At 34.2% G+C, this 57,954-nt stretch overlaps 1 protein-coding gene across 1 annotated transcript; it reads right to left on the reverse strand.

Annotated features, from left to right (window-relative positions):
- Nucleotides 1-13,660: 13,660 nt before the first annotated feature.
- On the reverse strand, nucleotides 13,661-38,549 carry LOC145683506 (uncharacterized). Its single transcript, XM_081754845.1, has 5 exons — nucleotides 38,435-38,549; nucleotides 25,989-26,105; nucleotides 23,834-23,914; nucleotides 17,166-17,290; nucleotides 13,661-13,783 (listed from the first exon to the last, which is right to left on the reverse strand). Exons 1-5 carry the CDS (start codon nucleotides 38,526-38,528, stop codon nucleotides 13,775-13,777), a joined length of 426 nt encoding a protein of 141 aa, XP_081610971.1. The 5' UTR covers nucleotides 38,529-38,549; the 3' UTR covers nucleotides 13,661-13,774.
- Nucleotides 38,550-57,954: the final 19,405 nt, after the last annotated feature.

Below are 57,954 nucleotides of genomic sequence, written 5' to 3' on the forward strand. Positions count from 1 at the left end.
CATGTTTGAATTTAATATTTCAATTATTCAGTGCAAATAGAACAAATAAAGCATTCAATATTTTGAATAATTTTAAGTTGACTTTACTTACATGCCTTTACAATTTCATGAAATTTTATTATCTGCTCAAGCAACGCTAAATAGAAAAGAAACATGTTTTGGAAACAAAATTTTCTAAATTCGTGTATAAATTCTTGTTCTGGAATATGAATTCATAGTCTGAATGTACTCAACATTTCGTATTAATAGACCGTTTCTCTTCTGATGACAGATGCAATTTTAATTACAGAATGTGCGACATGTGTACATTTTCTTAACACGTTTAAGTAAACTTATTTCATACAATCGTTTCTGCTACACATGTCATCTTAATTCTGTTATTTATAAAAAGCAATCCCTTCAGATATACTTACTAGGAACTACTTCAGACATACTTTATACAAGATGGTGACAACCACGTACTTGGTAATAATTAAAACACATTACAGTTACCACTCTTGAGAAATTACTTTTACTTCATAACAGTGTTTTAATATAATCTACTCACATTTAAATGATTGTTCTTGACCTGAAAATATTGAAAGGAACATTCTTGCAAATGCTTTAGTTACAGTCTTTGTTAGAAAGAAAGAATAATGATTTTATACGCAACATATAATAATTAATATATTCCACTGATTTAGATCGAATAGTTTAGTTTATTGGCAATGATATATGGCACTTCCCCATCCAGTTAAGTAACACTTTTTTATACGCAAAACATTTATCAATTGTCATTTTTTAAATAATAAATAGAGATATTCTTATACCTACCTTAAAAAATATAATGAAGCAATGTTTAGTTCTTCATAAAACATGCTCTGGAGCAGACAACTGGATTTCTGCGGAACAAGGACGGCTCCAAGGGGTCGATAGGGGCGATCGCCCCCCATAAAAGGAAACCTTATTTTATATAGAAATAAAACAAATCCCAGAGTTTGGAGCTCTTAAAAGTAGCTCTAAGTAGCAGTATTACAATCCCCCAGAAGTCTGTCCTGGATCCGTCCCTGCTGCGGAATAGAGTGAATTAATTGTGGAATCATATTTAGGCATAAATTTATTAATGTATTCATAGTAACGAAATTTAAATATTATGTGTATATGACAGAAGAAAAGAATATTGAGTCTGTAGGTCCGATTCCACATACGATATATCGGGTAATCTAGAAAGTATTCACTACGAGTTTCCCTAGCAATCTAGAACAATAATTGGAACTAGTTAACATATCAGGTGCTGTGTAGCACGCTGACCACGCCAGGTAACATGCACTTTTAAGAACCTGTCTGAAATTGAGGGCACTTGAATTATTTTGTGCATACATCACGCAGTTCGGATTTATATTGTCAGATTGTTACTTACTTTGACCTCTGTAGAACTCAGTAAATACTGTTAAATTACTTTCAAAACAAACCTGTGAAAAACTGTCACAGTTTTTCAACCAAAAATTAATTAAATGCTAAAGCGACTAAAGTGTTGCCGGAAAAGTGGCAGATGTCATCGCAAAAAATTGTACATATGTGCCTCTATAATATTCCTGTAAATAACAATCCTGTATTCTGAATTTTGATGCTCGAAGTTTAATACTTTTTTAGGCAACGTGGTATATTAGTGCTGACTATGTCTAATGAAATGAAGTAATTAGAAACTGAAATAATTTTAAAACCATATGATATTGTTTATCAGCTTGTAACAGCAGCAGTTAATTGCCTTCGTTCAATTTGAATATGGTATCATTTTAATAACATAATTACGTGTATTATAACTATTAGTCATCAGAAAGGTAATTAGCTTTTTTTGTGCAGTTAAGTTGATGTGAAACTAAGTTATTCTTCCTTATTTAACAAGATAATGCATAAACTCTCATTCGATTTTATTTTGCAGGGTGATCCTGGCATGCAGCTGTAGTGAATTGTGTTGTTGTTGGAGTGGCATCTCAAAGATATAAGTACTGTCAGCCGGAAATATTTTTACCAACAGCATATGTTGAAATTCAGCTGTTTGTAGATTGGATTCAAAGTGTAGTTGGACATGTTGAGACAATTAGCGATCTACGATAGAAACATAATGTATAACATTACATACTTCCTTTGTCTTGCTGGAATTCACCATGTAAGCCTGTGTTACAAATCTGATCATATACGTTGAAATGAGTATTAAGTTATTTGGAAATTACCTCGTAACTTTAATCCAACTTGGTCTTAAGACCTAAACAATAACCTCGAACTCACTAAATATCTACCTATCACAATCGATCATACATTTCACACAGGTAGTAACAGAAATTTACGATCAGTAATATTGTCAGAGTCATCATCTCGAAACTCAGAAAATATTGGAGAACCCAGAAAAGCTGATACATCGAAAACAAGACAAATTTTTAAGATGAAGGATTATACATATTTCTACTTGGGAAACTGCGGAAAATACGCAAATAACAACCTCCATTAAAAGAAAGGATGTGGTCTAAGCTGCTACGTCTGGCAGCAGTTACTTATCAACATAAATAACTGAATATCTCAAAACTAGAAGCAGTCTTAATCTACAGAAAAAGGAAAACGTTACAGAAATTGACAAAATCTTTCTCGAAATATGAAACTGTTTCTGAAATGCTATAATGGAGCATCATTTGTTAGTTTCATTAGTGAATTTATCATTTTGTTATTCCAATAAGTAGTTAATTACACATAAAATAAACTATATCGCACTATATTTTATCGGAAAGTCTGGAGCTGTCAAGCATCAGTTAATCCTCAAGTGAGGCTGAGCGTCATAGGCATCGGAAAAGTTGAAACATTTGGGTAAAGCAGATACAATCCTTGTAGGCCTAAGAACTCTGACTCGATAACACGTCAGGATTGTGCTTGGTAATGTGAAACCATTAACGTTCCATTAACCATAGAAGACATGTGAAACCATTAACGTTCACAACTGTTCGGAATCTAACATTTTTGTACGACTTGACGATAGGTGTATGGGTTGTAGCTAATTATAGGAGTTTGCATTTTGTTTATATGCGTGCTCATTTTGAGCAATTGTGTAGGAGTTTGTCAGTTTACGTAAGGGTTCGAACTGTTGCTTGATGTGGGTGATTGCATTATTAGGTATTTCGCCTGTTGAACATTTGGTGATAGCTTTCCATATCATGAACTTTGTATTGTATTACTGTGACTATTATTGCTTTCTAGGCTTCGAACTAGACACTCAATAGTTTAGTAGGAACACATAATTACTGCTGCCTAAATATTTACATTAGCTTATAGGAAACAAAAAGAGGGAAAGAGGTCAGAGAGGAGAGACGAAAAGAGAGAAAAAAGACAATCAATATTTTTTTCTTCTTTGTCCTGTCTCTCTGTCCCTCTTTCTATCTGCAATTCAACTTCTTGCTCATTTTTGTATTCCTAATTTTGTCAATATATCGTTATTTAATCTCTTTACTTGTAATTAAAACTGCGCTCATCTTTCGCACTACATTCGTCACTGGTCAGTCTTCCACTCTTCCACAAGTCTTGAAGAAATGTTCATTCTTGTTGAGAAAATACTCGCAGATAATCACTGTTATAAATTGGCCAGAAATTGAGTCGAAAATATGGTAATAGGATTAATTTTACTTGTAGTAAGAGAGTGTCAATCATGAGGTTAAGTGTTATAGAGACGAAGACAACCGCGTCCAAATAGTCTGAAGAATAAGAGATAAATTATCCGAGTTCCAAGCTCTCATGATGAGACAAAATGGCAATTTGAATGACCCTTAAAAATACCGAAAATTTCAATGTCCTACAGGTATTCGCAGAAAGCTTATGTTTGAGATTCATGACAGTTTGACCAAGTTGTAGTTCCTATAAGAATAGGGTGATAATTTGTTTGCTCGCTAATCTACTTTTCAAAATCTTTTAGAGTATACGGACTTGACTCTAATATGTTTGGGTTTTCGTACGTCTATATGCTGAGCTTGAAAGTTACGCACACTTGTTGTAATTGTGCCATATCTTTCTTAATTGTCAGTTTGTATTTAGGAAGAACTCATTATTACGAAAAACAAACCAGTAGTGGCGGAGCAGGGTTCGAACACACGCCATCTTTCCCATCATAAAAGAAGCCAACACGTTATACGGGATCTCTCATCTGAAAAATATTGGTAAACGCAAAGCATTGCTAGGAAGCAATATAATTTCAGATGCCCATTCATTTATTAGTTTATTTGAATTTACATATTTGATAATGGAGTGTACGTAATAACAGTGGGTTAGATAGGTGGAAATGGAGGATAGATGCTTCTCTTGAGATTCACAGTAACATTTGAAAAAGTAAAAGTATTTTTTAACATGCGCTCGTCAAATGTTTATGGAGAGCCGTTGAAGCAAAAAGTAACCAAAATAAGCATGAAACATCAGATTTACAGTGTTTATTTGTAAAGAAACATGCATTATTTACAAAAGATGTTGTACTTGCTCCGTTTGCAATGAAAATATTTCAAGACGATTTACTAAAATCTAAGTTAACATATTTACAACAACATCTGTAAAAAAGAAGAAAAAGATCGTAGATGACTGACTGATCAATGCCCAGCCCAAAGTTTTTAACCACGAAACTTTAAATTCGTACTGTAAATTGGACTTGTGACGTGAGGTATTAATCAACAGGAAAGTGTTTAAGGAAATTTGACAAGGGAGGGGAAAATATGGTAGAAATTATTACATTAAAACGTCAACATTTCAAACTTCTGAAGGCTACAGTTATGAAATCTTGTATTTGAATTTCTTACATATGACAATAATAAGACACTTGTTTCAATGCTTTTGATATTTCATCTTGGAAGGGGAGAAAAGAATGTGAGAACAGAAACTGCTTGGGGTTATAATTATTACAATAAACCCATCTATCGAAATATCTTTAATATATGTACAACTCAAACTACGTATAAGTATTTGCATAGGGAATACTTACTTTATATGTAATTAGTTTTATGATTTGAAATAATGTAAATAGAATTATGTTTTTGATAGTTGGTTATAACGTATATATTTTATCATATTTTATCTTAAATATAGGTTTATCATATGGAATGGTCTGTGGTATTGTAATGACTTGTATAACGAAGGTAATCAGTTGAGATCAGACGATAAAAGAGACAATGAACAATGGACTGATTCAACATTTGAAACACGGAGACTTCAATTACAATTATTTATAATACAGGCATGCATAGTGTGTAATATATTATATTATATAATGTATTGTGTGTGTATTGGTAAATATATAATTAGTTTTTGATAATAATGAATAAAAACGATATAGTACTATAAGTCGAATGTGGTATGGATTAATAAATCGATACCGTATTGAGAAGGTCATTGTAACTGAAACATGAAACGTGGAACTTGGATTTCTAATACAAACTAATTAGACTTATGTGTTTATGCTTATATAGAATGGCAGAAAAGGAATGAGATAGTGAAATAGAATAGAATTACCATTGTTATGAAAACATGTCCTTATCTTTCAACCGAATCACCAATGTATATATCTTTATCATGTTCTATATTAAGTATTTCTTTGTTATAAGAAATTATATTTTAATTTGTCTGTAGTAGCGATTTCCTCAATGAGCAGGAAAATATTGAAATTGAACTCTAAGTGAGGTAATGGCATGAGTTATAATTCATTTGCATTTAACAGAGTCAGGTAACGTTTGCGACGTGTTATATTGTATAAAGTGGTGTGTGTATATTATATGTATTTCTTAGTGAATAAATATTTCCTAAAATAAAGAATTAGAATGCTGTAGAGATCGGATGTAATACGGGACAACAAAACAATACCGTTAACCAAGAAGAATATTATGGCTTCTCAGAGATAGGGAATCCTCCACATCTCTTATGGTAGTGAATGGAGAATGGACGAACTCTACGACGTTATCTTAAGACGTTTATGATGTAAGTTACACAATACTTACAAATTAGCTTCGTGGCAACCGACCAAAAACTATTTGAAGAATGAAAATGAAATACTTCAATTTAAACTCCCTGTAGGCGAAGGGAGACGAAGATTAAGGTAAATGCAACGATGATGGAAAAATTATTGGAATGGGAATATTTGAGAAAATGGGAATATTCCGAGAAAATCTACAGACACTATGTTGTACACCAGAAAATTACCTGACCGAGGATCGAACAAGGAACATTAAACTGAAGGATTTTCTAAAATTGTATTTTTCTAAATCGTAAACATAACCTAAGTGAAGTACATACTATCCTGCTGTTGTTCAACGATTTTCCGCAATCTGTAAGGTGACAATGTAGGACTCACGAACACCATATGGGTTGCACAATCAATAGTAATCGCTGTTCGGAGGTAAGTTGTTTTAATAATAGACGGAATAACCAGGAAATATACCTCAATAGAATTGCCACTTCTGATGAAAACATCGATCAGCTACGATATTTACCAAAAATGGTCAGGGCTATGACTGGTAGTTATCAATGAACAGAACATTTCCCGAAACCACAACTCCAACCAGAGAAGGAGTTTATGCTGTTGGAAATCATTGCAATACTTAAATCTATTCTTATACAATTTGGCCTCAATTGTTCAGCAATTGTCACAAGTAATGGTCCTTTTGAAGAATATATTATACATATCCTTCTTTTCCTTAAACTTAGCCTTTCACTGCCCGTCTTCTACACTCAGTTGTACATTAGAGAAATCTAGAGATGAAAGTAATGATAATCTCTTCGACTTGCCACTTTATTCTTGAGTAATGATACTTTTCAGCACTGTTCTGGCAAGATTCGGCAAGCAACATCTAAATATTAATACATTTGTGCACATATTGTATTTGAAGATTTTTTATGTCTTCCTAAGGAATCATATTCTAAAACTCTTTAGTGTTATATACAGAACGCCTCCTCCTGTATGTACTGAACTTTTTAAAGTGTGAAGACTCATCTACATCCAGAACTTGGGATATGAGCTATCATGGTAGGAATGATCTTTTTGGTTTGAATAAATGCTCTTTGCTGTTGTCTCTTGTACAACTCCTAAGGCATTTCCTAACTTATTTGGGGGCTATTTTCTCGCCGCCTCTGCATCACATCTAATTGTGCACTAATTACATCTACGACTAAAAATAATGAATCTGTCTTTCTATTAGACTTCAATCTAACGTTCCATTCATAAGCTATGATTGTCCCCTCCGCATTATTCTGAGAAATTTTCTACTGTTCGTAAAGCAGAAAGGAGGCAATCTCCTCTCAGGTTGTGAAAATAGTCCTGTGAGTGTGTGCTACTATTTGTAGATAGACCCAGTTAGGGCAGATACAAATTGTAAATAATATAAGATGTGTGACTCCGTCTGAAGCAAGGTCACTTCTGTAAGTATGGGAGCCTGAGTGAGCACTGACAGATCAGCACTGAAAATTGACGTGATAATGACCTTCTAATTACCAATCAGAGGATTGTTATCTCGTGGGTCCACAAGAGGAAGGTAATTTAATGAGTAAATTTCGGTAGAGACTTAAATAAAAATAAACTTTGAGATTCTTGAATTTCAATTTTAAAGGGTTACAAAATAAACCAATTAATTTCCGCATGCAGATCTGCCGAATAACCAAAATACAACAAACAGGCCTGAATTATAGATCTGCATCGGCCTTTCTTCTTGTGTTACCTGCCTTGTGAGTACGCAAGAATTTACTCATTGGTTACCATAACGATAACATGTTCCTTGTAACCATGGAAATGAGTAGGTTAACCAACAGATCACAAATTATTATAGGCCCAAACTAATTACAGGACTCTGCACCGTCGCGACAAGCCGCCGACCACCTGCAAAGAATTTATATACACAAAAATGCATAAGGTATTTTAGTGTACTTACCACCATCCAGTTACAGTACTCTTGAAGTGGGAATAGATTAGTTGAAAAGTTGAATTCCACACAAATTTCGCATAAATGAATTTTATTCGTATATAAAAGAAAAAAAATCAACTTCACCCATATCACACTAACTTAACTTCCTTATGCCGAGGTCTAAAACAATATGTTAATTTTTAGATTTAATTTCATTTTAGTTAAATGTTTATGGCCTACATGAATCTCACGGTGGCGCGCATCTTCTTCCGGTTGCGTGAAAAATCCCCCATTGGAAGTTCTAAGTTGTCTCTCTTCCTTTCGATCAAGAGAATGACTGCATATATTCCTGAAGCTGCTCTGACTGCATCCTCAATGATTCTAGGCGTCTTGAAGAGTACATTCCCTGCACCTTAACTTTGGCAGAGAATTCCTTTGATTGTCTGACTAATGATTAATGGAATTGAGTTCTATCTGCTTAGTGACTATCTGTAGTCATCGCTCAAAACGGTGTTTTGGCTGTTTTGTGTAATGAAATGTAATACATAGTACGCGATAACTAGTCACTGTTATAATTGCTATCACATACCAACTGAACAAGAAAAACACAAAGTAAAGTTTCACTGGGTTTTCTTACACGCATTTTTTACTGAAGAATAATGCACTGAGTACTATATAAAACATTTAAGTGTTTGTTTGATACCTACATAGCTCGCGGTTACTGTCTAATTTAAGTATTCAATAGAAATGATAGGTTTTTACAATCAAATTTAAAGTTTTCTAAGTCGTCGGAAACGTAGCCTTGGCTAGTTACTATTATCAATTATTTGGCTAGTTACTATTATCACTTATATAGTTGTCTATAATACAAAGTTATTTTATCGCTGACTAGAGTTGACGTAGAAAAGACATCAACCCTTCTTCACCGAGACACTATGTGACCCATGACCTCCCAGCCTTCAGAGATAATACCCCTGTCGAAAGCGACTATTTCCTGAACCTTTGTTTCTGGCTGTATGCTCGCTTATTGTCAACAGTCAATGATGACCCACGCAAGCACTGTTTCTGATAATCGAGGTCATTGGAAAACTTACAATTACTGTTTATACAGTTTGGTGTTTCATATTTTAAATATAATTAGCAGGAAGCTACAAGTTTCTACTTTTTGAATGAGATAACACATTCTATATACAATAATTTGTTAACATATAATATTATGAAAAAGAAGGTATGCTGCAATTTTTTGCTGACTTCCTCCCTTTCGTGCACACTCCTTGATAGGTGTAGATACATAAAGGTGAAAGTTTACAACCTACATCTGTGTCGATGCAGATGAAATATGTCAGCATTTTATGAAAAGAACTTTAAAAACATATTTATCAGCTTGTTACATTATAAATAAATACACAAACCTTTTCTTTACATATATAAAAACTTTGGAAGTATGACATATAGTGGGACAACATACATAATAAGTGTTTGGGGGTTGTGTTAGCAATTATTTTCCCACTGTTTACCTGAGTAACGGACAGTAATGGTTTTTCAACAGCAGATCTTAGACTTCCGGCCACGGAGTTTTTCTGCAATTAGTACGTGATTGTGGTGCAATGTAGGAATACTTCGACATACGAGAACATGGTAACAGAATTTACAATAGTAAAAGTAAGTTTCGTTATGTCCAGGAACCTTTGTAATTTATATACACTTTAATTATACATTTACTAAGCTTACCATTTGAACTTTGTATTCCTCCGCCAAAACGGAAGGGCATCTCCAGTTAGGTCCGTTCTCGTAGGAAGTATTGAAGGCGCGGAGCGGGGAGTCAAGTGTGAAAATCGGTCAACTCTGAAAGTTTTCACATCTCATTGTATTGTAGTTTTCGCACTTCAATAGTAGATGGAACACAATGGAACTCACTGGGGACAGCAGGTCTTCCGTTGCAATGGGTCTTACTCTGTACTATTGTACTAGGTTGGAGACGAGTACTATTTAGCCATTGATTCATAATTCGTGATGAAACATATCTGGAGTCGGTTCCAAGTTTCAGTTAGCAACATTCGAAAGTTCAAACTCAGATGTCCAAGAATACTGTGCTGTGTCTTGTGTAGTCTCAGCCAACACAAAGTCGTTCAGTTAAAAAATAAAAAGAATGCTTGCTGCAGAGATTAATATATCCCAATCCTATCGATTGCGATGTATTTCCTTTTAATATTTAATAAATTGGATAGTTCTGATACGCTGAATTACCATATTTGATTAATATATATAATGAGTTATATAATAATAACCCTAATACATATTAATAAATCATAAAAATTACCATTTTGATAGGTAAATAATTTTATAGGAATACAATTAAAATTTGCATATCAAAATGTAAATTAGCACAGCACAAAGTGTATACAGTAGGTGTATACTTATTATCTAATTCGTGTTTCGCGAATCACCCGCAAAAGCCTTGAAGTTTTTCCTTAAAACCTTATATATGTAATAACGAACTCAAACTTTTAAATCTATCACTTGTGGTAACAATATTATTCTATACAAAGGCTCTCCGAACTTTTTAGCCTAAGGGTCACACTAACTTCGCCACTAAGACCCAAGAGCCAAGACCTAGCTAACTGATAATACCAACACATTGTAACGCTAGCACCATCTTTTAATGCCAGGGGAATTTCACAACGTGCAAATTATGATTGATTAGTTGAAGTATATAGGTGGTGCTCGCGAGTTTGTGCTCTGAGACTACTATATAGAGTTTTCATAGTGCACTTTGATTATGTAGAACTTAACTGCGTAATCTATTTAATAGAAGACTTCAACTACAGGTTAATAGTTATGTTAACATGATATGTAACCAGCTTTTGAAAAGAAAGAAGTAACATCTAGTCGGTTAGCACTTACGTACTTTGCCATCATTGATTTGCAAGATTGGAGTAAATAAATACAAGAAAGGAAACATAATCAGGATATTCATCTTCGTATTCGAATATATAAAGCTCCGAATGTAAAACTTAAACACTAAATTATGACTACGATCGCTTCACTGCTGATAATAACGTTTCTTTTAGGAAGAAAGTAAGAAATAATTAAGATTATTGTTTGTTCTTCACAACATGTATTTGGATAAAATAAATTTATGGAAATGATAAGCTGCTGCAATTTAGAGGAATTTTCTGAATTTGATGAATGTACTTCATCTTAGTAAATCTGTAGCTTGTAATGACATACATAATTCACTACGTAGCTTTGAAAGTTACAAACAATAATATATTTTGTACATTTTTTCATATTTTTATATCGTTAACATTACAAGTTTGCACTCCAATCAGTTGCCAGACATTGTTGTCTCCGTTCTAATATTTCATATAATAAAAATCGTGACCATATTATTTTCATTCATTTCCGATATTTCCCATACTTTTTAATTCTGTTATAATTTCTTATTCTAACTATGTAGTCCTATTATGTGATTACTTCCAACTCACAGTTGCTTTTGTAAATGGACACATTGAGTATCTACCCAGGAGTGTCACGTCCGTCCAAGACAAAAGTTAGAAACACACTCCGCTAGCATAAGAGAACGCACTTAAAATAAAACAAAAACTGATAAAAATAATTAAAGTTAGTAAAAATATATAATAGATAAACTATTGCTAAATGAACTCTTTACTGTGAATTGTGTTTTTTATTTTTAACATTGGTATCAGTAGCGTGAAAGACTGGAAGGAAACATCGTTTTCGTGAGCAACTAAAGAGTGTGGAGCTTGATATTAGATGTATGATTCAACTCAATATGATGTGTTAACGCCCTCATCTCATCAATCAAGATTATCCCACACATCAACAACATGTGCTTCTCTGGCCCTTCGCAAACTACGACACTTCGACAGGCTGTGTCGTCACGTTGCTGATATTCGATATACACCCACGACGCGACAGACGCTAGATCTTACTTCACATGTCGCGTGAATGTGACAATTTCCTAGCCAGAACAAGGGGACAATGCACCTTATATAGTTTATAATATGCAATTTTTAATTGCTGTAATACTAAACAATCAGTAATTTTCTTTAACGGCAAGGTGAAAGCACATCCATAAGGACTACGTGTTTAGCCTGGAGTTGGCGTCTCCCTTGAGCCAAGAACTAAATCCGGTGCCTAGTTAGTACAATGCTAAATCCTCCACTGACTGCATGAGGTATTACCTTCATGCCCTGTAGCTTCTCCTTACAAATTTCATTATGAAATGCCACGAGGAATCAGCATTATGACTAAGTTCTTATAAAACATTATTTTTCGTATTTTCGTATAGTAAATATGATAAATACACAGAACATATAAACAATAAAGAAATGTTATAACATTACATATTGGCCAGGGGGATTGCAGTTTGTGAATGTGTAAATTATATTTGAGAATATCTGGTCTTTTGTGTTATTTTTAACATAATTTGAAATTTTAAAGTGAAGCTATAAATAATGTAGTTTTATGTTGCAATTTCCACCGAACAGTTCATTGGCTTTTTACCGAATTTTGGAAAATGTAAGAAATAAAAAATGACAACATCCAGTGAACTTACCAATACGATTATTCTCTTTCAATGGTATATCCATGAATCCACTGTGGAATGCACAACACACTTTGTCCCATGCTTTCGTCTTTTCAATTCTGTTGCTATAGAAATTGCTGCTAGAGTTCTGTACACTAGGTTTTGCCTGAATCTCTGCGATAAAAGCGTCTGTATCGAAAGCTTCCATTGAGCTCATCTTTCAGAATGAGTATCTGGTTTCTGAAAAGATAAATTGTGGCGCTGTGGCGAGTCATCGACACACGAAGTCGCGTAGTATATGGTTTTAGCTTGTATCATGTGGCAGATTCACGCTTGTTGCGTAGTGTGTGAAAGTCCCACGCCACATCCACTGTAAGAAATTGGAATTCATTACCGCGCGACAAGCCTTCCACAGAAAAAAAATATCGCGCTTCTTCGACACTTGAAGTGTAGTGTGCGAAGGGTCTATGTGAGGAGGTCCGTTAAGCCGCATAATAGTAGTAATAATCTAGAAAGTACTACTTGAAAACTACATATTTATTTTTTAATGATTTTATGGATCACTAATATCAGTGCGATAATGCACCGGACCTATGAACAGGTATTAGAGAAGTTACCCTTCCAGAACAGAAAACGATATATCGTTACTTTTAATGAAAGAGCTAAAGTGTGATGGTACGGAATGACGGTTGCCTGTAGTGTGACCAAGGCAATGTTGGTGTATATCGTAGATTTACTGAAACATTACTTTGCATGAACTTGTGTGATTTTACAAAGTACATAGAAATTATGATTGCAATAAATGGTACATGCCAATTCAGTTATAGTGGTCAAGTAGTACATTTTCTTGTTACTTCATGTTATTAATAACATTTTACAATACTAATTCAATGTTTAATCAAAGCTAAGCTATTCAAACCTCAAAATTCTTAATTTAGACATATATTCTTTTTGTGCAAGTAAAGTAAACCTTGAGATTTTATAACGTTATCTTTTCTTTATAAGATAAAAATTTAGATCTAAGTTTATTATTTCCAATAGTTTCATATCTTTCTTGGACTAAATGAAGTAAACCGAAAAGTTGAGTTAGTTTTATTAACATTTACAATATTAATATTCACTATACCTATTTGTTTTTACAAAATAATGACACGAACAGAATACAGAATGGTTGTCTTCCATATGAGAAAAATACAAACTATGTATATTATGATTTACTTGTTGCTAATATTACATAAACTACTAAGAATCAGTAGAGCATTATGTAATTGTAGAGATGAATCATTTGTGCATGACATGTGATTTATTCCTTATACATCTGGTTTCAATTGCGTCAGTCTTCCTGAAATAAATTGAACAGCATATATGAGTGATCTTATTTAGTAATACTACTACTACTTACAATAATAATAACAAAAAATGCATTATCTACAAAATCTAGCGAGGCAAACCTGGTAGACACAAGAGAGTAATGTTAACTACAACATAGCATGTTGTAAAACTGTTGAAGATCAGTGAAGGATTGTCCGCCCCAGAGTAGCAGATTCTAAGGTCATACAACATCACTTTGAGGACTATTCATTCACCAGTAGACGACTAAAATGAAACTAACTCAGAATGTCCCAGCCCATTAAAGTTGTTATCTTCATGTACTTAGGAAAACTATCAGAATCTACCACATTCAGCCATATGAGTTGACAAAAGCAATGCCCCAAAGGAATGTAGGTGTGTGTCGACATTTATTCCGAGCAGTTGGAGGGGATGCATGCATCGCTACTCCAGAAATGCTTTGTAATTGTGAGCCGATTGCTGCAACATGATAAGTAAAAAGCACACTCGACTCACACGTATACACATGTATTGAACGCATGCTACACCCGGCATATATTCCTGACCTTGTTTCTATGAATTCCTACCGGTTGCGACCTACGGCGCACTTCTTGAAACCACTATTCTTCACCAATCAGGGGGAGGTGGAAAGCCAAGACGTGGTTTCGATGTTAAATCGAGAAACTGGCGTGCTGATGAGTTTTGTCAATCCAGTGTACAAAACGCTATAATTTAAATGCTATCTTGGTCTCGTTGTACTGCAATAAATGGTGGTATGTTCTATAAAAGTAACAACACAGCATATGAAATAATAGTTTTACGTTTCAGGCAAGATGGCATAGTTTACTTAAATAATCTTGTTTTCAACAATGGATTGACATTTTTCATACACTTGTTCACTGTGTATTTCGTCCTATAGGCAAAGTGTAATGCTGTCTGTGCTGCAGTGATAGAAACTTTTTAAACTGTTGTCAAGTGGAGAGCACTTAACATAACTTTTAATTATTTTCGTTCATTTTTAGATACATTGTTTAGTTAGAAAACGTGATTGGCAAATAGCAACATCGAATTTTACGATTTTCCTCTTCGTTATTTTGTTATTTCGTTTGTCTTATATACAATTTCAGACACACATTATTTTCCACAAAATGCTCACTTCCATTTTATTAGGAATAGTATGTTCTCTAAACATAATCCTTTAGCAACTACTCAGAACGAACACCGTAAAAAACTTATTAAAAATGAATCTTCGTATGTATGTATGCATGTATGTTTGTTTGTTTTTATTTTTATAGAATGAAGTCTAGAAGATTACTCAGAACACTTTGATGCGTATCCTAAAGGCGGACGAGTGGAACCAAACAAGAAGAGTTGGTTAAGGTTTATTCTTAAGACTCTTCATCCCGGCAAAATTAAAATACCGCTAATTTTACATTAATTATGTGATATCTTCAAATAGATAAAAGATAATCAAAATATGGAACAAGAGCGCCCTAGACAATATCAGTTTACATGAGAAACCGTTATCACGACTCACTTATCTGCTTTCGATTTCAAGCCATTTTGAAAATCGACATTTATTTTCGCGTTTCTAAACAGCTGAAAACATAAAGCCATTAGGTGACTTGTGATAATGGTACCTCACGCAAAATAATATTGTCTAGGGCGCTCTTGTTCCATATTTCAATTATCTTTTATCTATGTGGAGATATCACATAATTACTGTAAAATGAGCGGTATTCTAATTTTGCCGGGATGAAGACTCTTAAAAGAAGAGTCTCTGGAGATAATCAAGTTAGCAAAGTGAACATGGGTATGTAAATTAACTTTTAAAAGGAATTTGTCATACGCATATGAGTAATATAAGAGAGACTTAGATGGACAAGAAGACAGTAAGATGTGAAAATAAGCGAAACCCACAGATGCTACAATCAATTTCATAGTACTGGGGATCACTGAGGTGAACAGTGACACTTTCAACGCGTCTAAGCCATACAGCACTTATTGATACGGTGTGTAGAAAGGGTGAAAAATAACCTAATCAAAGTGGCCGACATACAGTAAATGTTGAATCCGTTTTCTAGAGTTGCGTTGCTGCTTAGTGACAGTAGTGACATCCATTTCCAAGTTTAGTCACAAACATTCTTGTCAAATTGTCTTCAATTAAATGGTATAATGTTGATTGCGTTGCTTGCCGCTATATATTCTGCTCAGATTTCTGTTATTTTCTGACAGGCAACGTCGAAGGTATTTGTCGATATGATTTATTTTACCCAGATCTGTATTTTCAATATTAAGTAAACATTACTCTTTGGGGGCAAAAATGCACAAATTTCAGACAAGCATATCAGGTAGTTAAATTAAGTACTTTCATTTTAAGAATTTAGCGCAAAGCGTAATGGGTTTTAATTAATGCGTAACTATGTAAATTTAGCACAATTTGGTTATCAATAAATAAGTTTGTTGTAATATTATCACATTTCTCTGCATAATTAGTACAAAATGGTTTTAACTATGTTGCCTCATTAAAGTCTTTAATCTTCCGTCATTTCAGAATTTCATAAACTATTTGTATTTAAAAAACGAAAAAGCGTTATTTGTAAATTCATAGTTATTTTATTATTATATTAAGGAAAGTTTTGAGAAGGAATCGTAATAATTTAAAATTTTAACGTATAATGCTTCTTCAACCTGCTGAAGTATTCTTCGGTGGTAGTGATGGGATTCTATAGTTACAAGGTATCTAAATGTAATTCCAATTAGATGTACAACTGATCAGTGCAACCAAGAAATAGAAATGTATATATTACCACCTGAATATTACATCTCAAATTGAGTGATTGCTTAATATAGGTAGGCGAATAGCAATAATTTCACCATAAAATAATGCACTGTACATTCATATTCCGAGATCAGTGCTCGATATTGCTTAATGCAAGTAACACCTCGGCTTTATTGTTATTTTTTGTTTCGGTCTATGTAAATATAGCCTTGAATACTTTCAATGAATGATTTCTAATTGTTGTAGAATTGAATGTTATAGAACCTCTCGTTTCAAATCAGATATAACAGAGAGAGGGTTTAGGCGTAAGCGGCTGACTGTATGATGTATGATATGGAATGAAAAGCCTGTTGGTTGTGCACGATTAAGAATGAATCTAGCAATATTTCTGAGAAAAAAGGTTTACTACACTTCATTTGTCTACCATCAGTATTTTTTCAACATTGATTTTCCTCTACTCCTTGTTCTTTCTGTGAGATTTCCTGAGAATGTGAAAAATACATTATGACTTTAGAGAACTCCTTTCGTATAAATGAATGCTTTATGCATAGCTCACTTTGTTCGTTAGGTTGAAAGTACAATATTTTTAGTTAGTAATAAAACAGAACTATACCGAACAATGTTCTTGATGATAAGTTGTTCCAGGACCGTCTCTCATCTGCATTATGTTCAAGTGGCAAATCTTTTTCTTCGCAATGCAAGTGTTGTTTCCACCGTCAGAACATAATCCATATGGCGCTATAATGCAAATTGCATATTAGAAAAATATGTATTACAAATGTTATTCTTAACTTGCCTTGTATTCAATATCACTACCTCGTAATTCACCATTTTTAATAACATTTTTAATAATTGCAACGCGCGGGCTAACAGTGGAAAAATGCCACTGAGTACGCTGTGCTGAACGGGGAACTTGAATGACTTAAGCTTATGTTTCATTCACCTAGATAGCCTGCAACAGTATTATACTCAGCTTTACATAAAATAAATTAATAAATAAAAACACCAGTAATTATCTAGATATATTTGTTTTCACCAATATTTTGATATTCCACTGACAATTTCAGTTTGAATAAAGTTTGCGTTTATCCCGTTGTTAGCCTGCTCGTTTCAATTAATCGTAAGAAAATATATCTTCTCCTTTTATTTAGTATAGATCAACAAGGTTTATATGTGATGTTAATACAAAACTTGATATTTCAATCAGTTACTGCACCTGTAGAAGATAATGTAATTAGAATTACAATCCACCTACATTCGTCCATAACAATCCTTCCACATTTGTATACTAAGGGGTCTGGTGATCCTTGATGAAAATGGAAGCACGACAGAACGTTAAATAGATCAGTGGACTTCGTATCAACTATGTTAGCACTGCCCTTAATACTTTTAAAGGAAACTGTTCAAAAGCTAAAGTAATGTAAAACATATTTTATTTGTTCACCATAATGTCAGAAAGTATGCAAATATCAATGTTTGGATGTACGTATGTTGAGATTTAATTGTTTTTCCATTGTAACTCCATTTCTTTTTTTCAGATTACTGAAAAGTACCTATGTATTCAAGTAATTTACTACAAAATGTAGTACTAATTTAGGCTGGTCGTACACGATAACGTTTGCCGAAAGTTTCATTTTGACCGGCCACCATTTTGCACATGTAATTTTAGAGAGTAGAGACCTGTTTCTTCTTCGTTCATTTTCCAATAGCTTTCCAATGATACGCTACTTGATCTCGTCACCATTTGCAAATTTTGAGTTGGACCCCGCCTGGGACTCTGCGGGTGGCCCTGGGACAACAATATTTGCTTTGATACGTTGTACTTTTAAAATGATCAAACACGTGTTTTCCTGTTTTGACATCTGTCGTACCGTTTGCGATTTCTAGGGGTGGCAACGGATTTTCTAGACATCCTATATATTAATATAACTCATACTTTTTGTATAAACCATCTTCCACTTCGATATATATATATATATATACATATATATATATATATATATATATATATATATATATATATATATATATATATATATATATATCCCTTTCTTCCCTTGTGAGTTCTGTTCGAGTGATCGATTCTTCAGATGGATCTTCGGCCTGGATATAAGCCATGCAGACAAGTACAACCATACCAGAAGTATGGGTCGAAACTCATTTTCGAGTAGGTAATTAGGTGTTAAGTCTTAGAAGTGCGAGAATGCGCTTAGAAAATTTAAAGAGATCATCGTCTTTTCGTAACACAACCAGAACATGATACTGGTTGTCTAGCGTCCGAGAAGCTATCAGTTCTGGCCAATGTATTTTGGACTTCGAGCTGTTTTACGAAGTGGACTATTTTCTTGAATTTTAACTATTCGTAGAAAATCTTAAAGTTGTTCTTCAGTTTTACTGTTTTTGTGACGAACTTGAGTTTCTTTAATACAGCTTCAGCGAAATTTAATAGACGTTGCTATATTCAACGTAACTTAGTAATTTAGGACATTCTTCACGTAATACGTTACCATCAACAGAATATTTAGCTACTTGAGCCAAAACTTTTCGTGTCTTGAAAATTGAGTCGTAATACTCAATGCTACTTGAAACGTTAGGCAACATTACAATTTTCGAAAAGTTAAATGAACGTAGTCAACTGCTATGAGTCATTTGTCATAATTAACTATTTAAAAAGAAGTTGTTTTATTCTTGGGAGACCCAAATTCGATTCCCGGTGGGAGCTCATGTAGTTCCGATGCCATGTTAAGTTGTAGGTCCACGTCTCATATAGCCTCGCTGCCGAAAGGAACGCTAAACTGAGACTGAGTTTAAAGCTGTGACAATCACGCAAGAAAAAACGAATCTCAGCAGAGAGACGGGATTCTGAGTCAAATATGGACACCAATCACATCCCGCCATTTCAAGCACCAATCAGAAGTCACCATTTGAACTTCCAATCAGAAGAGCCCAACCACACACACATGAAGTATTTATTCTATGCATTCCATTGTCCCATCATATTTGCCTGAAGATCAGAACAATGTCATCCCTCGAAACGTTGCAAGATACAACAATATTTACCTGGCTGCTAACCCGGGAGGGCCTGTTTGCATTACGTTGCTAGGAAAGCTTCAATAGATATTTTTGAAAATGAGTAGATGAGAAATGAGCAAATATGTGTGAAAAGTCGTTGTTGCAAACAGTGTTTCCTAATATATAATTGTAGATTTACCGGAAAGGCGAAGATAAGAGTCTTCCTTATTGTAAGATTGCTAGGAATAAACATCTTGGATACAAATTTATGGATAGTTGTGATATTCAGTAATAAAGAACAGATCTTCAAAAAATCAACAAATACACGATAAAACATATATTTGTTGTCGTTTGATCTGACTAAGGCTTTTGAAAGGGAAACAGTGCAATTTTAAATTCAAGGAAAACTTTCTGTCATAGCACTTTATCTGTACAGAATTAACATGTATATAAATAGTAAGATAAACAGTGCCCGTAGTAGGAAGAAAAGTGATTCTGGGTTTTCAATAAGAAGGACAGGCCAAATTGAGATAAAAGGAAAATTCAATCAACCGGGTTTGGTCGGAAAACATCATTGCATTGGAAATAGTTAATTAACACGTAAGCATATTAACGAAAACATAGCCTACCGTGTCTACTCTTCACTGTCGCAGTAATATGGGTGCTTATTGAAGGGGAATTAGATATGGTAAAGTCATGTTGTAAATGAAGAGTTTGAATTAATTCCACGAATGAGTAGAATGGACCAAATAATCTATAAGGTATGCTATAGTAATACAGCCACAAGAAATATAGCACTTTGTAAGGCCAAAAGGATGTAAACCGTGACTTACAATAACATAAGATTCGTTCGGTGACAAGCAATTGGATGTACCCAGAATGCATACATAAGTAAAAAAAATGTAATAATCATCTACAGAACAAATCATCTACAAATTTGATTTAAACTATTCGCTGAGTTAAAAAAAAAAACATTTATTGTAAAAAAATATTACGTGTAACAATTTCGCCAACTACCCATTTTGGCTTCACCAGACACTATGAATACACAGGTAGTGACTGATTTAATACATAAGAGACAGTAAAAAATCTACGAATCCTTATTGGTTACTTAAATCTATAACAACCAATCGCCTTGAACCACACACAAAATCATAAAAATAGAAACGAATCATTAATCCCCTTCCTCCCTATTGAGAACAAAATATACATTCATTACTTAAAAAGGAAAAAAAAATCTAGTCCTAATGTAATTAACAAAATAAGCTTTACAAATATCTTCTTATGTATGAATAATGATAATATAATATAGCTTATAGATAAATAAAAATAAGTAAATAAATAATACTAAATTTACAAAAGTAAATCTGCAGAATTAATTAATATTAAATATTCTTTAATAACTTATACCACTGTTCATTAATTTTAAGTGCAAAGTTCCACTTGATAACTCTATCGCCTTCTCTTTCAATAAATCTTGCATCTTTTCATTTTCTGAGTAACTCTTTCTCATTTTGGCCCAAAGCTTTCAATTCACTCTAGTTAACTTAATGTCCCGTGTCTCTTACGTGCTTGTAGACTGCTTTTCTGTGTTTCCCCAAACAAACGTTGTTCTTATGTTGTTTTACTTGTTCTTTTAATCACTTTTTCCCTTCGTCAATATAGAACATGTCACATTACCGCACTGGGTCCTATATATTTTCCTTCTTTCTCCACCATTTTCTCCTCATTCTCCTTTAGTACCTATAGGAAGGCTACTATGTCTTTAATTACAGGTACAAAGCAGAATATTATATACAAAGCAGAAAATAATATATTATTATTATTTTAACAAAAGAGACATTGACCAAAGCTTAAAACCCACTTTATTTTAAATTATAATTTGTAACTCTTTCGGATATCTAGCATATCCTTCTTCAGACACTATCGAAAATACATGAAAATACAGACATATATATAAATATTGTTATGACAAAGTTTAAATTCTTTTACCTTTGGGATTGGCTTAAAGCATCAGTAAATAGGAAAAAAATAAATAAATAAATTTAAAAAAATAAAATAAAAAGTACAACAATGACTATATATATATATATATATATATATATATATATATATATATATATATATATGTCTTTTAAAAGAATTTAAACTTTTTCATAATAATGACTATATATATGACGGTTAAAGAATTTAAACTTTGTCATAACAATATTTATATATATGTCTGTATTTTCATGTATTTTCGATAGTGTCTGAAGAAGGATATGCTATATATCCGAAACAGTTACAAATTATAATTTAAAATAAAGTGGGTTTTAAGCTTTGGTCAGTGTCTCTTTTGTTAAAATAATCATTTCAAAACCATGACTAGTCTTATTATTATTATGTATAAAAATTTTGAGGTCATGTCAAGCAAAACATTTGTGTCTCATGTAATTACTATAAAAATAATATTGTATTAAACAATCATTTTTTTAGTTTGGCAAGACAAAAAAAAACAAAAAAAACAATAGTAATAAGTTATTTCCTGCTTTTATTACCGTCTGCCTTTTTAGAGCTTTTATTATTGTTTGTCTTTTAGTGATTTTCTTAAGTCGATTGATAGTTTTAATCTATTAGCATAAAACTCACAAGGACTTTCAAAAGGAGTGATTAACTCTGAACATGCAAACATCAATTTTTTTCAATATTTTCAAGCAATTTAAAAGTTTCGAGAGATTTCGTTCCAATTTCGCAGTAAAGCATTCGGCTACGTGAGTTATTTTCACGCAAGATTTTAGATGTCGAAGTTTCTTTTAAAAAAAAATTGTGTCAGAAATAGTATTTTGTGAGTTTTATTTTAATTATATTTCCATATTATTTGTCCAGATGACATCGCCGACGAGGTTCTGACTGTGAGATTTCTGCCCGCTTAATTTTTGATGTGTGATATCGGCCGCGAGGTTTGGTACAAAAACATTTTACTGTTGAACGACGGTACTTGGTAAGTAAATGAACTTCTCTGAAAACGGTGTTGTTGCAAGTTTTTCATACTTGTCTGTACTCAAGAAGATAATACTAACTGAACCATATCGTACACATGATCAACAGAATTTAATAGAAATATAATATATCGTCAAAACGGTAGTGTCATCAAATAACAAATTTATAACAATTCATCTGACTTTAAAACACTTCGTCTATTAAAAAAATAGAAAATTCAAGGACGATTATTCATCATACACGCATTTTTATATACTAAGTAAACATACTGAAAATCCCAATTGAGAGGAATGTAAACTCAACAACTTAAGTTTCAACTTTAGTTCAATTTTTCACAAATACTAAAATTTAATTAAATTGTATAAACTACTGCTCTAACGCTACTCGCAGTGTCGGACTGGCCATGTTGGCTACTTCGCGATTACCAAGGGCTCAAGGCCGGAGGGGGCCAGGAGGGATCATGAGGCGAAAGACATGTAAGCCTCGGTCGAATTTTCGCGATTACAAATGCTTTCTTGAGTCTTCTTACCAAAAAGGTTGCGGGAGCCTAAGTTAGTCTTTCTGCAAGAACTCTTCCTGGGCCCCTAGCCAGTAAAACTTCGCACTTACCAAAGGTCTCCTCTAGTCCGTAAAGTCAAGTTTATATATATATATATGTATATGTATGGGTAGGTGTAAGGGCTTTTAAGGACCCGCGCCAAGGGCCCTCAACTTGGCCAGTCCGACACTGGCTACTCCAGAACCTAAACATGACAATACTACAAAAATCTACCTATATACTTTGCGGCAGCAAATGATATTCATGCAGCATATGCATTACTCTTATCTAACGTAACGACTACACTACAGCTCACAAATGAGGAGAAGAACCCTAAAACAGGGGGAGCGGGGAAAGGTCAATGACACGGTCAAGTCCATTTTCGGTTTATGAGGTGTGGTCTATACTTAGATGTCGTCTGGTTCTCCGGGTAGTTGTCTGTGTGCTATCCCTTGGTGTCATTTGAAACCCCCGTGCAAAAAGTGGGCGAGCCCATACCTACGTCACACTACTTCTGCTAGGATTCTTCTCGTCATCTGTGAGCTGTACAATATTATGTACTTTCAAAAGACAAAACACATATTCCGGTAACCAAAGATCATTTGGATTCGTTGTATCACTTCTGTATCCATTAATCAAAGTAACTAATTTAATCAAACCAACTAATACATTTAAATGCAATGAACTTTAATACGATTCAACTTTTAGTACATGCCATATGATCGTATATGAAAAATTTGAATACTTACGTTGAACGCATTCGTTTCTCTCACACATTAAGTTCTGTTGTTCACATCTGTAATCGCAGGGTCTTTTCTTCACAGTGCCAGCTAGAAAATATGATTTAATTATAAATAAACTTTAACAACATTTAAACATATTCAATTTATTGTTTTATTTCTTCATTTAATACATACTACTTCTTAAGGGACCGAATGTCTTACATTTTGACTCATCTATTTATTCAGAATCATCTAATACTTGAAACATGTGAAAACCAGTGATTAAAGAACCAACAATTTGAGTAAGCAAAATTCAACTCTGGGCATAACTTGAGTATGTAGGTTTGAAGAAAATCACAGAATGTAAAGATCTAAATATAAATACTAATATATAATTCAAATATCATTTCAAGTTTTAACTACAATGTCTACTCTCTGCAGACAGCGAAAATGCATAAGTTCATAACTTTTTATATAGCCTACTTCAATATCATTTCGAACCTTATAATGTGCTAAATGTTGGTTTTAACAGGCTTAACAACTATATAGTATTACAAGACATATGATAATTTAGATAATTAAAATTCTTCCCGCTTACCCTCAATCGTGATGGCTCTGAATAAATTTTGTAACTTCAAACTTCTAGGGTCGGATTAATAGAATATTGTTTCCCGAATATTTTCACAATTACAAAAAGTTTTTGTGTGACAGAATTGTAGACCTTAACTTAAGAAACGCCGTATTAAATATATATGTTTGGAACATCTATATATTTTCATATTGACACGAATGGTCTAGTAGTCTATTTCATGAAACAAGTATCACAAGACTTAGGCGTATATGTCGAAGATTCGAAATTAAGATAAACCATTTTTTCATGTAGGAATTAATTTCTTACTTCTAGGTTATAGATTTATCATAATCCCTTTAACGATTAGTGGATAATATTACTTTAAAATATAAACACATGGATTAGTTTTCCTTCTAGTTCGGTTGAAACTCTCTTAAGTTATCCAGTCCGTGTTATATGTATTCAACAGATAAATCTACAAGCATAAAATTCACTTTTCATCTCAGTAAGAGAAAAATAATGCATGTCATCTGAAATAATAAAACAAACATATAGTTCTGAAAAAACACAGTCTTTCATTTGATTTTCGTTTTAGTAGTGTAAATTAATAACTACCGCAATATTAACCAAGCTCGTGTAACAGTTCAATATCTATCAGTTTGTCGTTTGATCCAGATTAGATCTTATAAGGTTTGAAGTATTTACATTATCCCCTTTGAAATAATATTCACTTTTAGATTTCAACCAAACGATGGAGAAACCAACTGCTAAATTCTTTGAAAATCAATTAAATTCTTAAAGTCGTATATTCTTTTGTCCTAAAATTAACGGAAAATGTTTGAGAAATTGCTTAAAGTGGTTCTGTTGTACAATAATATTTGTAAGCACAAAATATTTCACTTGTACTAGGAAGGAACAATAAAAAAAAGTGTTACGTTCTTCTTTGAATAAAAATGTGTTTAAAATGTCAAAATTACTGTGTCCATACTTTTTGAGCATATTTTGGTAATAAGAAAGATGTATTAAACTTTGTTCTTGACAGTATGAATTAGGCCCCTAACATACAAGATATATGGAACGTTGCATTACCTGCATAAAGAAAGAACACTCAACCGTGGGAAATAATGTCAGATCAATGGAGTTCATTTATTTGCTAATTATATCCTATTGCAAACGTAGGAGTAATTTACAAATTGTATAGGCATCTGACGTTTCAAGGAAGTGGAGGATCCACACAAGTACTTGTGAATATATGTAATTGAGTGCAGTTCTTAGGAAAAGAAAAGCTTGGAAAATTTACATTTAACTTTACACTGATATCGCTACAATGAATTTGCAGTAGTGATAGGAAAAAGTTATTTCTACACCATTCATTTTGAAGTCATTTATACATGGAAACAGATTTTAACATTGCTTTCAGAGAAGCAAATCTCAAGCCAAACATAAAATAAACAATTATAACATTCTTTTGTTTCCCGATAACAAATAACGTGCAACATCTAATTATAAATAAAAGCAACAGTTTTAATGTAGCATAATTTCATGTGTTTAACGCCTTTGAATAAACTACGAAACATGTATATAAATATAAAACAATGAATACGTACCTACCTTTGTGCATGGAAGCACACATTGCAGATGTGTAATAATTAGTCCCTCTCTTCCTAACTTTTCGACTACAAAATTCGGTTTCTGTGCATGTGCGGTTCGCACAAATTACTTGCAAACCTACAGAGAAAGCAATTGCTATATATTATTCTTATCGCAAAGACAAACTATTTCAAGCTTATTCCAACCATATACAATCCAAACAGACTAGTGAAGTACAATGACAAAGAATCTGCTTGTATAGGTCTATAGTTGGAAACAATATAAAATCTAAACTGGAATTATCTTTAAAAAATCTCAATTTGAGAATGTGCTCGTACACAGTAAAGGATGAAAGTCAAAATTTTTAAAACAAGAAAAAAGAAACAAATAAAAGCTTGACTTTCAAATGGTTAATGCTTTTAGTGACAGTATTTTTAAGTTTTAGGTAGAGGGCAGAAATCAATTATATATTCATCTTGAGAAGCCAACAAGTATAACGTATTTAAGGTTTAAAATAAAATTTTAGGAGGATGTTGTTACCAGTGCTGTGACGTTACCAGTGATGTAATATATAATGATGTGTACATATGCTCTTGTAGCATATGCTCTATCTCGTAAAAATCTAATTAAATGAATAAAGTTTCTAAAGATTGTATATATATATATATATATATATATATATATATATATATATATATATATATATATATATATATATATATATATCTCTTTAAACCAGTGGTGGAAGAAGGAAAAGATAGCATGCATTGTGTGGAAGTATCTGATTCAAACACTTTGAAAAACGAAAACCTTATTAGAATCAGAACATAATGTTTTCAAAATGTTCACGGAGCCGCGATGGCTCAGTGATAGAGCGATCCTAGTTTCCCCAAAGATATCTTTGAGATAAGAAGTAATCTGTGTGTGAATTTTCAGACATTCTTCTTTTGTTCTAATTTTCGTAATCCCACCAATTTATCACCCACCTCATCATTTATTTCTTCCAAACCATCATTTTATAGTGGCACTTAATATATTGATAATGGGTTGAAAATGCGAATTTTCGAATATCAAATTCTAAAAGTGGGGACCAGTTGTGTATTTGCATGGTCATAAAGGGAAACCTATTGGGAAATTCCTTTAGTTTATCTTCAGTTTACGCAAAGGTTCTGAGGTTTGAGGAAAACATTAACTAAAAGCATCAAGTGTTGACTTAATGCTAAAATTTTAAAGAAGTAATTTCGCGACTTATAATAGCATGAAATTACTTAACTTTAATTGCTTAATAATAATAAAAATATCAAAATTACATCGGTAGGATTAGAGTTAAGGCATGCGGCCTAAAGTTAGTGAATTTCAGTGAAAGATTGATTTTTAACGGGTTTACAAAAGTACATACTTTAGTATTAAAATATTTGCAAGACCATTTTCTTTTTATATATACTGATTTTATATATTCAAAATTGAGATGAAACTATTACCTTGTTCTTGTTAAATTCTCTTGGTAAAACAACTCAGATTTTACAATACTGATGAGACTGCTATTGACCTATACCCACAATATTCCCAACCATTAAACCATTCAGGGCTTGATAATGTATGTTTTCCCACCATTAGCATCTAAGGGCGACCAATCGGAATCAGTTTCTGATCTTATTTAAGAATATCACGTTTCTCTAACATTGACATCTAAATTGACTTGTTTGCACACTTTTCCGGTGAACTAGATCGCAAATTTAATACATTCTTGCACTGTTTGAGATTGATAAGGGAAGTTGGTACCTTCAAACCCAGAGTTTTATTTTGCATAAATGACAAACAAAAACATCAAGCTTTCCATTATTTAAGGGAATAGCAGTTTATATTTAGGCCAATTAATGAGCTCATCGTAGTCCTGGGCATGAATGCATACTAATGGAAACATAAAAGTATTAACATATTTTCCTTACGTCTCTTAATACCTAGCTTTCAGTACTTTATTATAATTAAACTTTCGTACGTGTTGTCTCTCAGACACTGTTATCGGTAACAACATGTTCTCAGAATAACAGAGAAACACTTTTCTATTATTGAACTGAAGGCCTAGTCATTGTGGATGGTTAGTATGTTTGCTGGGTTTTACGAATGTTTATTTCTCAAACGAGTCTACGAACGAAATGAAAATAAAAGTCATTTATATTGTGAAGGATATGCACCTGTTGTTCGGTACGATGTTAAATGTTCCGAATACGTACTCATCATGAAATGTTTGCCCTGTATATGAGATTGCGAGAGTACACTCGCTAAATGCAAAGCATTAACACAGTTAGGAGAAAAATGTAATGTTTTTTCCTCTAATGACAGAAAACTTGACAATTAATAATAATAATAATAATAATAATAATAATAATAATAATAATAATAATAATAATAATAATATGTTAATTATTTTTCATGCCAAAGAGTTACAATTTATAAATTTTCCCTTTCACACCTGAAGAGTGGAACGGTACGTAAAACTGTTAGATGTATACAATTGACAGGAAGTCTATTTGACGATGACACCAATGACAGAGAATGACGCAACAACCTAATTTACGAGATCAAAATACGGATATTGTACACACCTTCAGTCCGGGAAACCCGGGTTCGTCTCCGGTGGAGGATCATGAGGTTCGAATCTCTGATTAAGCTGTGCGTCCATGTTGCATCGGTGTTGAAAGAGAAGTTCAACTACAATCATTCAACATTATTTAACATGCTCTGAATTGTTGGATGATTGGGTACTGTGTGAATGTTGACGGAATTACATCCACCTCCAAGTGGTGAGATTTCAGTCAGTTTAGCAAGGATAATTTTGCAAAGGGTTTAAAGAAATACAAGATGTTTTGACAGCAATATGAATATACAGGGTGAACCAAAAGTGTGCAAACACTCTAAGAAATTGCGAACGCTGTGAAATCTAACAAAACTGTCGTTGGGGACAGCGATGGGAAAAGTTCCAGAACGTATCAAAAAATGTATTGCCATCTTGAATTTTATGTAATTCTTCTAAATGGAAATCATAGCTTGTGAATTATCATTTTAATTCCGAATTAACACAGAATCAAAGTACTGAGTCTTGTCTACTGTGTCTATAATCGTTCCGAATTTTTGATTATTTCTTTTTGTGTCGTTGCAGGCGACCTACTAGTAGAAGAGTTACATATGCAGAGTGCATTGAGATCGTGCTGATCTCTGGAGAATGGATTACATGGGAGACTGCATACAATTTCATATGTCGTTATCCAGGAAGAACTACTATCAATAACAGTTCTGTGTTCAAAATATTGAAGAAATTCCATAAAAGCGCTTCTGCACTAAATCAATTCAAGATGGGTAGACACTACATGGTGACAGACGAAGCAGCTACTTTGGTAGTGTTGGAATTATTTAGTGGAAGTCCCAAGAGAAGCATGCGCAATGTAGTCCGTACAGCTGGTGATCGTTCCACTTCAATCATGTGCATTATGTCAGTGAATAAATGAACTGTAACTTCACCAGCACCTTAGAAACGATGATCTAGATCGTCGTCTGAAATTTGTTTAATTAACAAAAGAGCAGTTAATACTAACCCCACATTCCACTATAAAGTATCACTTATGTATCAGTCAATCTTTTATATGTCGGCCGAGTTTAACAAACAGAACGTGTAGTACTGGTCGGATAAGAATACACATTTATTTGACGCATCTGCAAGTGTTTCCAGCAAAGTGATGCTGTGGTGTGGCGTCACGTTATAGTTCCAATCTTCATCAACGGGACCCTCAGGGGGATGGTTTTCGGAAGATGCTTGAAGAGCACATCTTGCCATCTCGGATTAAGGAAGATTATCATTCTTAAGTTTTCCAGCAAGATGGCGTTTCTCCGTATTACAGCACCTGTGTCCGTGAATGTTTTGGTCAGCAGTTTTCTAATGCATGAATTAGTCGGCGAGGTGTTACGAAATTTTCCCGCCCCCTCGTTCCATATTCTGAGTCTACCGCACTAATAGGTGAGAAGCCATGTGAAGTATGTTGTTAGGTGTTAGAAATAGAAATGTTCATAATGTCAGAGAGCGAATCGTTGAAGCAACTTTCAACATTACACCCGATATTTGCACAACAGGTTGCGTGACTGAAATCATAGAATGCATCTGAAAATCGACAGGTAATTAAGAGCACATTGAATACGTTCTGTAACAATGCATGTTTCATACTGTATTACTAAGCTCTTTTGTGTGGATACGACAAAGAAATATTCATAATTGTGCAATGATTAGCCCTATTATAGTTAAAATAACATCATATGCTATGGTTTCTAGGGAATTTCCACTAGTTTTGCACCACCCCGTATAAAAACCCTAAAAACCTAATATAATTGTATTGTATAAATATTTAATATAAGATTGCGTTTATTTCTAAAACTGTAAAACAGGACAAACCGTTGTAATTTAAATATGCGTTTACCATTATTAAAATAAAATTATTTCAGCATTTCGGAATTAGAGAAGCTTAATTCTTAAAATTTGAAAGTTCAGGTAATATCTGGTGTTTTGATTATTGTTTTAACTTTTAGTCTTTTATCCATACATCAATTTTATTAACACGCAAGTACGCAACTTTTCGCCACTATTAGAATTCGATATTCGAAAATTCACTTTTTTAGGCTCAAGGTTTGAGAAAAGCCTTTGGGTTTCATCCTAAACGAAGGAAAAATCCCAACCTACACCACTTCGCGGGAGAAAGCGGGCAACGTCTTTGGCGGCTCGTAGGTCGGGTACGACCGACTCCCGGGATAAGGAGTCAGCTTCTACCAAGTGCCAACGGCCTTCTCGGAGGGCGGATGAGCAGGTGGAGGCCAGGGCACCTTGTTGTCCTTAGAAGGGGAAACTGTCCTAAAAGGTGGATGAAACACTAGATGGTCAACAGTATGGAGATGTGGAAAGGAAATGGGAATACTACACATTATTTTTTTTCCCAGAAGGGACGAAGGAGGAGAATAAATAAATATGATGGTTCTTCGTGAAGCATAAAGTTCCGGAGGTAAAATAGTCCCCCGTTCGGATCTCCGGGTGAGGACTACTCCGGGAAGAATCATCAGAGGAGAAAATAATAACTTTCATTTCAGCATGGGAACCTGGAACGTATGAACTCTATGACGTGAGGGAAAACTTGAAAATTTAAAAGTCGAAATGGACAAATGTAAAGTGGACATAGTGGGCTTAAGTGAAGTGAGATGGCCAGGGAAAGATGAGATAGTATCGGGGAATTACAGAATATACTATTCGGGTGGTGATAAGGCTGAGAATGATGTCTCGATAGCAATGAAGAACGAAGTAGCAAGAAGTGTAAAAAAAAGTGCAATACTGCAATGACCGCTTGATGTTTGTAAAACTGCATGCAAAACCAGTGGATATTGTAATAATACAAGTGTGTATGCCAACAACAGGCCATGATGATAATGAAGTAGAAGTAATGTATAATCAGATCAATGACATATTGCATCAGGAAGGAAGAGGTAAGGTCAACATCATAGTAATGGGAGACTTCAACAGCGTAATAGGAGAAGGAGCTGCGAATATGGTAGTGGGACCATTTGGACTATGTAGAAGAAACGAATGAGCTCAAATGCTTATCAATTTCTGTAGGCAACATGATCTTGTGGTGATGAACACGTTGTTTAAGGAAAGGAAAAACAACCTGTATATGTGGAAAAATCCAGGAGTTAAGAAGAGCTACCAAATCGATTACATTATTGTGAAGCAACGTTTCAGGAATAGTGTACTTGACGTAAAGACATTGCCAGGAGGGGACGTTGATTTGAATCACAATTTACTGGTGGCAGAAGTGCAAACCTGGTTAAAATGGATCAAGGAAAATGGGAGGAGAAATCGAAAATGGAACTTACTGCGACTACGAAATATCGACGATGATGTGAAAGAAGAGATTGAAGAAAAATTCTGTGCAATTGGAGATATGGTTGACAATATAGAGAATAGTTGGGGAAAAGTTAAACAGATTCTACTTAACACATTCCACAATAACATTGTTAGGATGCAAAGAGCACCGAGAAAACCCTGGATAACTGAAGTGATGTTTAAGAAGATGGAGGAACGCAGAAGAGCAAAAAGTAAGGATATCAATGAATACAGAAGGCCTAATAATGAATTCAGAAGAGAAACGGACAAAACCAAAGAAATGTACATGGAGTAGATATGTGATGAAATAATGCAACTTCAACGGCGCGGCAGATATGATCTGATGTACCAGAAAGCACAAGAATTAGGAGGGAGAGCTAAGAAAAGTACACAAATGTTCGGCATCGAAGATCAAGAAGTTAATCTGACCATAAAAAAATCCTTAGAATTTGGGAGGAATACACAAAAGATTTGTATGATCAGAAAAACCGCCCCAAAGATATTGCGATCGAAGCAGAGGAAGAGGTGGATGATGATGAAAAAGGACCCAGTATATTGAAAAGTGAAGTAGTACAAGCAATCAAAGACATGCGAAGGAGAAAGGCCACTGGAGACGACGACATACCAGTAGATTTGCTCAAGGAATTAGAAGACAATGCAATGAAAGTACTGACCTCACTTCTCAACAAGATCTACCTGAGTGGAGAATAGAAAAATGATTTTCTTGATGTTACAATGATTGCATTGCCCAAGAAAAATCAAGAAAGATGTGCAGCGATCACAGAACCATTAGCCTGATTCCCCACACTGGAAAGACCATTGCACGCATACTGAACAGACGGCTGGAAAGCAAGATAGATGAAAGGTTAGAAGAAGATCAATTTGGATTCCGGAAAGGAAAAGTAACCAGAGATGCTATTGGATTGACGAGAATTATATCAGAAAGAATTCTTGATGTAAAGGAAGAGTTGGACTGGCGAAAAGCTTTCGACCGAGTCAATTGGACGAAACTTCTGAAAATACTTAAATAAATCGGGGTCAACTGGAGAGATCGACGACTCATTTGAAACCTGTACATAGGACAACGAGTGAAGATGCGCTTGAATGAAGGAGAAAACAATAGTGTAGAGATTGGACAAGGAGTTAGACAAGGTTGTAATTTGTAGCTCCGATTATTCAACACTTACAGTGAATGTTACTGAAGGAAGCATTAATGGGAACTGGAGACTTCAAGATTGGAGGACAAATCATAAACAAGATTAGGTGTACAGATGATACGGTTATAATAGCTAAAACCGAAGGAGTACTACAGGAGATAGTTGACACTGGAAAACAGTATGGAATGGAAAATAACATCGAAAAGTCGAAAGTCATGAGAATATCCCATGGAAACACGCCCTTACGGATCCAAGTAGAACAAAGAGAACTTGAGGAGGTCGAAAATTTCAAGTATCTGGTAATTATTTTCACGGGAGACGCTTACTGCACCAAAGAGATCAGGTCAAGAATTGCCATAGCTAAAGAAGCATTCAATAAGAAAAGATCACTCTTAACTAGCAGGCTCAATATTGGACTTAAGAAGAAGTTGGGCAAGTGCTATATATGGAGCATTGGACTGTATGGTTCAGAGACTTGGACATTACGGAAATTAGAAAGGAAATATTTGGAGAGCTTCAAAATGTGGTGTTGGAGGAAAATGGAGAAGTTAAAATGGACAGTGAGAGCAACAAACGAAGATATTTTAAGACGGATAGGAGAGAAGAAGACACTTCTAGCCATCATTCTTCATAGAAAGGCAAATTGTATTGGACACATCTTGAAAATAAATTGTCTTCTTCACGCCGCCATAGAAGGAAAGATGGAAGGAAAACAAGGAATAGGAAGAAGAAGAACACAGCTGATCGATGATTTGAAGGATAGGAGAAAATATTGGTAGTTAAAAGAGGAAGGTGAAGATCGACAAAAGTGGAAGAAACATTTCCAGGCCCAAATCTAAAATTGAAAAAAACAATCTCATTAGTCCCAGGACCTGCCAAAAGGCAGAATACCTAATAATATATATATATTAAGATTTGATCTAAAATGAATATATGAGGCAAAAGTTATGTTGAATTTATACATAAATTGTGATTTCTCAAATCTTAACAAAACATGTAACTATTGAATAGAAAAATACACGATTCATTACTAAAATAAATTAAGTGTAGGTGAAGAGCAACGGAAATGTGTTAACAAATTCTCGTTTGTAACTGGTAAAACGGGAAAGGAAGGAAATATTCATTTCTGAATAATTGGAGGCTTGGGAGACCCGGGTTCGAATCCCGGTAGGAGCTCATGTGGTTCGGATTCCACGTTAATCAGTAGATCCATGTCTCATATAGCCTCGCTGCTGAAAGGGACGCTAAACTCAAAATCAATTCAACTCAACTGAATAATTGAACCACGTATGTAATTTACTTATATTTGTATCATGATATATCTTCATCTAGAATAGAGGATGAGCTAAAAATCACTAGACTATAGGCGAAATAGGGTTTATGTTAGGATTATAACATATAATGGTGTACATTTTAACTTTTTGTTCGTGTTACACATTATAATAACATACAATTAGTTCTTTTTAAGATAGAAGGGCTGAATAAAAAGTAATTATTACATTCTTATGATTCGTATCTGACATTAAGCAAACTAGAACATCTGTTATATAACCTTTATGTAGTCACATATCTGTTTCGTGACGATTTCTTGCAGGATGATTGCTTAAACTTGTGTCGTAAATATTTCCCGAGAAGTGGTTCCTTCATTATATCGAAAAAATGATCACGAAGGGTGCACTGCGTTTACGTGAAACTGAATCGATCCATCCATCCTGTTTGTCTCTCCGAAACTTATTATGAGTTTTCCCCTTTCCTCCTGTACTTTACAGCACTGCTGTTTTTAAATGAATAACTTGTAGTTATTACCACAAGCCACCTCATTTTCTTTTATCTTTTACTAGCATCAATTACACGCTTCGCTTGGTTAAATTAAAAGAAATAGTAATATGTTTCGTAAGTCTGTCACTTTTAACAATTACTAAAGCGCTTCTTGATACTGGTCATTTTGATTATATATATATATATATATATATATATATATATATATATATATATATATATATATATATATATATATATATATATATATATATATATATATATATATATATATATATATATATATATATATATATATATATATATAGCCTCCCCTCCAACAAGTTTTGCGGTACTCAACTTGGATTTAAATGGTATCAGAAGTGCCACTGTTCATCTCTGCGACCTCAAAAGCTATAGATTCGACACTAATATCGGTATTTTCGATCAATTGTAAACGTATTTTTCTTCCTTTAAGTTACATTGTCAAAGTGATATGACAAAAATCATCTCATGTTCGAACTTCATCTAGGTTGAAAATTTGTTTGAGATCGGTAAGGTGGTACAAGGGTTATTAAGTTTTATTTATTTTTATATATATCTTCCCCTCCTACCTTTTCCCATAAGCTCTATCGTTAAAGTAAATAGATAAATAAGATCTCAGGCCCGAACATCATCTATGTTGAAAATTTGATCGAGATCGGTCAGGTGGTTCAAGAGTGAAGCACATAGACATTCACTTTCATTTTTATTTTTTTAAACATACATCTCCGCCTCCCAATCTGCTACGTTGCACCGTCAAAGTTAAATGATAAAACTTTTCCCAAGTCCGAACGTGATTGATGTGGAAAACTTGATCAAGATCGGTTGGATGGTTCCAGAGTTATTAAGTTTTATGTATTTTTATGTATCTATCCCATCCCCTTCCTCTCTCCTCAGTTCCTACCGTCAAAGTGATATGTTAAAAACCACTCCAAGTCCGTACTTCATCCATATTGAAAATCTGATTAAGATCGCTCCTGTGGTTAAAGCGTGATGAAGTCACAAAGAACAGTCACTTTTATTTTTATTCTTTTTTACGTATATCTCCCCCCTCGACCTCCCTTAGGTTGCACCGTAAAAGTGAAATGACGAAACCATTCCAAGTCCGAGCCTTATCTATGTTGAAAGTCTGATCATGATCGGTCTGGTGGTTCAAGAATTACTACGTTTTATTTAATTTTATAGGTTTCTCCCGTCCCCTCCTCCGACCATAAGTTCTACAGCTAAAGTGATATGATAAAAACTACCTCAAATCCGAACCTCATCTATGTTGAAAATTTGGTTAAGATCGGTCTTGTGGTTTAAACTTGATGAAATTACAAAGACAGTTATTTTATTTTTACTTTTCTGATATATATCTCCCTCCTCCTCCTCCCCCGCTCCTTAATTGCACTGTGAAAGTGAAGGAAACATCTCACGACTGAACCTTGTCTATGTTGAAAGTTTGATCGACATCGGTCGGATGTTTCAAGAGTTATTAAGTGTTATTCATTTTCATATATTTCCCCTCCTCTCCTCCTCCTCCTCTAAGATCAACTGTAAAATTGAAATGATAAAAAAATTCTCAGGTTTGAACTTCATATATATTGAAAATTTGATTGAGATAGGTCGGGCGGTTCAAGAGATTAAGAGGCACAAACAAGAGTCACTTTCAATTTTATAATATAGATTAGCTGCGTAACAATTGTGCTGTTGAAATATTTATACAATCCTGTGACACGAGAACAGTATTCCCACTATTTTTATTCAACCTAAGTAATTAAGAAAACCTGTAATGATAGACAATTTAAAAACTGGAGGGAAAAATAAGTGATTGGAGAATAACGGACGTCATAAAATGCAGAAACTGTTAAAAGGAAATGGATTGAAAAATCTGCTAGTCAAATAGTAAAATAAACCATTTATTACACACGTTAAAATATTGATATCAGTGACTAAATTATTAATTACATAAGAACTGATAGTTCCAAAGAGTTTGCAAACAGAATTGATTAAAAAAAAGTATTTTCTCACTGTTCCCCTAAGCAAAAATTCTAAAACAAGATCATCTTTAGAATTGAACAGTTTCCGAACCTTATATTATTATCTTACTTTTGAAGCTTATCCACACTAACCTATCTCTTGGAAGAAAACCTTTACAAATAGATGAAATTCAGTTTTATCATGCTAAACAAGTTTGAGAATATTTCATAATTTTACGTAATATTGTTTGAACCGATAAAATTTCTTTCAAACTAATCGATCATATTGACAGAAATAATGTGTTTACTGGTATAATAAGAACATCCATGTGACATTATAACAACTAAGCTAAGCCTGTGTCACTGAGGTAGAATTTCAACTTGTAGTATTGTAGTACTATTTTATTGGCAATCATAAACGATAAGTATCTCCTATTTTCAATGACACAGATATTATCACATTTACAACATCAGTTTGATTTATATGACATTAATCTCCATCAATTTAGATTCTCGACATTAGTCAAGAGCAGTCCATGATTATGCACGTAGTACAAGCATTACCGAGAAATTGACTGGCAGAAGACGACCAATTCATTGACTAGTATATTCGTATGACTTTACCGAAATGGATGTTTCTACTTTTGTAGACTACTCCAGTACATTTTAAAAGTCTAAGTCCACGAAATTTTGGCAATTTTGAAAATTAAACCACATTTTCATTTTAAAAATTAATACGCAAAGCAACGTGCACAAATTTGTTTGTCGAAGAATGAAAGATAGATTTCAAAACTGTGTGAATTGTGATGAATGAACGTCAGTGATTATAAAATCTTCAGTACTTCTTATTGTATTATTGTTGAAATGAAATGCAATAAAATTGAAAATGTAATAATTGTTAGTTAAATTAAATTAGTAAACCTAATTGTATATGCAATCTTAAAATGAATGGTATAGTATATGTCGATCTCCTTTCGTTTAGCATAAATTTCTTACAGAATGCTGTTCCAATTATGATATAAATATTTGTTTCAGGTTAAATGTAAAAAAGTTTTAAAATTATATTTTATTGTTTTATTATTGTATTTGAATTAGGCTTGTTGATTTCTTGAAATTTAGAAAGAACGAAATCACTGTTTGACTCTGATCCATCTTTTATGGAGAAAATCAACAAGATGAAAAGCAGTGTCCGAATATGCCACAATTGTATACTCCCGCAATGGTTGAAACTACAGTCATCTAAAGAAACTGATGGAAATTTTTATTTTCTTCTCTTAATGAACAATCTAAATAAATGTGAACATTTATAAAATTCATTCCAATTTCATAAACCAACTCTTCCCAAACATGTTGTACAAATGCATCTGTTAATATATATTTAATTTAATTAATTAATTATATTTTTAAAGTGAACTATATATGAATTCTAATTTTGAAATGCATGTATACGTTTGATACACAACAAGAGTGATTCAATGAGCAAAAATCACTGAAAGCTATTTGCTGTTATTTATTCCTTTATTGCTTCTTTGGTATTCCTAACAAAAGTATTGCTAAGCCACTGTAACATGCATTTATTTGACCAAATACTGTGAAAAATATTTTACGTAAATACACAAATAACGATATTACCTTGCCTAAGTTCAGCTTCTGAAGTGTAGATTATGTCCTGTTTGTATGTGGGTAGTTGTGAAACGATGAAGTATAACGCAAAATATCTATACATAGTGTGGAAATAAAACCAGTTTCAATGAACAATACTTATCGACTTCCGTGATAAGTAATTGCAAACTTGATTTAATTATTATTTTAGTGACGTTGATCGATAGAAAATAATAAAAGGAAAAGAGTTTAAAGAGAAAAAAAACAACAACGTAAAATAATTTAAGTCCAAAATTGTTTAAAGTTATATGAGGCAGAAACGATATTTCACTAACAAGGAAAATCGTTTTTGTTCTTTATTTTGTGTATATGTTTGAGTTGTATATTTAAAGAGTGCATTTAAATCATATTATTTTTGTAGACTGATTGCTGAAGAAGAAGTGTAGCAAAGGTATGAAATTCACAATTAATAACCAGGTTAGTAAGCCCTAGCTACGTGACATATGGAAGCTACAAGAATATTTAACTAAAACATGCCCTCAGATAAGGAAGTAATTTTCTATAAGGCAGTGCAATGTTAGACATGTACAGAACGAGCAGCTAGTATTTAAGTTAATTCAATGAGAAGAAATGGTAAGTAATGTTTTTAGTATTATTTACTTCTAAAACTAGAATTTGACATATCTCCTATATAAAAACTGCACTAAAAGCACATTCATTATATGTGCTTGTTTTTTTTTTTAAATTTACGATACTGAATGGCACCGAGACAATATGATATTTAGATCTACAGTTTAAGCTGTAGTATGAATTACAATAAGATGTTGAAATTGCAACCTTCTCCTGCGGGGTCTATTATCCCTTGCATAAAAGGCACCTACCTTAGCAATCTCTTTATTTTAAAATAATCTTCACATCCAGAACTCATGCATCTATGGTATTCAGTACATCTGTTTTTATAGCGTCGTTAATCTAAACAACAGCTTCAACAAATGAACAATTTCGAAGAGAGCTAAGAATGACCATGCTCTTCAACGGGGCTTAAACTCACAATTATCTTCGTGATTCAAAACACCATACGTTCGTAATCATTCTGGACACATGCTAGAGCTTAACACGTGCTAAACTAGAGCTAAAAGAACATCTGTGATACTTTAGAAATCTATTGCAAGATTTTACCCAAAAAACTTTGGTTCTCAAAATATTATGATGCAATTTACAAGAAAGTTACTTTCCACCTAGCGTTGACTTAACAACGAGTTTTGATTTGAGATTCAACAACAACTTGGAAGTAATACATTTAATACGATAATGCTGATGCTAGTAAGTGTTATATGTAGAATACAGATAATTAAAGATTAAACATATGGATAATAGACAAGTAAAAGTAGTGAAATTAAGGATTAATTTGCAATTCTATGTTTAAAAAAACAAAGATTGAACGACTTACAATAATTGGAATCCAGTTGTATATAACGTCAAAATAATCTATAGTCGTAGGTGAGCAGCGCTTTACACTTCAGATCGTAGCATAGCTTTAACTTTATGCACTTCCAAGTGTTCAATAGTTATCTTATTATATTTAGTTTGCCATATCCTTATTAAGCCTAATAATTCGTTCTCATTTCTTGAGGCGATACTCCTTGCATCTATTGGGATAGAATTTGAACAAACTGTTGCTGCTAACAGAATCTTGTTGATACAACATATATATATATCTGTATTCATTCCAGTAGTGTTCAAATTTATATGTATTTATTTAACAAGGACCATATACAGCCCAGAGGCCATTTTATATTGAATATCTAAAAACAATAACAATGGAAAGATTTAGAAGATATTGACCAGGGCCTGATTAGTAGGTACCATTCCGTCATTTGCCGGGTACGATGAGGAAAACCATGCAGAATCACAGTTGGGATAGTCTAAAGCTGGAATCGAACTCACAGCCTTCTGAACTCACCCTCATCTCGTTCGGTGAGGGAGATACAAAACTTAGGCAGTAATTACCATTCAAGCAATAGCACATTCAATATACAGCCCTACGACCAAGCTAAAGTTTGCTTAAATTGAAGGGAAGACCATCAAAATGAACTTTATCACATCAATTTTCTACTACACATCGAAGGAAAATTAGAGACTTTGCGTAACATCTGACTTGTACTTATAGAACACTAACATAACAAAGCTATATTGCAACTTAATCAATGTTGTTGATATGCTGAACGGTATGTGATATTATAGTTTGATTGCAGCATTCCTTTCTTTTACGTTTTCTTTATTTGATGTTCAATGGTATGCGATATCATAATTCGATTGCAAGAGGCCTCTTTTAACGTTTTCATTACTTAAGTTGAATTAAAATTATCGTATTCAATTCAGTCCCTGCAGAAGTGATAATAATCCCAGCTACACATTTCATGCATCCTAAGTGTGTATCACTTAACAACCCAGACTCACAATCACAATTTACATACATTCTACGGATTGTATATGAAGTAGACAATGTTTAGCAGAGCAGCCAGTCATAATGTGTGATCAGTGTTATCATTTGGCTAACCTAATGTTTCCTGCTATTGGGCATATTTCTGTTGTTCAAGGGATAGGATATCTATAACATTCTTGCCTATTTAGAAGTGCAAATTTATCATTACTATAACAAACTCTGCAAGTATTGAGTGACCATTAACAAATTAATTTCGGCAAATCAACTAGTCAACCATGACTTGCTTCTCTAAGTATTTGGTCTTCAATTTTATAAATAAATGTTTGATGCACGGAACTTATTTTTTATTATAAGTTGGGACCTATAACATTATAATGGAATTCCAAATGACAATTTGAACCTAAATGTCCGAAAGATGAAACCTCAAATAAAACAAATCTTTAACATAATTAGCGTTTAATAGAAAATGGCTCTTATAAAAATGAATAGATCTCATCATACTGAACAAAATAATATGAGGGTGTGCGTGTGTAAATCCTGGTGCATAGTTCCCGACAAAATGGAGAAAATCGATGGATCAAATCAGACTAAATAGGTTGATATACCTAAGAGTAAATTCAAGTTCGAGAAAATCGAGAAATCTAACCTTTATGTCACTAAAAAGCATGTCATACGTTGGAAACAATAACTGATAATTGTCATTGTGTTGGAGTTTATTCAGTATTTTATAAAGTGTTAAGTAAATTGTTAGTCATTTCCTAACGATGGCACACTTCTGTGACACGCATGTAATCCTAACAACGAGACAAATATCATTTGTAAATCAAAGGTAAAGAAGACAATGAATAAATATTGAATGGAAATGCTTGAACAATTATAGTTTTGCTTATAGCTTAATAAATAAAAAAAAATTGTCGATGAAAATTAGTGACAAGCTGAACTTGTGCCACTTGTTATAGCACAATTACAATTGTATTTTTTTAAAAATTACTACCCCTCTCCCCGATGGTTCCGCCCTCTCCAGTAATGTATAGTTTGGATTATTTTTTATTATCCCTTATATTTCCGTTATTATAAATCTTGTCTCTAAGATTCTTTTACTTGACTTACACTTTTAACAACGTTTTTCTTGACATTTTTCGTTACGATTAATACTTCAACAGATATTCTCTCAGGCATGTAAAATGTTTTGTCCTTTTTAGTATCTTCATTTTTATTTTATTACTAGCTGAAATACCCATTCTCCACATGTGGCCTGTATTTGGTTCACATGGGGCCTCTGAGACCCCTGGTTCGAATTTTGAAAAAAGAAAGTGCTTCGTAATGCTCTGGGGCCTGGACCAAGATACCCGTGACTACAATTTGGTAACTCTCGGTCCACTTGTCTGGTCTCCAGGCCGCACACAAACTGACATATACACAGAGACACAAACAAACTATTTTATTTATATTAGATAATGTAACTTATTTTTACACTAAAAAATGACTTGGTCAGGAATACCAAATTTGTTTGGTTAGGGCATTTGGACACTTTATTTGGTTAGTTTAACCTAAATTTGGTCATTTATAACAAACGTGTTTGGTCATGAATACTATATATTTTGGTCAGAACATTTGGTTGATTAATTTGAATATGCCAATTAAATCTTAAGTAATTTGGTAAAGTTTTGGTTTTTCTCACCAAAGTGTTTAGTTACGAAGTCACGTGTATCGATTTGACTTCTGAGTAATTTTTATGTAAGCTATCAGTGTTTTGAGCGTATGTAAATGACAAACAAAACTGACTATTTAGCACCACAGAATGAATATGTGAAGTGTGTGATTAATTGTGTAAATCAAGGTAAGCTTACTTTTTCGTATATGTTACTTTACTGAAATGTAATGTGTATTAATTATTTTAGTGGCCGTAAATTTGGCGTAAAAAGGAAGTAAAACGGTGTTATAAAACATAACTTGAGATTTGTTCTTTATTGTTGCAAAATAAAAACACAATAGTGTCACAAACATCCACATTTTAGTCCCCTCTATAGGAGTAATAACGTAAATGGACGGACGAGGAAGTGCACATCCAACATATTTAGTGTCTGATACTATGATATCACTCGTTTCGAATGAAGAGAAGTAAAATTACAATTGATTGGTGACTTGACATTTTACAGAAAGTCTTTATTTCGAAAATCACTTTTGTTATTATCAAGAAGAGCGTAGTTCACAAGTTTAAAGGTATTCCAACAGAAGTTTTCCATCACTACTACGAAGAATGAAAATAAAGCCTTGATTTCTTTAAACCTTTTAGGATTTTTACTTTTTGAGGTAAATTTTAGACTTTCACTCAAACAACTACTGCTTCCTTACTATTTATCCTAGGATCATCGTTCGTACCTCGTTTTTTAAGGATAGATAATGCTTTTCAATGGTACCACTCGCTTGTCCGTATTATACACCAGGATTGGGAAAATTAAAAGAAATCTATGAGAATTTAAAAAAAAATCGAACTTTATGTGCCCCTCTGATCCGGGCTTGGATTTACGTAGGGATCTGAATCTTTTCTAAAACACACGCTGTTCTGTACATAATATATGTACAAAATTTCATTCTTGTATCTTGAAAACTGAGTTCGGGACAAATTTTTGAAAGTCTGAATGTGACGCATTATTTTCACCCCCACATATATAGAGTAGAGGGGGGCAAGAGTACGTGGGGGGTAAGGATACGATTCCCTAAAATCAGGTGAATATATTCGCGTATGGCAATAATGCGTCACGTGGAGTTTGATGTTAATGGCGTCTAGAACCTAAACAAGTTTGAGTGTGCTGCGGCAAACTACAAGCTTTCTAGGTAATTATTTGTTTTTCTAATAGTTTGATATAATATTGGGACATAAGTAGTCAATGAATAATTTACACAATTTCTTAACGATTTCGAAGTACTATAAAGCGTTAGTTTCTAACATCTCCATTGTTTGACAGGAAGGAGTAAATTGACTTTCTTCCAACAGTTGGCTGTACAACATCACGGGAAAGTCAATTGTGTAGTGAGGGGGCAAGGGTACGCGTGCGTACTCTTGCCCCTTCTGCTCTATGAAAAAGAATCCAATTTGATTTAGATCTAATAAGCAAAAAAGAATGTAGATTCCGTTGTAATAGAGATTGACGGCAAACTTTACGAATACTAGTTCCCATATGTAGTCTCTAACGTTAAGAATTCTAAAGAATCCTGGTATTTTCTTATGTACGAGGGATAAATTGTTATTCTAAATACAGTAAAACCTCTACTAACGGACACCTCTATAAAGCGGACACCTCCCTTAACGGACATATTTTGTAATCCCCCAAACACTGTAATAGGAAAAAACATATTGGCAAACTTCTCTAAAGCGGACACTCTCTAGTACGGACACGGACAGTCTTTTCTGTCTTTTATAGGTATTATTTACCTCCGTATTACGGACACTTTTTCTAAAAAATAAGTTGAAAAGTGTAGTAAAAATACATTTTTAGCAATTCATACATGTGTCACCAAGGAAGCATTGTGAAAACATGTTGCCTCCTCAAATGTCTGGTCAGCAACCCAGATGAAGTGTCTTTGTTTAACAACACTCTTATGTCCTTTGCTTGCATCCCGCTCCCACCCAAGCATACAAAAGTGATTGACAGTTGCTCGCCGTTAGGGATAACACGTTATGCTACTGTCCCGTTGGAATCTCTAACCACCAGAAGACAAATTTAGTATATTTTGCGCTCAAATATATATATTGTCTCAAAAAGGACACTTCACGACTGCAATTACCCCACAAATTAAAGCGCCATACTGAAAACGAAGGAAGTACTGATAAGTGTATAGTCTAGAAAACTATAATATGTTATTTCCATGTTGTGCCTCGAACAGAGTATTGGATGACAAAGGATAATGCATGTTATATTCGTAAATACGTGATTCATGCAAAAATAGTTTTTCTAATTGTATATTACCCTGCTCACTAATTTACATAACAAAATACTGAAACCTCTTGAAGGCGGACACCTCACTATAGCGGACAATTTTTGATTCCCCACGGCTGTTCGCTTTAGAGAGGTTTCACTGTACCACTCTTTACATAAAATATCTAAGGTGGTGTCTGAGTTTTCGAAACAGATAAACGTGTGAGATAGTTAAATCTGCAGTTATTGAATAACATTACGCTTGCTTATTTTATTCAGGTTTCAGAAATGCTATGCTTGGTCCTCTTTTATCTTAAATGTCAGTAGTTTTCAGTAATAAATTTCAATAGGCCTTATGCAGAGTCGTTCTGACGCGTGATTACTGCCATACTAAAAAGTTGGACTACCATATGTTTCCTGTAGTAGTCAGTTCTTTACTAATCATTCGTTAAAATGACTCTGCATAAGGCGGTATCAGTCCAATGATTGGTATGGGATCCTATAAAGATATATGAAGCTAACCTAACCTAACATTTGACAGTATGTAGCTTCATCAAAGATAGTTCGAGAAGTTTTCAAGTTACCCTCGTAGGTGACAAGCCATCTGTAATTGATGGAATAAGCCGAATTTGGAAATATATTTTTATAAAGGGTCTAAATAATATCTGATTTTTATATATCCTATGCATTCCCATTACTGATATAAGGAGAATTAAGGATTTTTATTTTCTTTTCTAAATGAGAATCTGCAACGTGCTTAGGCACAATAAAGCCAGTAGGCCTATTTACTGAAGAAATGGAGAACGAATTAGTGGAATATATCATATTACTGGATCAATTCTTCTATGACTTAACTTTAATAGTTCTAAGAAGAATGGCATAGAATTTTGCTGAACGTAACTAGTTGCCCCATATCCTTTAGCCATGCGAATCGAATGGCAGGAAGAGATTGGACAGAGTATTTCCGTCGTAGTCATTTAACTATTGCTTTGCGACAGCCTTCAAAGACTAGTCTGGGGAGAGCTCGTGGGTTTAGCAAGCCACAATTTGAATGTTTTTTAATTGTCTAAAAGATCTTGTAAGAGAAAACGGCTTTTCTCTACGGGATATCTACAACATGTACGAAACTGGCATAAATACGGTTCCTCATGAAGTTCCAAAACTCGACTAAAAATCAGTTGTGAATAAAACTGTATCTAGTGATTTTGGAGTTAACATAACAGCTGTTTCCTGGTGAGTGCATTTGGTTAATTTATTCTCCATATATTTCCCAGAAAACGAATGAAACAAGAATTATTCGATGGCTCGCCGCCGGGTTCTGTGGGAATGATATCTGATTCTGGTTCATCAACTCACAACTTTTCGTAGAATGGTTATATTATTTACACCAACATGTGCAATCGAATTCGGTTACGAAAAAGGTATTGTTACTTGTTGACAATCAGACCTCTCACATTTCAATCAAGGCGATTGATTTCTGCAGGCAAAATGGGATAGTGATGTTGAGTTTTCCACCCCATACCAGCTATAATTTGAAACCATTAGATCGCTCCTGTTTTTGACCCGCTGAAATCCTGGTATTCAACAGTGTGTGATAAATGGATGATGAATCATCCATCCCGCCTAATTCCAAGTTGCGAGTTTCTTTACTGAGGCTTACCACAAAGCTGCAACCATTGGTATCCAGCGTTCAAGAATCTGGAGTTGTCCCACTGAATCCAGATGTGTTCACTGAAGAAGATTTTCTTCCCTTTATTGTGGATGTGGTAGACTTAAATGTAGAAGCCAGCTCTGAAGATGGAAGCATTCCTGAAGCAACAAATCAAGCATCAGACCTGAATAGAGCCCATAATCGTACATCTGATGATTCACTGGAAGTAACAAGGGGCCCATGCGGCGCATCCAGATCAAGCACTCCTTTGCTAGTTGCTCGTCCTCCTCCATCTGCTACCAAACCTTCAAACAGTAACGCTAGGTCCTCACTAGAAATAAGCAAGAGCTTATGCGGACTGTCCACTTCAAACACTCTTCTGCCGGTTGCTTGTTCTCATTCATCTGTTACCAAACCTTCAACCAGTAACGCTGGATTCTCGTTAGAAGCAAGCAAGAGCTCATGCAGACTGTTCACTTCAAACACTCTTCTGCCGGTTGCTCGTTCTCATTCATCTGTTACCAAACCTTCAACCAGTAACGCTGGATTCTCAGTAGAAGCAAGCAGGAGCTCATGCAGATTGTCCACATCAAACACTCCTCTGCCGGCTGCTCGTTCATCTATTACCAAACCTCCAACCAGTAAACCTGGATCTTCACTGGAGGTAAGCAGGGGCCCATATAGACCGTCCACATCATGCACTCCTTTGGGGGTTGTCAGTCCTCCTCCGACTGCCACCAAGCTCACAACCAAAAATCTTGATCTTCTCGAGGTCAATCAGAGATTCTGACATCCTATGCTTTCAAGCAGAACTTACTTGCGAAACGGCGCCCTCCAAAGAGCAAAGGCAAACATCATTTTGCACCAAGAAAGCTACAACCGAGTTGAGTTGAGTTGAGTTGATTTTGGGTTTAACGTCCCGTTCAGCAACGAGGCTATATGAGACGTGGACCTACTGATTAACGTGGAATCCGAACCACATGAGCTCCCGCCGGGAATCGAACCCGGGTCTCCCACGCCAAAGGCGCGTACGCTAACCGCTTAGCCACGGAGGAGCTCAAAGCTACAACCGAAGGTAACTCCTCAGGTCAGTTAGGAAGTAGTGTACGAGTGTTCATGATGCAATTTCATCTACAGTGATCCACCAATAGAAGACTGGATCAAGTGCGCAAGATGCCATGAATGGTGGCATGAACAATGCACATCACATGAAGGAGTAGACACCTTCATCTGTGGTAATTGTTAATACCTTTTTGGGTGCGTACTCTTGCCTACTCCCGCAAAAAGCGAAAAAGAACAACTCATACAATTTTTTAAAATCATAAAGTGATTTCGTCATGAATCTAAAATGGCACCCTTTGCCATATAGGTGCATACTACTATTGAGTCGCTATGTACCCCTTTTCCCTCTAGCACGCTGAGAACAACAAATTGTTGACAACGTACGAGAAATGATGACACATAAATAGCAATAATATGTTTATTAACAAAAAGACGGAAAAGTTATCTTAAAAAGTAGTACCTTGCTTAGAATGGAAAACTTTCGTGCCAGGTTTGTTTAAAACAAATTAATATTCCACAGTGGTATTTCTTAGGATAAAGGAGCGGACGATTAAAGAAATATGAAAAGATTTGTGGGAGAGGGAATGAGGGGAAAGGGGAGACTGAAAGGAAAACCATGAATACTCCTGGAAAGACACCTGTAGATATCGGCGGCAACATGAAAAGTTCCTTCGCAATGTGTGTCACGTGGAAGGTTTTAATAGGAAAGAGACAAGTTGTTGGCAGTAATCACAATGGTGAGAGGGTCATTGTATGGATGAGAGACGATCAAAACCATCACACAGTATCATGGAAGAGCACGCGAACATGCCTGGTGAAAATAGTACAATGTACAATGAAAGAAATTCTTCTTCGTTCACCTTCCGTTTCCTTCTTTGATGTATGATCATACAAGACTTTCAAGAAGGGAAAGCGAAAATAAATTGCAAGTAAACTGAAAATTCTTTGTTTACGGGTGCACTGACATTGATCACAATAATATTCCACGTCATCTTGTAACAAAGAAATATGGGTTTGATTCCTAGGGGGTTACAATTGGTTCAAAGCCAACGGTAGTGCATGACCTTAATTGGGTAATGAGAAATGGGTGATGAAAAATGTTATAAAACCATAATATAACGAGTGTAATAACCAACAAACGAAAATCGAAGCATTCTCTTCCTCCCCCATGTTGGTTATATTGAATGTAGTTGTTATGTGGCATACAGAAATGACTCATAATAAGTGTCAAATCCCTATAAATGACACATCTTTTGCATGCAAATGAACATATACAGAGCCATATAGAGTATTTGCTGGTGTAATTGTGGTGGAGTAAGGTAAAGTGGAATAACTGTAGTGGCTGTCACGTCCCTTTTTTCTGACTATCGCGCAGCGGCCTCATTTCTTATTTTACTTTGGGACAAGAGCCTTAAGAATATGTATTTCTCAAACTCAGGAAGGAACAGTTGCCTCCCTGCCATTCCCAAATGGCACCCTATTATCATGCCGTAAGGTACAATGGTGATAGAAGGTCAGAACTCCTGGTTTGGAAGAGGATAGACAAGAAGCAGTAGCGCTAGAAACGTCAGAAAACACAAATTCTCTTGCGCGAGGACGAGGAATAAACCATATCACTGTATGACAAGCATTAAGAGAACAACAGTTAAGTGCGTATCATTCACTAAATGTACAGCCTATAACAGACAATGATTACGGTCCACGTGTGAACTTCTGTGAGTAGTTACATTGAATGTGTAGCACAATTCCAAAACAGATATCCTTTAGTGAAGAGTACCTTACAAAAGATGTGTTGAATATCGGAAATAGTCATGCATGGGACGAAGAAGATCTGCACGATATGGTATAATCAGAGCCGGCGAAGTTTACGAAAAGGTATAGTTGGGTCTTAGAAAGCAATTACCAAATTTCACTTTTCTGAAAATTCCCAAACTTGGTAATGATTCCATGTAGCCCTTTCTAAATTGTACAAGAAACCATCAACGTTTCCACGTCCTAAAGGAATGGACCCTTATTCTCATTCATTTAGTATAAGGTAATAAAACATCACATGAGAGTCCTAATATTTGACAATTATTTACCCATAGAAAGGGATAACCTGGACTATCCTAATTTAAAGTGGTACATATTTAAGACCTACAGAACATTTATCAAATTTTGCTTTTTGACAATTCTCAAATTTAAGGGGTGGGTCACTTTACCCCTCCCAAAATTTAAGAAGGGTGCGCAAATACAAGTGTGCCTTATGAAAGGAAATGAACACGTATACACATCCATACACTGTAATTATATAATGTAACAAAGCCATCATTAAAGGCGTTAAATTAGGTCAAAAATTTCCAAATTTGAAAATTTTCTCATTTTTCCCTATGGAAGGGAACGACATGGTTCATCCAAACTGGTAGTGGTACACAATAGGGTCCTAGAGAATATATACCAATTATTGCTTCTTAACAATTCCAATATTTAATGAGTGGTCCTAGGTACGCCTCCTGATATTTAACAGTGGAGCCTCAGTGTTCCCATGTCCTATAAGGGGGAATGAATCCCTGCATATATGCATATAACAATATAAGTTAATTTGACCTCATCAAAAAGGGTATATTTGGACAAAAACCTAGGAAATTTATATTTTTCGCAATGTTTTAACCATGAAAGGGAATGAGATGGACTCCTAAAACTTAGAGATAGATATCCTCGTTCTATGCTACTATACCAAATTTTTAAATTTGACAATTTAAAATAAATTAAAGGTGTGGTCCTAGGTATCCCTCAAGAAACGTATAAAGTAGGGCAAGGTACTCCTACCAAAGTCAAGAGTTCCTTGACAAATATGAGGTCATTCCACGAGATCAGGTCACTTGACATCCCCAACCAATCAGCAACGAGTGAGCCAGATACAAATAAGATCTACTATATGGCAATAGGTCCTACTTTAAATTGTTTATTACTATCCAATGCTTACCAGAAATGGATTTCTAAATGTGTTTGAAGCTATGAAATAGCTCGAAGCAAACCCCAAACTATTTGCAAATGGTGAAATAATTCCCAATGGAATTATTGCACAAAATCGGTTGTCATGTTTCGTATAGTCCAGTTCTTGATCTGGGTATTTTTATGTATTGTTATTTCTCAAAAGGTTCTTGTCCCATAAATATTTTGAAAGTAACGAACAATTGCAGAAGGCTTTCATACATTGATTTCACTCCCAGCAGGCTGACTACGACTAATACAACAGTTGATCCCACGTCATGACAATTGCCCATATTTCCATGATGAATATTTTGAAGACCTGTGTCATATGTGGTAATAAATATATTGAAATGTGATTGTGTCTTGTTTGTGTCCATCAACTTTTCTTATGGACATTTCTCTTAAGTCATGCTGTGAAATAATATTATATTATTAGAGCATACAATATTTCATTCACAGAAGTGTTTCACATGTCCTTTGCCGCTTGTTCAGATGTGGATTGATTTATTTTGCTCAAATAAAAAACATTCATTATTAAAATTTAAATAGTAGTCTATCAACTTTTCCACATTGGCTATTGCATTTAAATTTTGTATTTTTCTTATAAATAAAATATGTAGATTTCGACCAGGTTGGCAATGGTCTAAAGTTTCAGCTTGACACTTTTACCCATAATGTGTTTTTTTTTTTCATTTTTTCACGTGTTCAATTCATATGGTAATATATATATTGTATGCTTTATTACTTGAAACTTGTACGCATGTTCTATGCTTAAGCAACTACTCGTTAATGTAATAAAATAATGTTGGATTATATAGACAGTGTGCTCATAAATCGTAACTTTTAAAATATAAATTATATTGTTATGCTCCATATATTTCTCACTTTTTATATTAAGTTATTAATAAGTAAACAATAATTATTTTTCTACACTTTCTTTTCATGTTAAGATATAGCTGATTATGTATGGCCTTTATTAAAATAATAGTAATATTCTAGCAATATATATTATTTATAAATACTACTATAAATATAAGGAACTAAAATAAAACAAAGAATACTAGTTACACGTTTTATAAATTTATTATACATTAGTCAGATAAAAATTTAGATTCCATTTTTTAGGCAAAATATAAAAACCCTGAATATATGGTTCTCCAATAAGAAATATGAAACTGTAATGGAACAAGGGAATTTCCTGCGAAAAGAGATCATACAGGTGAGTAAGCAGTGTTCCTTAGACGTCTACTTTACTCTAATGTTTGGCATGGAATAGACAACTGTCAGAAGAATAGTTATCTTCACATACAGAACCACTGAAGTCTGGCTCAAAATCACTATTATTATCATTATCCATCCTGATATTGTGAGCCCAAAGAAACAAATGCTTGAAATTTTAGTAATAATAAAAAAACGAATTAATATTATTTTGGATAAGTCAAACTAGCCAGGTAAATTTCGATACACTATACATACACATTATTATTTTTATTATAGATCTGTGAATGAATAATTGCCTCTACTGTAAAATATTAGCTGTAGCATCATATAGCACCCTATGTATTAGGCCTCATAAAATATAATGTAATATTTAGACATTTTAAATTATATTCAGAACTTTTTACGCTACACGAATATTTTCAAGATAGTAATTTATAAATAAGATGAAAATACCCTAGATAATTCAAGATTTTTATTCTAGGTGGTTAAAAATGAAATGATGTATGCTATATTATTAAAAATGTGGAGAAGGTGTTGAATGAATTTAGTTAAAGTGTAGTGTTTACGTCTTGTGTTAATTAAATACATTTCTTGGATTATATTCGTGCAATATCTTAGGTGAGTTTATTCAGAATATTTCAGAATATTCTTCTTCTTCTTAGTTTAAGATATATGAACATTACGAGAATGGCAATTTGTGTCTATTTAGGAAGCCGGTAGTGCTTCATTTTAACTCATGTTTTGTATGGTTGGTTTAAAGTTTTTACGTCAAGATTTTTTCTTTTAAATATTTAGTTTCATAGTGATATAATAATTATAAAAAAGAAAAAAGATGTTAGTAGATGAAGAAGCATTAGATAAGAAATTATCATGTTTCCGAACATAAGCAGATTTTATTTTGAAGTTATCATTGCAACATTTATTTTCTAATTTTTTTACTGATTACTGATTTATTTATTTTATCATTTATTAATATATGCTTATAGTTTTTAGCTGTAGAATACTTTTATTTCACTATAATGAAAATGAACAAATTGAATGAAATAAAATTTTTATATAAAAATTATATATTCACTTCCTATCGTACATATTTTCTTAGAATAGAAAATGCATTTACGTATATTTATATTATTTCAATTTACGATTATTTGTTTCTAATATTGAAACAGGCCGCAATTACCCTTAAAAATTGCGTTGAACAGTTTTCAGAGCAAATATTTTACATGAATTTCAAAATAGTAACATTTTTCTACAATTTACTTTATTCTGGAAGGTTTTTCCTTTTAGCTGAAGTTTACTTTTAGGTTTAGCTCAATATTACAATCTTATATCATTTTATTTCATTCACAATTTCATCTGCTAACTCCAAACGGAACCTTACTCTGCTGGTGAGCTCACCTGTAACCCACCTGCACCAAATACAAGTATTTATGCCACTAGAGCAAATATTATAAGCAGGCAAACTGGCGGATGAGTGGTTTCTGCTCAAAAAGAGTCCTTACATTTAGCACTATTTCTTGTATATTTTTATATGTTATAAGGTTGTTCAAAAAAGGTGGATTTTTGGGTCTATTATATGTTTTCCATTTGCACAATTTCCATTTACAAGCCATTTACACAATAGTTAGTATCTGAATCGTCCGTATTTGCTGGACTTCGTTGGATAAAGTATTACATAACTTGTTACAGTTTTACCTAAGTTCAGAACCATTCAATAAATGCTTAAAAATATCCTATATTTAAGACGAGAGAGTACATTTGTCATTTCTTGGCCAGTTCTTCTACCCGATCTTCTTTTTCATAATTTTTTATATTTTGTTCCTGATCATTGTGCAAAACTTGGAATTCCTCACTTAACCGATTTGCAGTTTTTATTGGCGTGTTACGTACATTCACAACATGTCTTAAGTATAGCAATGTGATGAAACTTAGTAGCTCACATTATGCACTATTCAGTTTTCTCTGTGCTTTATTTTATGTACAATATTTGTTGACTGGTTATTCGACACTAATAATCAATCGAAATGCAGTGAATAAATAGTAATCACTTATATATTGAATTATAATGTGCGTTGGCTGTGATATAATACGAAAAACTTACGCGACGAAGGATAAAGTGGATATATCCATATGTCTGCATTTTACACTATCCACTGCGGTTTCAGCTACATTTAATATTGTGATGTTGCACAAACAAATTCAACCTTTGTTTCACTTGATGGAGACTGGTAACAATTTTGTATTATCAACTTCTCCTAAAGAACAAAATCTATCAGTTTTTCGATCGGATATGCTTTCATCTTCAATTAACAGAAATATCACTTACTATGATATGAAGTTCAGATGATACTTAGTCACTCCACAAATACTTCACAACGATTTTATGTATATTGTCAAATCTACACATTTACCAGAATATTAAGAAACCGCTACAACAATACTTTGATGAATTTTGTAGCAGATACTGCTTTGGGTATATTATTAGTTCATATAAAATATTTTATAGAGTCAGTGATTTTCTTCATGAACTCAAGAGATCAGGTAATATGTAAATTTAACAAGGAATTCAAGAAACGTACACTGCTCAGCTAAGAAACGGTGAAGGTGAAAAGTTAATACATTTTACTTTGATTTTATATGTAATGTATTGTTGTAGTTGGGGTTACCTTCAAGAGAAGACCTTATGTTCTCTTGGTTCCAAAATATTTAAATATACACTCAAAAATATCGGAGCGAACATCTGTCTACATTAGAAGATACTTCTCTCATCACATTTCTGGTTACAAAACCGCTGTCATATCTTGTCTCTTAGACACCTCTAGTCACTCCTATATACTATTATTATGTCATTAATTGTTTTGGTTATTACTCCTGAGCTTGAATTTTACGTCCCACGGTTATGTATTTATGATAAAATTGCTATATATATATATATATATATATATATATATATATATATATATATATATATATATATATATATATATATTTGGTCTAGGAATTAATTCGTGCGGTTGGTACGCACACATTGAAGCTGTAGTACAAACACAAAATACATAAATACCTTAAGAAAAATATTGTCCATCGCTAGCCACCACTTTCGCCCATCTGTCAGGCAATGTACGGATTCCGTGGCGAAAGAAGTCCTCATCCTTGGAAGCGATCCAGTCAGAGACCCATGTTTCGATATCTTCTAAAGAAGTAAACCGCTGTCCAATCAAATCGTTGTTCATGCAATCGAACAAGTAGTAGTCCGAAGGAGCAACGTCTGGTGAATACGGCGGGTGGGGTAAAACTTCCCATCCGACATTTTCTAAATAGGTTTTGACCGGTTTTGTGACATGTGGGCGAGCGTTATCATGTTGAATAATAAGTTTATCATGTCTGTTCTCCCATTCTGGTCGTGTTCTGGCCAGAGCTTGCTTCAAACGCATTAATTGTCGTCGATAACGTTCTCCATTCATAGTTTCACCCGGTTGCAGCAGCTCATAGTACACCACACCTTTCATATCCCACCATATGCACAGCATAACCTTTGCACAGTGAATATCTCGTTTTGGTTGTGATGGACCTGGTTCACCTGGTTTCACCTGGTTTCACCCAGGCCTTTTTTTCGTTTAGGGTTCTCGTAATGGATCCACTTCTCATCACCCGTAATAATTCGATGCAGAAACCCCTGTCGTTGAAGCAGCAATTCGCAAATGGTTTTTCGTCTTTCAACGTTTCTGTCTTTCAATTCATGTGGAACCCAATGTGACATCTTTTGAATCATTCCCATGGCTCTCAAGCGTTTGGAGACTGTTGTTTGATCAACGCCTAATGCTGCTGCAAGTTGTTCCTGCGTTTGACACGAATCCTGCTCGAGCAATGCTGTCAATTCTTCGTCTTGAAATTGTTTTGGCTGTCCAGCTCGCTATTGGTCTGCCAAGCCGAAATCACCACTTCTAAACCGTGCAAACCACTTCTGACACGTTCGCTCAGCTAGAGCATGGTCACCATACACTTCCACCAAAATACGATGACTTTCAGTCGCACTTTTCTGCATGTTAAAGTAATGCAGCAGGACACCCCGCAAAAACACTTTATCAGGCACAAATTGCGCCATGTTCACTTAACTACAAACTGGTGTTGTTGACGCTTTAATCCACTGCCCTATACTACGAACGATACGCGATGACAGGGGTTTGCAACACATGTGTGGATACACGGAACTGTGGGACGCTCCGTTCGTTGCGCCATCTCTTGTCCACCCGCACGAATTAATTCCTAGACCAAATATATATATATATATATATATATATATATATATATATATATATATATATATATATATATATATATATATATATATAATCTATGTTTACTGCTTTCAAAATTCAGAATCGGTGATTTTTTCATGGATCAATATTACCCTTAGTTCACTTTGTAGGTATATCGTGAATTCTATATTTTACTCTCAAACAATTATCAATTTAAGAATTAGCAGATACTAAATACAATACACTGTATAAAGTTACAAATTTAGAAAATAATTGCATGAGAAATTTCATTATAATTATGTAAGAAAATTAGTAGTGATCCACGAGTCTCTCATTTAAGCTCCCCCCTCTCTCTCTCTCTCTCTGTATATATATATATATATATATATATATATATATATATATATATCACCAGTTCAATTAGAGACATCTACCTAATACTGTGTAGCACCATCTTTAGCTCTGATAACGGTAGCAATCCTCCGCGGCATGGACTCCACGAGGCGCCTGAAGTGTTGTGACATCGAAACACATATCTGCTGCAAAGTCTGCTACAGAGCTCGCAGATTGGTTGGAAGAAGGTTCACAGGCCGAAAGCGTCGTTCTATTGCGTTCCAGATGTGTTCGAAAGAATTGAGGTTTGGTGACCATGATGGCCACAGATGTATTGTGAGATCAGAGGAGTGCTCATCAAACCTGTCTGCTGCCATCCTAGAGAGATGAGCTGGCGCATTGTCCTGCTGAAAAATAAGATCACCATCCGAATGCTGCAGCCGAGCAAATTACATGGCTATGAAGAATATCACGTTGGTTCATTCGTGTCGGGCCATATCAAACGTATTAGGGGACCGATTTCAGTCCACGTAAACATGTCCCAGATGAAAATACCACCACCAGTGGAATGCACAGTTCCCTGCTGAAACGATAGTCCATTGATAGTGCGGTTGGCGACGCACCCGTACCCGTCCATCGGCATGTACCAATATGAAACGTGATTCACCTGCCCAGACAACCTTTTTACACATTTCCGCGGCCCAGTAGCGGTGTCCTTTTGTCCATGCTTTTTGTCCACGTTGTTTGTTGTGTTGTGCCGTTAGAAGGGTTACTCACGTGGGCCGATGGCTTCTATACCCCATGGCGATTACGTGGTTGTGAATTGTGTGGCTGTTAACACGGCGTTGTAGTCCTTCATTGACTCACTTCGGCCCGTCTATCGGCTGTTACGATGTGGCCCAGTCAGTGCCTATCCCTGCCGTTCGATACACCCCTGACCGCGATAGTTTGCCCATGTGGATGCGGAAAAACCAAGTACTCACGATATACCCATGACACAATTGCCTTCGTAAACCTAAATGACGCAACCACTTCCAAAATCAAGCCACCCTGTCCTTTGGCCTCTACGATTTGACTGCTTTCAAGTGCGGTCAGGTCCTTCGTCTTGCTCATCACACACATTGCACTGATGCGGATACCGGGACAGAAAGCACACGGCAGCAGTACACACACGATGAGTTTCATTCACATGCAGTGATGGAGCCTCTGCAGGGCAGTTTCTCCAACTGTCTGTAGTGTATTCTACTTTAATATCTCTAAAATTACATTTTTTTTTAAATTCTGGTGTTGTTTTGGTTTACTGTTCTGGTACTTTTAGTATACGATATGACGTCATATATGCCAACGTGATTTGAAGTCTTCCTGCCTCTAGTCAGATTGACTTCAAATCGGGTGCGTATTGGTTGGACTTTTTTTAAACAGTAAAATTGTGCCAGCTATTTTGAGCTTGGGAAAATTTCCTGCCAGCGTTTGCTCCCGAGTTGACCATTGAAAGTTGCACTTTCACCTACAGGTAAAAGTAGTAATTTAATGTATAATTATTTTTGTACAATTATCTTTGTTAATTTGATATTAACCTACTGTTACTACCGTGTTATATATAGAGAGAGAGGTTAATTGAGATTGAAATTTGAGAATATATATATATACTGTATATATATATATATACACAACTTGTTCTATAT

This window comes from Thermobia domestica, chromosome 4 (genome assembly GCF_964235325.1).
Source record: "Thermobia domestica chromosome 4, izTheDome1.hap1.1, whole genome shotgun sequence".
In the NCBI taxonomy this organism is placed as follows: Eukaryota; Metazoa; Arthropoda; class Insecta; order Zygentoma; family Lepismatidae; genus Thermobia; species Thermobia domestica.

Bases quoted from the DNA above. Each gene is read 5' to 3' on its own strand.
- LOC145683506 (XM_081754845.1), bottom strand. From the start codon at position 38,528: ATGTATAGATATTTTGCGTTATACTTCATCGTTTCACAACTACCCACA. The intron at 26,106-38,434 runs GTAATATCGTTA...CTTTCTCTGTAG, and splicing joins AGAAGCTGAACTTAGGCAAG to GTTTGCAAGTAATTTGTGCG. The intron at 23,915-25,988 runs GTAGGTACGTAT...CATATTTTCTAG, and splicing joins GTGTGCTTCCATGCACAAAG to CTGGCACTGTGAAGAAAAGA.